This window comes from Uloborus diversus, chromosome 6 (assembly GCF_026930045.1).
Source record: "Uloborus diversus isolate 005 chromosome 6, Udiv.v.3.1, whole genome shotgun sequence".
In the NCBI taxonomy this organism is placed as follows: Eukaryota; Metazoa; Arthropoda; class Arachnida; order Araneae; family Uloboridae; genus Uloborus; species Uloborus diversus.
The window spans coordinates 45,911,276-45,972,223 of NC_072736.1; the positions used below are offsets into that span (position 1 = coordinate 45,911,276).

At 33.2% G+C, this 60,948-nt stretch overlaps 1 protein-coding gene across 2 annotated transcripts; it reads left to right on the forward strand.

Annotated features, from left to right (window-relative positions):
• The first annotated feature begins 9,212 nt into the window (after window positions 1–9,212).
• Window positions 9,213–59,500, forward strand: LOC129224043 (FGGY carbohydrate kinase domain-containing protein-like). 2 transcript variants are annotated; one of them, XM_054858442.1, is made up of 15 exons: window positions 9,213–9,345; window positions 9,885–10,077; window positions 11,167–11,278; window positions 15,176–15,327; window positions 18,175–18,260; window positions 23,663–23,790; window positions 24,513–24,641; window positions 28,017–28,108; window positions 28,204–28,311; window positions 28,816–28,892; window positions 29,979–30,129; window positions 35,258–35,332; window positions 41,335–41,455; window positions 48,777–48,942; window positions 59,315–59,500. In XM_054858442.1, the coding sequence occupies exons 2-15, from the start codon at window positions 9,889–9,891 to the stop codon at window positions 59,391–59,393; spliced, it is 1,665 nt and encodes a 554-aa protein (XP_054714417.1). In that variant the 5' UTR covers window positions 9,213–9,345; window positions 9,885–9,888; the 3' UTR covers window positions 59,394–59,500. The 2 variants fall into 2 exon arrangements, with proteins under 2 accessions (XP_054714417.1, XP_054714416.1); XM_054858441.1 differs by lacking the exons at window positions 9,213–9,345; window positions 9,885–10,077; window positions 11,167–11,278; ... (9 more) ...; window positions 41,335–41,455; window positions 48,777–48,942 and adding an exon at window positions 49,218–51,134 and having other exon boundaries at window positions 59,315–59,451.
• The last annotated feature ends 1,448 nt before the right edge of the window (window positions 59,501–60,948 follow it).

The following is a 60,948-nucleotide window of genomic DNA, read 5'->3' on the forward strand; positions in this document are numbered from 1 at the left end:
ATGAATTCAAAAACTATTTCTTTCAATTATATTCTGCCTTTAGTATTTGCGTGTCTGAAATTTAGCATTTGATTTTAAACACTTTCATAAGACAGTGACAACAGCATTGAAATTGACGAAAACAGAATTCAAAGTAACCGAACAAAATTATTTGAGCAATAAAAAACACCGTAATTTTAAAATCATTCAGTTTACTTATTTTTTTTTCAATAATCAAATACATGTATTAAAACTATCAAATTGTGGGGTTTTAAAGCGGCACCCTATAGTAAATAAACAATGCACATTAAAAATTTAAAAAATATTTTGATTCGTTCTACAAATAAATGGATAAAACAGTACATACACTGCTCGACATTGAAAATGCAACACCAAGAAGGAGTGTTCAGAAATTTATGCAAATTTGAGAGTAGACGTACATTACTGAGTTATGTAAATGATGTAAACTGCGCAACTCTCCGACGCACGCGAAGTAAGATATAAGGAAAGGAACTTGCGGAATGGGCAATACTCGTGCCGTTAGTTCTGACTGGAGAATTATAGAAGAAATTTTGTTTTTGTCTTGGAGGATACGTATAACACAAGAGAATTTCAGGCCGCCGTCAACGAAGGCTCTTCCAGCAGATAGACGATTTTACGAGGGGTATGGTGATCGGACTGAGAAGGGGAGGTTGGTCCGTACGTAAATCGCAGCTGATACCCACATGGATGCGAGCACGATGCATCGGCTGTGCCGAAGATGGTTGGAACAATGAAATGTGGCAAGATTGAGGGATGCAGGGGCAGCCAGAGTGACGTCAGAACGCGTGGATCGACGCATCCACCGACAAGCTGTAGCAGACGCACAAGTCACTTGTTCCTCGATTCTGCAGCAGGTGCAAGATACCTTGGATGTTCCCGTGTCAACCAGAACCTTTTCCCGTCGTTTGGTTGCACGTGGTCTGCAATCACGGCGTCCGCTAAGAAAACTGCCATTGACCCCACACCATAGACAGCAACGTTTAGTATGGTGCCGGACTAGAGTGACGTGGATGACAGAATGGCAAAATGTCATGTTCTCAGATGAACCCCGCTTCTGTTTATCCAGTGATAGTCGCCGCATACGTGTGTGGCGTCGACGTGGAGACAGATCTAATTTGGTAGTAACTCTGAATCGTCCCACCGCACGACAACGTGGCATAATGGTTTGGGGCGCAATTGCGTACAATTCCATATCACCTCTAGTTCGTATTCAGGGCACTATAACGACCCAACGATACTTGGATAATGTGCTGCGGCCGGTGGCAATCCCTTACTTTCAAGGGCTACCTAATGCAATTTTTCAGCAGGATAACGCCCAACCACAGTGCTCACATCTGCCAACATGGTCTCCAAGGCACACAGATACTTCCCTGGCCACTATACTCTCCTGACCTGTCACCAATCGAACATGTGTGGGATGAGATTGTACGCCGTTTGCAGACTCTGTCCCTGCCTCGTTCAGAAGACGTATTGTATCAAATGGTTGAAAGGGAATGAAGAGTCATCCCTCTGGACACCATCCGCACCCTTATTGACTATATGCCTAGACGTGTTTCTTCGTGTATCGCTGTCCGCGGTGGTCCTACATCCTACTGAGCCGACGCCGTTCTCGCTCTGTATTCTGCCTATCATTTTGAAATTAAGATCATTTATTAATCCTTGCTGTCTCTGTCTTTTTTCCAAATTTCATCACTTTCTGACCACTTCTTCTTGGTGTTGCATTTTCAGTGTCGAGCAGTGTATTTAAGCTTTTCCGAACGGAGTAAGTTTTAATTAACTTACTAAGCGGAATTAATAACAACGATAAATAATCCCAAATTACTTTCCAATGCTTTTAACATTCAAGTAATGATTTGTGATGAACACTCCTAAGGGTATAAGATGAATAAAATGCTCTTTTTAAACGCAGAAGGAGATAACGGTCACTCCCTTCCAGTGCTGTACATGCACATCATCCTTTTAAGAGGCTCTCTTCTTGATGCGCTCCTCCGAAAGGACTTTCTTTGGGTTTAGGGAAAGAAATTCTTGGAAGGTATAGATCAAAGAGTATGTTCTCTACAGGAGATGTACTCCGTCCCTGCCACAAGCTAAAATTAAACTGATTACCCATTGCCGGAAGTCTGTCACACCGCATTTTCTGTGGTTTCCACAATTACGGTAAACTCCGCTGTTAAGTTAGAATCAGCTATGTCGCTGTTTTTTTTGGGGGGGGGGGTGAATTAAAAAAGAGCTGATGTTTTATTTTCAAGAATAATAATTTAAAGAATAAGATTGAAGCAGAATTTGCAGCTCCTAAAAAAATTGCTGCTCTAGGCAGCTGCTACATTGCCTATTGGGAAATTGGGCCCTGGGTGGTGGGTAGTGGGACTAATCCCCATTTGGTCTAGTGAAACTAGACCAGATCCATGTGTCCAAAGATGTGCAAGAAATCCCAGAAAAGTAGTGGATTGATCCCAGCCTCTTCTCTGGAAAACTCAGGCATTTTGGAAGATGTGATGGGGCGAAAAAGGGAGCGTCGTTGCATTTGGGGCAAGTAGGGCAAATCTTTACGCCATTCTCAAAAACCAAACATTTAAGGTAGCACGTGGAAAATCTCGAGAAAGTCGTCTGATACGCTCTGGATCCCTTGAATGTTAATGTCTCTGTAAGTACCATGGGTGAGAAGGGAGGAAATCTCAGTTGAAGTAAATCGCGTTTGGTCTGCTGGGTCAACAGGAGCACAGGTGGCTGCCTTGGCAAGGTCGTCGGCTACTTCATTCGCGGGAAGACCAACATGCAAGGGGACCCACTGTAGGTGGATAAGGCACCGGACAGACAGAACTTACATCAGGTTGAGCACACTCCTGCTTGCGCTGTCGTCGATGGTCGACCAATTTGAAAGGTGCTAGATAGAGAAACGGCTGTCTGACAAAACCCAGATCTCCGAAAAAGCATTGTCTAGCATGTTATTAGCAACAAAGGAAACACCACTCAAGATGACGATAAGCTCTGTTCTGATGACTGCCGCGTGATCAACGTTTCTTTTCTGAATTTTGAAGGAGCGATTGCAGAGTTCAATTAGACCACCACTGCCGGTTGTTTTGTTTTCAAATTTACTGCCATCAGTGATCTGATGGCAGTAAATTTGACTGCCATCAGTAGATCTTGACTGCGTCGATAGGAATCCTGCCAATAACCTCCAATGCCAATTGTTTAAGCAATTCTGGGTGGTCTATCATTTTATTGACACTGAGCGCTAAATCAGGATGGAATGTGACCCTCTGGAATCCATTGACTGGGTTTATACAGGAAGTCAAGCAGTAAGGTTCTACATCTTGATTCAGTAGGTTTTGTAAAAGCACTTGGGAAAACGGACTATTACGTTTTAACCGTTCCGTTTAAATTTAGGTTTAAAGACGTCCATAGTTAATGACCGGTTATTCTGATTTCAGTTGCTTTACGGAACACTTTTGGTCAAATCGAGATTTGCTTGCAGGAATCCCCCAATGAGAGGTCACGGGAGGTCACTGTGACCTCTCAAAAATATCTTTATTCACAAATTTTGCTTACGATTAGGCATGTTTTTAGAAAACAATGCATTATTGAGATTTTTTTCTTTTTTTTTAATTTTTTTTCATTGATTTATAATGATCTTTCTCATTAAATGTTGTGTTAAGTATGACCACGGGGTATGTTGGACCGGTCCCAATTATTTTAATACTGTTAATATTTTTTATTTTATTTTATGACCAACAAATAGCACCTATGGTCCTACAAATCCTATAATGAAATCACATAGTGCAGTTAAATTGAACAAATTTTATTCCAGAAAGTGTTATTTCAGTAGTCCTGAGTAATTTTCATAATGAGTTTCATCAAGATTGCGGAAAAAAAAATAAACTTTGCATATGCTGCACATATATTTGCACGAACTACGCGCAAGAGTGACTAAAAAAGAATAAGAAAAAGAAGAAAAAAAAAACAGAAAATGAGGAATTTCGAGTTGTTTTGAATGTAACGTTTGGTTTTTCTTCTTTTCAAGGAAGGAATAAAATATGGGATATTCCTATTCCTATTTAGAGTCACAACTGACTACAACTGTATTTATGTCGAGGACTGCATACTAAGTGCCTTGCCTCCATTATTTTATATACCGATAGATGGCAGCACCATCACCGGATCGAACAGTTAATGAGAATTTAGAACTAGTCCAGGAACTAATAGCTACCTGGTGCTAGCACCCCCAGAGGTATCGTTTCACTTGGAGGACATTGAGACCACGAGCATATTTAACGTCGCCCAGTTCCCTTTAATGACGACGGTGGGTCTTCGACCATCGAGGTTCGAACTCAGGACCCTCCGGCCCCGAATCCGACACTCTACCGATCGGGCTACCACGGCCCAAAATATGGGATATGATAATGCTTTTGAGATTATCAAAAGTGGTGTAATATGATTTTATATTGACATTATTTTTTTAATTCGTTTTAGTTTGATATTACCTTTTGGGGTCTTTTTCTTCCTTTCTTTCTTTCTTTTTTTTTTTTTTTTTTCAGTTTGTGTGAAGAAATTCTTACCCAGAGTTGTCCTTATTAGGGACAAATGTTCCAGAAAAGCAAGATCATTTTCATTTGTTAAAACAGCTGGAAAAACATTTGAAACTTCAATTTTTACGTTATTTAATTATTGAGTCATCTGATGATTATGTAAAATTCTATCATAAATAAAGGAGGTACTGGCCTGTAGCCCTTGTGGCGACCTTATTTGGCGCACCTCATATAATAGAAATCTACTAGGGTACAGTGAGAAAATTCTAATTCTCCAAAGGGTTTCGCAAGGGGGAAAATTAGAGAATCTCGGTCTAGGGTATTCTTTGGCACGCCCAGTACGATCGGCTGTTTGAAATTTTCGATACTGTGAAGATGTTTGCACAGGCAGCCATTGTCTATTTAGTAGTTGGAATAATGTCACTGCATTTCAACGCGGACAATGGGCTTGTTTCCTTCAATCAAAAATAGTACTTTTTGTCACTGAAATTGATAGAATAAGCAAAAAAAAAAAAAAAAAAAAAAACATGAACACAGAAAATACTTTTATTTTCCCAACAGTTATTTTTTATTCAATTTTTTAATATATCCGATTTTTCAAACAAGGCGTGGTCTTGATGACGTCACAAATGATGCTCTTTGGCGCATCTTTCTACTGCGTTCCCACGTTATGATAATCAAGAAGCGAATTAAAATTGCGCTCTATGCTTGCTATCAACCATATCGTTGCCAATATACGTGAGCAAAGATGAGAATTAAATATTTTGCTCTGTGAATGGCAACACTTTATGGCAGCTGCGGGTTTTTTTTTTTTTTTTTTTTTTTTTTACGTACACTGTTTAGTTTTATGTGAAGTTTTATTGAGTGGCATGACAATCACATGTTTGCTGTTTGTAGCAATGTCGTTTCTTTTCGAGAGCGAAAATCTGCCTGCTCGTTTTCAGGAATGCCGCTGCATTCAGGGATCTACTGTAATCTAATGTCCTTATGTCCAGCATTAGAGGATTTCTATCGCTACAGGTACTGCAGGATATTCTATAGAGTGAATGGACTGAATTGCTGCTCTTGAATCGGATAGCAAGCTATCACTTTTGGTAATTTTGACTAAAAAGTTATACAAACTAATCTACTTATCTGCGGTGTTCCCTGGGCAACGTTTAAACGGCAAAATGGTCCATACTTTCGGTCACTGGTGGCTCGCACAAGGAGGCAAGAGAGCCAACTGCCAGCTCACTTTCAAAAGTAAAGGGGGCTTACCCCTCCTTTTTTCTTAGTTCAAAAAACAAACAGCTCGATTCACGTGCTAAAATAAAGAGGAATTGACTTAGCAATTGTGTGTTTTATATTTTCTCACGTAATTATTTCAGGAAAACTAAACTGGAGCTTTGAGTTGGAAGGAGGACGTTGCTGTGTTGCTATCTGTCCCGATTTTTGAAGCTGTGTTTCAAATGTTTTAGAGAAGTTCATTGAATCTAATGACATCAAAGTTCAGTTCTCCAATTTATTCCAAGCACCATTTGGTGCACCAGACGCCTATATGCTTTCGGTAAATGATCTAAGAAGGAAAAAGGAATTTTTGAAAGCAAAGCATGCCTAACACAAGAATAACAAATATGCAAACTTAACCACTCATAGTTCAGAAAAATTATAACTTGAGTCAAGGGATTGTCGATAAAAGGCTTAGCACTTTACATTAAGTAAAATCTTTTGTGTAAAATATTTTTCTTCTGTGGTAAAGCAATATCTTCATGCTTAAAGCTATATGTAGTTGCTTTTTTCCCCTTCAAAACCTCTAATTTTCCTAAAATTCTCGGATTTTTCTCCTTGCGTCAGTTTTTCTTCCTGGGTTTTTCGTAACCCTACCTTCTGAACAATTGAAGCTGAAGTTAGTTTCAAAATACTGAAAACAACTCTTAATATACAGCCAAAAATGTGAAAATCTACCTGTCTGTTGAGCTTCAAAATGAAATGACATCTGTCTCCAGCTCGGTTATTCACTAATCTAGACTGATGAGTTCTAACAAGAACGAAACTGCAGTCTCTAGATGTGGTAACCGGGTGTCTTTGCGTGTAAAAGTGATATGATTCATCTATCAAAAGTTTATACAAATTTTACACATCTTTTCATTCAAACTTGAGTCTCCATGACCCAAGTGATCACGATTTCTACCTGCGTCGCACAGTGGAGTATTTGACTGAAAATCCTGGCCAAAACTAGTTTGAAATTTTCACCCTTCTGAAGACGACATCCTTGTGTGCGTTTGTGCGCTGTATGGCGAAGCTATCCCACTTATAGACATGAAACTTGGTATACAAGTTATCTGAAATGTCTAATGTTACAATTTGAAACTCGATTTTTAAAATTTGAATTAGAAAATGAAATATTTAATATTTTATCCACGGTTTAGACTTTTGCATGTTTACGACCGTTAAAACGATCCTAGTAAACGTAGAAAAAAACCCAATGCATCACTAGATAGGAAAAATAATTTTCTTCAAGATTATGGTTTGTTTGAAGTTCTAACGTAATTAACCGAATTTCTAAGAATTTACAAAGGAAGGTCACTTTTTCGACTTTTTCCAATTATTCAATCCATGTAAACTAAAATTCTTGCATCCAATATTCTAATAATGTTATGGTTCTGAAACTTTTTAAGGAAATAATATAAACACCTTACCTTCATTTACAGCGAAAACGGTGAAGTTATGTTCTTTCACTGATTTATAATGAATTTTTTTTCAATGAGTTGAAACAAAAATTTTCAATAATTTTCACTCGATCCGAAATGAATGCCGCGGTTGGCTCTTTGCCAATAATGCTTAAACAAGTTGAAAGTAAACATGTTCGATGCGAATTGCTGTTTTCCTTTGAAGATATGTAATTAAGTGCACTGTTCGAGGGGGGAAAAGAGCAAAAAGCGGTTAAAAAATCCTAGTATTCTGTACAAAACACTAATTTGAAACCAAAAAAATAATCAATTTTATTCTTTTCGTTTGGTTTCAATTATTAAAACCCTGAGTTAATCATGCACAAAAAGAATTAAAGACAAGGGTTTCGGGGTTACAAAGAACCTTTTTTCTATTGAATAAATAAATAAATAAATAAATGAACTAGGATATTATAAATGTAAAAACACTCGAAAATGGATATTCAAAAGCTCTTTGTTTTTGAATTGTATATATTGTACTCGTACCTTGGGTCGATCCTTAGTTTTACATCGTGTGATGTGTCCCGCTAAAAATTGTACGAACAAATTTGGAACTAAAATTTTATGTAACTTTAATTTCACAATGAGTAGGTAAAATGTCTTAAATATGGATAGCTCGCTAGCGTAGGAACGTTAGGAGACAATTACAATTGTACCCTAACGCTAGCAAGTGTGTGTGTGGGGGGGGGGGTATTTCCCCCCTTTTGCTACGTATAAGGGGGAAAGACCCCCTCCCCCGGCACATTATTTGCAGCAATGATCTGAAAAAATATAAATATTTATTTATTTTATCTAAAATCTATCTCAATTTTAAGGAAGAGCAAATTTTTTTAGCGAGATCACAAAATAATTTAATTTATTAACTCATTAACGTACATGAGAAAATTAACATAACTGAACGCAAACACGTGTTTTAGGGGTGCAGTGAATCTCTTTAGCGATGCATAAAGGTAAGCGTTTTCGAAATTAATTGGATGATTCTCATTCCATAACTTACATCTTTACACATTGATGAAGCGGTTTCTCATAACCATGAAACTCGTGTCTGAAATTTTATTGTTGTTTGAGCGCTCAAATATGTCGATCTTTTCATTCAGTAGTACTTATGATAACTTTTTTGCAAATTTATTAAATCTTTGTAGGTAAATTCAGTTTAAAATCATGACTTGTCACAAAAAGATCGGATTATGCACTTTTTTTAAAAAAAATCATTAAAAAAAAGGGCAGTTGTAGGCGGAAGATTTTTTTGCTGAAATTAGCACTAGAGACTTTGCCAAATACGATGCAACTTTCAAAACAGCCCGACCGAGCCCGACACCCATTTAAAAAGCTTTCTCTAGTTATAAATTAAGGCGAAAAGCCTTTAAAAATCTCACGTACCAAGTTTTCTTTATTTTTTTCACTAAAAGAAAATAAAAATATTTACTTTGATTTATAATTAGCATTAAGCCCTGACATTTCTTTATACCGTAAAATTGGTTTGGTTCAATTCCATTCATTTAGAAAGCCACAAAAAAATCTACATTGAAACGTAATAATTAAGCTGAAACGTAACAAAAAAGCGAAAATTCTTATAGAAATCTCATCTTTCACAGAGACTATGAGCAATTGTATGTGACTCAAGTTTCCAAAACAGGTACCGTTCGATGCACCAGTTAGTCAACTATCATGGAATAAATTTTCATAAAAATCGGGTAAATTTTTAATTTTGGACTTTTGGCCAGGATTTTCAGTCAAATACTCCACTGTGCGTCGTCCGAGTCTCTCCAGGGATGTGAAATCCTCTTTAAGTTTGTGGGGAGACATGAAAAAATGATTTTATTTCCACTATTAAAATCCCTGTTTTCATGTAGGGACTCTAGTAAACGAGCAAGCCATAATGGAGTGAGAGAGCATTTAACAATTTTCTGATTTGGCAACAGGTGTCATCGCTTTAAACCAATGACAGAATTGTTTACTTGGGCCAAGGGGGCCAAGTTGTTGACCGAGCGCAATCTACATTTTTGATAACTTTTGATATAGAGGAATGGATCAAAGAAGAAACGCCGACGCTGAATATTGGACGTTACTTTTTCATAGTTTAAATCTTGGTAAAGATAATACTTGATTATCAGATTTTTTGTTCCTGTAAGTAATTAAATGATGCTCATATATGTCAGATGCAGTGGATAATTTTATTTTTTTTTATTATGAGCATTAAAATGCTGTGATTTTATTAGGCAAGCACTTAAAACAGGGTAGAAGATTTCAATAGCTGAAACTCTTGGAAGATTTTTCAACTGTTTAGAATAATTTAGACACCGTAAACTGGACACTGGCCAGTTTATGACTTTTCCGGTCATAATCACAAATAGATAAAATAATGCCCAAAATTTGACTACCGTGCTGAAATCTTAGGTATTGAAATATCCTCATTTTTAAGAACATTTTTTCATTTTAATTTCATGGTATTTTCGGAAAATCTGGAGTTTTTTTTCGTGACTGTTTTATTTCAAGGCTGGTTAAGCTCTTGGCGGCCCTAATCAGTGGCATTTTATTCAAAATCCAACCCCTCTCCTTTTTTTTCTAGTTATAGGTAATTCATATTTTTTTTCGGTTATTTTAATGTTCATGTTTTACATGTTCGCAGGAAAATGAAACCAAAAGATGGTTATTACATTGGAATAGATGTTGGCACTCAAAGTGTTAGAGGTGGCTTAGTCAGATGCAATGGTGTTGTAGAAAAAACAGCTTCATTATCTATTAAAACTTGGAATCCAACAAAAGATGTGTATGAACAGTCTTCAGATAATATATGGACCTTGTGTGTTGCTGTTGTCAAGGTATTCTTTTAAATACTATCTAAAACTTTTTAGTATATTATTTAATGTTTTTCAAGGAGGAAATAATTATGCTTTTGTATTTTTTTTTCTTAAATTGAATAATACCTAATGTATATCATTCAAAACTGTTTAAACGTTTTATTTTTGGTTTGGTCTTCCATACAACTTTATTTTTAATAGTTTCTTAATTGTACTCTTAATATGAAAACTATAAACTGAACATTTTTATATAGTCAGTTTCTTGTATTTATGTGGTGACCAGGTGATTTCAAGTGACCGTTTTCAAAATGTATTGAATGATGAGAAATACCATATCAGTGCAAAGGATAAAATATCGCAGTTCCAAATTGCTTACTTGGTCACATTCATTCCAAATTTTATTTTAATAGTGCTTAAGTGCAAATTGAAAAAATGATGGTTGAAATTTTTTCCAAAATTTGTTTTTTCTTATTTGGGACTATGTAATTGGCTAACATTTTGCCATTAGTGTTAGAAACAATGACGTCTGTACTCTCTAGATATAAAAATGGAAAATCCAAGTGTCATTTGCAACAAATCAAATACATTTCAAGAAAAGAAAAACCCATTAAATTCACAATACATCTGCAGGATAGTCCTAAAAATGTAGTGGTTAGAATGATAGTGACTGTGTAGAAACTTAGTTTTGAGTAATTGAAGAATTTGTAAAAACATAATCAAAAAAATCAAGTTTGCTTGGGTTTTGACTTTAAGAAAAGGATTTGTTTCTAAAGATATATGTATTTTTTTTTTTATTATTATGTATCAACTTTAGGCAAAAGTTTCTTGTATCTTTTTAAAAGATTGAATGATTTAAAAGATTGAATGACCATTATTTTTTTTATACATTTACAATGTGTTTATTGCAAGTCAAACACATGGGAGAAGAGTTAGATAGTTCAGGATTTTCCCCCTAATCCTGGCAGCTTAGTCCGGACCTGGAATCTGAACTTGACAGAATCAACCCAGAATCATTCTCCCCTCAGCAGATTTTGCGCTCTATTAGTAGCTAATAAAGGTGAGAAATTATTTTCAGACTAAGCCTCTATCTAAATGTTTTGTCTTTTTTAGGAAATCACAAAAAATTGCGATCCATCTATGATACATGGTATAGGTTTTGATGCAACATGCTCTCTTGTTGCAATTGATAAAGAATTGAAGCCTCTAAGTGTTAGTGAATCAGGTATTACAAAATTCTCTTTTTACTTTTATGGTCGCTTAAAGCACTGGTGCTAATTAGGTGAGTTTTGGGCAAGTGTGTACCCTAATTTTCAAAGATCAGTTTCTGAAGGATGGTGCTCTGTTTAAAAATCTTGTACATTTACCAAATTTTTAAGGTTCATTTTCAGGTTCTTTCTTAAGGTTTTCAAGCATATATTATGGCAATTACACCACAAGTAGAAGCATTTAAGTAAGATCTCTTTTGAGGCACTTCATCTAATTGTCGCACTTGCTCCACATGGCGGGATAAGTGCCACCCTTGGCCATTTTCATCACGCATTTACATTGAATTGAGCATGAATGTTGCACTGTATTAATGAATTGTAAAGTATATTTTTTGTTAGAAGCATATATGTATAATTTTTTATATAAATGTGATTTTTAGCTAATTTAAACGAGAAAAACAAATGAAATAAGGAACCAACCTGAAACAATTATGTAAGATGCAGACACTATATTTATTTTTTAAAAAAAGAAGTAGCTACATGAATGCTTTTAACTTTCTTAAGGTCACATCGGTATCGTAACTAGGGGTCTAGCGCGGAAGGCAAACTAAAGAAATTGGAAAGTGTGAAGTCATCGGAGGTCACTGTGACTTCTCCAGAAGAATTTTTTGGATCATTTTGATTAATTGATTCGACAAATAGGAGGCAGCATTGTAATTTTTTTTCTTATTTTCTCTTTTAGAATTGTTTTCAATGATGCCCAATGTTCCTTTTCAGTAGATTATGCATACCTGCTCTAGCTCTTTTTCTTGAGAGTTTTTTAAAAAAATTTTTCAAGCATTTTTTCAAATTCTATAATTAAAAAAAATTCTTAAAAAAAATTTTAATCAGTCAAAACTCTGCCCCCTCTGGCTGCTGTGTCCCTGGTGAGAGCCACACCTGCCAACCCCCAGTTTGTCTACTGAGCTACATGCTTTTAAACTTATTTATGTCATATAATCATTGCTTTCATCCAAACTTTGTGTTCATTCTACCAACTGAAGAATCACATTATCTTTACCAACGTCGCCTAATTTTTAAATGGTCTACGAAAGTTCATTTTGGAATGCCAAATTACCTAACTGCTGTGTTGAAACTATCTAAGTGACACCCCATTTTTCAGTTTTTACAAAGACTAAAGTTGCTTAGAGGTTATCTTTCAAATACAATTTCTCTTGATCCATTCCTTCGAGCATAGGTTCTCAGCATTTTTGAACTTGAATGCACAATTGGAATTTAGTAAAAGTTATTGAAAAAGCTAAATGAAGAGTGAACTGGAAATAGGAATTAAAAACGAACTACATGGATCGCACTTGCCCCACAATATGGAATGCACTTACCCCACAATATGGAATGCACTTACCCCGTCTTACTTTAAGGAAAGGGGAAGTGCGACCCCTCTTATAAACAAAGTCTGGTTACAGTAATTGATTAAAACACGCCATGTATGTTAGTAGTTACTTGTTCCTAAAAAATACAACTTACACTTGCTGACTTCAGTTGTTTGATATGACAGCAAAATACATGAAACTCTTTACCTTCTCAATCTTCACATTAGAGTTATGTGCAAGACATGTAAGTTATCACTCATTGCGGTTCATTGTGCAAGCCAGTGCCAATCTCTTCTTGTAGGAATTATCACTGGACATTCTCCTAACATATTCAATGTATGGCAGAAGTCTCTAGGTTAGCAATCCAAAATTCTCTGGGGGTGCACTTACCCGAACTCACCTTAATAAATAATTCTTGTCTAATGAATAACAGTCCAGTGTAGTGATGTAAAATACCCGGGTATTTATTTTTAGGGGTATTTACCCAGGTATTTATTTCAAAAATTTATATTTGACTAAAATACTTTTCTGTATGTATTCCACTATGTATATAAAAACCAACCATATACAAAACAATAAATTTTTCCCCAAAAATTATATTTTGATCACATATTTAAAGAATTATTGTGTGAAACAACTTAGCAAGTCTTTCAATAAAAAATGTTATAAACTGTGTAATACATATGTATGTATCAGTTTTACCAATTATTTCATATTTAGATATAAAAATTTTTTTTCCTTCCATTCACTTTTTGCTTTTTTTTGTAAAATACCCTGTTTTTGGGTATTTACCCAGGCCTTGGGTAAATACCCAAAAAATATTTACCTACCTCCTGGGTATTTACCCTCTATCCACATCACTAGTCCAGTGTAATAAGTTGTTGAGATGTTGCTTATAACAGGGAAAACGTCATAAAGGTCCCTATGGTTTGCAAAATGATTTACTAATGCTCTAAAACCGTACTTTTTCCTCGTTTCGCCCCATACTAAAAGGTTTATTTATTTATTTTTTGTCTCTATAAAATTTTATGCTTTTTGGTCTTGTCAGCTTTCTTGCATGTGAGGGATATTCTGATGATACTTTTTTCATTATTAATAAAAATTTGAAACATATTTGCAGTTTTAAAAAGTGGCTACTAACTTTAAAAAGTGGCCACTAATAAAACTGAGTCTGTCAGCCACTGGCTACTAACCAAATTTCCCAGTTTTCAGTGTTCTTTAATGTTAAAGTGCAGTGAACTTTTGGAAGCACATTTGGATTTCTTTATTCGGGTGGCATAAGAGTTGCAAGGTTTTTAAATAAAATTACAGGCTGGTAAACCAATGGCCCCTTTCCTGTGTAAAGAGATGTATTTGATGCTTAACAATTTAATGAAGCTATTTCTTAAAAGTTTTCAAAGTTTCCCAAAAAACAGAAACTTAAAATTTTCCCAAAAAAAAAAGCAAATTCTGTTTTAGGGATGGATGGATGTAATAGTTTGAAATTTACATTAAACAATGATATAAAGGTGACGTGTATAAAATGTCACATAAAACACAGCCAGCCGTTGAAAAATAGCAAAAGTAGCTAAATTAACTTTTAAAAAAGTACCTGGAAAAATTTTGTTTGGGGTATGGAAAACCTGGAAAAGTTAGGGAAGTTTTTTTTTGAGGAGACACCCTGTTTAAATCTTAGGCCAATTTTAAACTATTAGCCCAAAATTTTGTTATTCGAAACAACTTTGTTTTTATCACGATAACGATAAGAAGCCCATGGCTTTCAAAGTTTGTCTGGTGCCTGTAAAATTGTCCACAAGTTTTGAAAATATCTCCTCAAGAGCCAGAGTTAAACCCAAAAGAACATATTTGTAGAGAGCTGGAGGTTAGATTACGAAAATACGATATGGAAAGAAAAAGTTAACTTGAAACCAGTAATGCTCGTACTGTGATTGAAAACTCACTCAGAAATTGCAAAAAAAAAAAAAAAAAAAAAATAAAATCTATTTCCAGATATTTAAAAGCTGATGTGGATGTTGATGGATTTTCCATTAAATTTTAACTTATCAAAAAGTTAAAGATTATTTACAAATATGTAGTTTTTTTTTAAAGTGTACAAAGACCTTTGTGAGGCAAAAGTTTTGGTACTTTTTGATTATTGTTTCTTAAAAATCAAGTTTTATCACATTATTGACATTTTTCACGTAGTTTTGTTAAAAATAGATCATAGATCTAAAATTAAATTTACCTATTCTGTGCCCATATTAATTTTAATTAATGAATAAGAGTCTATTTCTTTGAAAATGATAGGGAACCACTGTTCTTTTTGTGAATAATACACAATCTAAACTATTCATGCATGTTTCAGTTTTTATTGTTTTATTTATTTATTTATTTTTTCAATCTTCAAATTTTAAGATACAGCTTACAGTTACTTTTTTGTTGCCTGAAATCAGCAAAATCCTATAATCCTCACAACTACTTCTCCCAAGTTCTGGATTTTTGACCCTCCACTGTATACATTTAACTAATGAAATTTTTCTTTATGCATGTTGAATTATTTTACAGGCAATCCTGAACAAAATATTGTATTATGGATGGATCATAGAGCTGTTGCAGAAGCCAATTTTATCAACAGTAAGCAGCATAAAGTGTTAAAGTATGTTGGTGGGATAATATCTCCAGAAATGCAGCCACCCAAGTTGTTATGGTTAAAAAAGGTTTGTGTTATAACCTTTGTCTTACTATAAAGATATAGCATATATTCATGGTCAGCATGTTTAACATTAAGTAGTTTAATATATTTTAGTTCTCTATGTATTGTTCTGGCTATAAGTCAGAAAGTAGCCTGAAACTTTGATAGCACTTTATTATTTTCATATCCTAAGGAAAACCTTATTTATATGTAATAAATTTAGTATTTACCCCAAAATGTTCTATAAATATTTGGATACCCTTGTACAGTTTGTAACAGTAGCAGTCCATTTACCACTCAACTGGAGATATTACCTGGATTTTTTTCAAGGCATAGAAAGACTCCTGACATTTTTTAAGGGATTAAAATTTATCTTAGAGGAGTGCAAATCCAAAAACAGATAAAGACCATACAGTGACCAATTTTATTTAAAAAAAAACTATTTCTCTATGGATGAACTTAAAGTTGGCAGCGAAAGAAGAGATTTTTTTTCTTTTATTTTAAACATTTTGAATATTTAACAGTTTTTTCTTTTTACAAAGATAACAAGACATTCAAATTTAACAAAATGCAAAGCATGAAATATGCTAGTAGATTTGTAAAAATGTCTCTGAATAGAACTATTGTGTTTCATTTCTTCTGTTCTTTTAATCCTCAGCTCTAGGCAACCTTGGGGAATTTTGTTGCTATTCAATCAGGTTTAGCTTTCTGCCGGCAGAAACTGGTTTCTGCCCTGCCGGTGGCAGAAACTGGTTATAACCCGTAAAAACTGGCAGAAACTGGCAAAAATTAAAAAGCTTCTTTATTAATTCAAGTAATTGCAAAATGATATTTGTTTAAATAAACTAAAAAATGTAATTCCATTTTATCATTGTAAAAAATAAAACTCATTGCCTTTGATTTAGTTTTGATCAGAAAAAGAACTGTTTAACTGTAGATGCTCGTAACATTTGGATTAATCTAAAGGACGATCATCCTAAGGGCACTTAAGAAAAAGAAGTGACAATACAGATTTAAACAGGCAGTTATTGGTAATCATTTGCTAGCTTATACATGTCATCTAAAATGCTTGGGATTAAAATTATGTGCTCAAAAAGAAAATGCCAGAATTTTAATTGCCGATAGTAACCTCGATTTTATATGTTATACCACAGCTTTACAAAGCAAATTGACCCTATTTCCCAAAACTTATTTTTCTAGTCCAGTGTTAAAACCACCAAAGTTACTACATAGTGAACCAGTTTAAAAAATATATACAATTGATGAACGTTTCATGAATCTTTGCTCGATCCTGGATGGCATTGCCATCTAATTCTTCTGTTGTGAGAGTATTTTGTTCATATTAAATTAAGAAATAATTTATATTTTTAATCCAACTTTTCTAAGAGACAGCTGCAGAGTGCAAAAAACATAATGTTTAATTTTTAATGATATTGTAATTAAATTGTGGTTTGACTAATATTTCATTATTTTACCATGCTAAATTTCTATTAAGTATCAAAGATTTCTTTTATGTCATTTTTTGAGTTTTTGCCAGTTTCTGCCACAAAGGTGGCAGAAAGGGGTTTTTGCCATGCCAGTTTTAACCGGTTTCTACCAGCGGTTTTAACCACCTCGGCAGAAACTTGCCAACCCTGTATTCAATTAAGTGTTGCAATGATCAAACATCAATATAGTGCTTTTTCACCAGAGAGATAGTGAGCACCACCAGGGTAGGTGGGGGTGGGGGCATTCGTGGCACAGGCTGCACAATTGAAACTTTTAATGGAGGGGGTATTTTTTTTATTTGTGGGGGTTTCTTTGAGGTATTTTGGGAGTGGAGTGCACCATTGCTCTGGGGGGGGGGGGGGGGCTCTGGTTATGATATAACAAACATTGTAGGCTCTGGGAGATAAAGGGCAACTATGGTTAGATAAAAAATGTAAGCTCTTCTTGATTCCATTCTAAGTAAAAAGAAATTAGACTGATATGACTAAACTTGGTAGGAAAAAAAAGCAAAACTCTGCACACCAACTCTGTTACTTATCTGTTGAAAATGCCACATGAACAAACCTGTCTGTAACACGGTTAGTACTGTACTCTTAAACTGTTTTCCTCCTCAGATTTGATTAAAACTAATTGAATATACTTTCACTGATTTGTTGAGTGAAGTAATTTTTTCTTAGATTAATTTGATTCTTATTGTTTTTTTTAAGTTTATTTTCTCTATTTTAATTATTTATGTTGCTCAGTTTAAAATCCTTTTTTAATTTTATTTCCAACTTCTGAATTATTCTTTTAATGACCTTTGGCTGTTTTCCCCTTAAAATGCTGGTTAATTTTAGCTTTTTTAAATTACTACAAGCATTTGAAGCAAAGTGGCAGAATTTTCCTTTTATACAAATAAAATACAATCACTTTTTAGACTGCTATGGGCAGGTAAACAACATTATCTTCAGAAATGAATTTTCAAGATAGTTGAAGAAATGCATTTTGGATTCAATCCTAGCTGTACGAATGTTGGAATTAGGTTTTTTCATTCTTCTTTTTCTGCGGGAACCAAAGAAGTAAGCTTGTACATTGAAGATCACGTGCAATTGATAACAAAAATGCAAAAAAGAAAGAAAAATGTTCAGTTACTGCCCTTTACATGCTCAGGGAAGTAGAGTTAACTTTTTTTGTTGAAAATGTTTAGTGTGTAATGATTGTTATGCAAATAAACAAATTAGATAATTTAAATTTGTAATTAAAATGACATAACACATTGATATGTTTTTAGATATTATAATTGTTGCCATTTTAAAATGGAAAATATTGAGATAGTATTGCATAAATATAACATTGCATAAATAAATATTGAAATTCAGCTTTAACTCATTGAATTACTTTTTAGCATTTGGAAGATCAATGGGCAAAATCGGGATATTTTTTTGACCTTCCCGATTTTCTTACTTGGAAATCAACTGGCAGCTGTCAGAGGTTAGTTATTGTAATTTTATTACTTGTTGTTTAATTTTTTTTTTTTGTAATCATATATCTATGTCATTGGCAGCAGCTTGCAGCCATTTTCAGCAAACACTACGATAACAGGGAATGAAGCCTTTTCATTCCTGTAGTAAGGATAGAAAGTGCATTCTTTGTTACACTATCGATGGCTCGGAGCGGGAAGCAATCAACACAGAATGGCACTTCTTCCATATTGTTAATATCACCATCAGCAAAATTATTCTCCCAGATCGACTTCTTAGAAAACTTCTCAAGACTTTCCAACTTATCTTTCAAATAATCGGGTAGCTTTTGCCAGACTGTGGTGTGATTTCTGAGTGACCAACTTTTCTTTCATAAATCAGTAGCTTGACTGCCTTGAAAGTTTTCAATATTCATCTCCTGTTCCATGACTTTTGCTCTAATACAAATTCTGACCATCTATCATTCTTTTAAAATGCACATAAACAATGCATCTAGTTCTGGCTTTAACTCTTTTCCATGACGGAAAGACCTCTTTTCTCTTTTGCTGCTGGAAAGCTTCTTTTCCTTCTTTTGCCGTAGGCAAACGTTGGATTTATCCATGCCAAATAACTATGCAGCTTCTCTATTACCGACTTCTTCAGCTTTCTTTGTAGCTTTGAATTTAAATTCAGCAATGTGGCTGACTCTTTAGACATTTTTCAACTAAGAATGAATCAACTTTGCTAAACTACGAACCGCAATAATGATAAGATCACATGGAAAATGAAAGATAGCAAAGACAATGAAATGAATCCATTACTGTTGCCAGATCTAAACAATAAAAAGTTGCTATGCTGAAACATGAATTATGAATAGTACTATAACAAACAAATAATTGTCCTTAAGAATATCTACTGTTGTCGATTTTTGAAGATATATGGAACACAGAAAGGATAATGTTTTTCAAAGCTTAAAATTTTTGTGCAGGTAAAAACTATTCATTTTGACAGCCTGGGATCAGACAAGTGAGAGAAAATATTCATCATATTTGTTGTTGACTGCAGATGTGCAACCGCTAAGGGGCCATCATTAATTATGTAAGGATGATTTTGCCAAATTTTGACCGCCCCCCCTCCCATTCTTATGTAAGACTCCATTTCGTTTTTCAAAATAATAAAATAACAAATCTAACATTACTGGAATCAAAATTAAATTCACTATTTTTAAATTAAACCTTTTTGTTTGAAGAAATATTTACTAAAAAGTTGGAATCTAGACTGAATGTTTTTCACATTTTTTTGTATATCATGCAATACTAATTAAAAATAAAACATGCCATACATAGTGTGACTCTTTTATTATATCCAGACGCAAATGAAATATAATCCCTGTCTAACCACTCAACCGCGCGATTTCAAATGTAAAATATTGACCTGGAAAATATTTCCTAAGAATGGGTTTGAACCCTCCCTCCCCCAAAGTAAGGGTATGTAGAGATTTTTCCAACCCCCCTTCCCTTCGGGACCCTTACATAATTAATGAATGGCCCCTAATCTCTACGGGTTTATGCAATTGCTTTTTCTTCCTATACTGGGGTTATTTTGCCGACATAGGGCAGTTTGAAGCTTGATTTTTGATAAACTTAATTAGAAAAAAGTTATTTAATGTTTTATGTGGATTTTAGTACTTTCTACCCACAGAACATAACCAATCGTGCCTGAAAAATATCTTTTGACTCAAGTGTAGGAAATTTAATTTTAAATGTGATGAGAAAAAATCGAAGAGGAGGCAATTTTTGTATTTTTTACGATTGTTTGACATTTTTATGATTTTTGTTTTTGTTAGGGAATAAAATTAAGGGTTGGGCAGGGAAGGGTATAAGTAAAAATAGGGGGTAGGTATAAGTAAAAATAGATAAGTAAATATGTCTAGATATAATAATTTAGAGATCAAGTTCTGTATAGATCGTAAATTTTGATGCAATATACATAGTCAGATAGTAAGAGATGTTTTATCAAATTTATATTGATACAACCTGCAAATTTTAGCTGCCGCCTAAGACTGCAAACTTGGAACTTTGCATCTAGTCGCTTGCAGCTAGTTATTTAATAGAAGGTAGTGTGCGATTACATCAGATTTTTTTTTTTTTAAAGTTATAGTCATTCAATATATTATTCTAATATAATCAGCAGAAAGCATAATTTTTAGTGTCGCTTGCTGAACTTTTATCACTGGTTTTTCCCATAAAGGGCTGCTTTTAGTTCAAATGTATATGAGATACATATATATATATATATATATATATATATATATGTATATATGTATATGAGATACATATATACATATATATATATATATATATATATATATATATATATATACAGGGTTGCCACGCACCGGGAAAACCTGGAATTGTCAGGGAAAATGAAAATGGCCGAAAATCAGGGAAATGTCAGGGAAAATGAAAAATTGCATATTTCCGATCGTTTTTAGCGCTGCCCGCGGTCTATGACGTCAAAAAAAAAAAAAACTTTCAGCCTTGTTTTTTTCGCCGCCATTCCCTTCCGCCATTCCCTTCCCAGCCATTCCCTTCCCATTTCTCGTTTTGTCATTCCCCTCTTTCTTCTTCCCCCTGCAGTTCTTTTTATCAACTCTCTGCCATTGGTGCGTGCGCCATAGCAGTCTGCGGTGGACATGCGCAGAAGGTACTTTTCTTCCTCGTTTGAGCAGGCTCTGTTTAAACGCTGCTTGTTTACGTCAGCAGTTCTGAAGTTGTTATGATGCACAGCACATTGTTTTGTCTGCGAGTGGACTGAAGTTTTTAATGAGCTGCTATAATCTTTTCATATTTTATATTATTTCTTTAAATTAATTAATGAAATCGTATTATTCTAAACAATTTTGTTTTGTAAATTTAGTTCATTGGAAAATTTTAAACTTAGAAAGTTTCTTTTTTACAGAAGTATCGCTAATCTTTTAGTATTTTGGTAGTGATCTTTAAAGACTTCCAATGCGCTTCTTTCTTTCAAAATAAAAGTAATCCGATTAAAAAAAAAAAAAAAAAAACCTGCGCATCAGAAAAGTTTCTGATCAATGCTCAAAATTTAACTTTATGACAGGGTGCCCACAGGAGTGATTATGGCGCAAGTTGCGCCATCAAAATTTTTGGGGGGGATTTTTTAATTACTTATTTTACTTTATTTTTATTCTAATTATTTACTCATATTCTTTTACTTTATTATTTTCATCTCTGTGTGTATTTTATTGGGGAGCGAACACACTTTTCTTTCAAAACAATAATAATTAAAAATAAATAAATAGGTAAACAAATAAAAAAGAGGGTTAAAAATAAAACCGCTAAGGCGTTCAGAAATATTGGGGGGGGGGGGGGGGGGGTTGTGCCATTGAACTTGGGGGGGAGCATCCCTGTTTTATGAGCAACAAACAGGGGAAATATGTGAAGCTAAAAGATGCATGATTTTTTTACAGGCCAAAGTCTAAAAGCGCTTTGAGTTCAATGGATTGGAGGGGTAGAAGGCAATAATTGAAAAAGTTTAGGTTTCATAAGTTTTTAGTTCAGATTATTTTAGCAATTAACTTTATTTTTGTGATAAAGATGTCACAATTGTTAATTTTGCAGTTCTTTCACTTGATGTAAGGCAGTGGCTCCTCGCTATTGAAAATAAGATATGCTACATTTACATTAATTGTTTATTACAGTGATTTGCTTCACTTGTGTCAGTACATTAGGGTAGTTCAAAAATACACTTTAAAAAAGAGGTTTCTCCTAGAAAACAGGACACCACTCAATGTTTTTAGACTTGTGGATAGTAAAATACTGGAAGAATTTTAACTTCCTGTTCCAACTGAAAGAGGGTGCTCGTCCCCCTCCCTCAAAACTTCATAAGTATGAGGAAGGGGTTAAAAAAATACATTGAACTGAAAAAACAATGTTACATACTATAATCTACACGAGTTGTATGCATATTCATTGCAATAAAATAATTACTTACATAAAAAAAACAGCTGGGGAAATTAAATGTTTCTAAATTTGTGACTTTTTCTATGCTAGAGCTAATGTTAAATCAAGGGGTCATTGAGCACCCTCTTAAAATTTGAGTAAGAAGCTAAAACTTTTACAGCATAATACTATTAGTAAGTCTAAAAAAAATAAGGGGTGACTTGGACTCGAGCTGAGAGAAAGAAAAAAAAAAATTGAACCACCCTTAGCAGTGGCGTAGCTAGACCCGACTTTCGGGGGGGGGGGGGTTACTTCTTTTATATATATATATATATATATATATATATATATATAAATATATATATATATATATGTATGTATAATCGCTTGGAATTTTTTCCTTTTCTTCCTTTTCTTTTCTTTCTCTTCTCTCTTGTTTTTCTCTTCTTTTTTTTTTGAGACTAACTTTTCGGGGGGGGGTTGTCCCCAAACCCCCCCCCCCCCCTTAGCTACGCCCCTGACCCTTAGTACATATTTTTGATTATTTCAGCTTGAGTAAATTAAATTTGGTAACTATTGTTTGTAAAGTTTGAAAATGAGGTAAGTTTTATCAAAATTTGAGATGTATATATTAATGTTGCAAAATGAAGGTGGAGATCGATAACCTGGAATTTTTCTCAAAACCACCTGGAAAACCTGGAAATGTCAGGGAATTTCATTCTTGGACTTCCGTGGCAACCCTGTATATATATATATATATATATATATATATATATATATATATATATTTATTTATTTATTTATTTATTTATTTATTTATATCTATATATCTATATCTATATATATTTATATATATATTTATATATATATTTATATATATATTTATATATATATTTATATATATATATTTATATATATATTTATATATATATATATTTATATTTATATATATATATATATATTTATATTTATATATATATTTATATATATATTTATATTTATATTTATATATATAATTTATATATATAATTTATATATATATATTGAGAGTGTTTTTGATTTTTCTTCACAAGATTGTTGCTGGTAAATCACTAACTACCCAAACAGAATTCCATCCCAGTTTGTTCGTAAACAAATGTAATCACATGTGACATGTTTTATTGTAAGAAGTTAATATTGCTCACATGTGGTACTTTGCAAGCAAGGGAATTGGCAAGAAAAATGGGTTTGGGGTGCTCTTTTTTTCTGTTTTATTTTCTTTTTTAATTATTGTTATGAGTTGAAAAACTACATCTACCTTTTTTAAACTGTGAAAGATTTAGTTGCATTTATTTTGATTAATTAAAAGATGGTGTTTATTATATTACTCTTGTAACTTAATAAATAGCTTTCCACCATAATTTGAATCATAGTACAATTTAATTTGACGCTTTTTTTTTCTTGATTTTAATATTACTTTTATTTCACTTAGATCGTTATGCTCTTTGGTTTGTAAATGGACCTACCAAGCAGGCCAAGGCTCCAATAATGGCTGGCAAGATGACTTCTGGAATGAGATTGGGCTTAGTGATTTGGTAGAGGAAAACTATAAAAAAATTGGTAATTAAATTTTTTTTAAACTTTTATTTTTTGTTAAGGTCGTTAAAATTAAAAAAATCCTTTCCTTTCTTCGTTTGTAAGAACTGAGATGATGCAGGAAAGAATAAACTGTCCTAAAAAGAGTTTTACTTTTTTTTGTAAGGAAATTTTTCTAAAATCATAGTTTTCTTCACTTTTAAATATTCCTTCACAATATCAGTGATCACATCAGCAGTTCCCAAAGCTACATTTTATTTCTATTTATCTTTTAGGCACATGGACGGCAATTTTTAAATGATAAAATGTATATGCAGGGTGTCCGCGCATATGGAAGGTCAGGAAAAGTCATGATTTTCAGCAGAAGATGATATTGTCAAGAAAAGTCTTGATTTTCATTAAACAATGCCCAAAAGTCATGGAAACTGACTTCTAATCATGGATTTTGTGTTCAATAATATGCATACTTATCAAATTCTACAAATTAGGTGCAAAATTGATGCATCTTAGTCAATAATGAAGAAATCAGCTTTAATTTTAAAGAGGTATGTTGGACTAGTTTGCAGCTTTAGCTGATTAATAGAATATCGGTCAAACACTGGAAAGTCAATATTGGTAAAATAAGAAAAAACAACGTCAAATTGCACAAATTGCAAATCTTGGTATGCATAAGTTCCAAGCACTTGGTTTAGTTCTGGATGGAGCTTCTTGTTTTTATATGCATAATAATTCTTCCATGTTAATAGGTTCTGATGTACTTATTCCTGGAGAACCTTGTGGAAATGGGCTGAGTGTTGAAGCTGCCAAAGAAATGAAACTATTGCCAGGAATTCCAGTTTCAGCCTCTATTATTGATGCTCATGCTGGTGGATTAGGTAGTTTTTGATCTTTTTTCCTTGTGTTATTTTTTTTCCTTTTCTTTTCGACACAATAAACAACAAAAAAAAAAATGCTTTGTCTTTTGTTGCATGTTGTGTGCACAAGCAGTTTTGTTAGAATGAAATACTTCACGTAACTTTGTCTGTAAACCCCTAAAAGTTTCAAAAGGTAACTAGAAATTAACCAGATACAGTAGGCGTCACTTAATGTGATCAGTTTGGGACAAACAGTTTGATAATAATAACTGAATTTTCTTACAACTGCAAATTATAATTACAGTAACTCAACTAAATGCAGTTTTAAGCAGAATGGAATAGCTCTTTTTTCCCATCAATTTAACCATCCGTTTGATGCTACAAGTCTTTTTTGCCTTTTTAATGCCAAGATCTGCTTTTTGCTGCTTTAACAAACCCTTTACTCGCCCATTCTTTTCCCTGACATTCGTAAACCACAATTCAGGGATGAGATTTTTCCGGCTTTTGCCAGAATTCCAACTTTTTCTGCTGGCTTTTAAAACCTGTCTTCCTTTTCCTCTTTTTTTTGCCTCTTTCAGGCCTTATTTTTTCTCAAAAATCGGAAAAAAATACGATTTTTTAAATTTTTCGGCCCTTGATTTCTTATTCTTTCCATTTTCCGCCTCGAATCTTCATCCTCCGCGATATCTACCAAATACGTATGTTTTGGAATCATGCCAACGACGTCAAACACGTGCTGCGCCGAAAGTTGCATGCCTCGTTTGAGATTTCAATCTTTTTGCATCCTGCAAGTATTTCAATTATTTTTAATGTTGGTTGGTTTTTTACTATATACTACCTTATAGCTGCTTATTTTATTCATTATTTCAATAATATTTTTGTTTCTTTAATTTATTTTAGAAAAAATGCAAAAGTCAATCAAAAAATGTGGTTTAGCACCCACAATATCGAATTTATTGAAACTTGGCATGGTTACTTTTTTTTTGTGTATTTATGAAAGTGTAAAAAATATTTATGGTGAATCTCAAATGATTTAGGCTTTACAGCCTATTAAAAGTTTTGAGATTTCATGACTAATTGAGGCAGCTGCAAGTTGTTCTTTAGATTCCGAAATCATATTAGGAAGTTTTTAAAAACAAATTTTGGGTTCCAGTGCAAGGAAAAAGATAACTAATCATTTATATACAAATATATTTATTTATTTTCAATTCTTACTATGAAAAGTATGTAATACCACATAAAGAAATTTAAAATTTTTCTCTGTTGTAAATTTTTACTTTACAAACAGACCTATAATTTTAAAATTTATGTTCTCACTCGTTTAACACTATGAACTCAAGTGTTTTTAATGGAAAAAATGTATTTTTCTCTAAAAAATATGAAATGTTGACACTATTTTGTGATGCAGCCGAGATTGACCTCTGGCTCCCCCAGCCCTTTGTTCAAGGACTTGGGGGTAGAAATTGTTGCCTTTGTTTTAAAATGTAGATTTATTTAGGAATAAATACTCTTAGAAGAAAAGATACAATGCAGTAAATTGCACAAAATTATTACTAATACTTAATTAATTACGTATTACCTTTAAAACTGGTAAATTAGCCATTTTTTGTTGAATTTTTGAATATCATGGCCTCCAGGTTCTATTTTGATGCGGTTTTGGATATCATCCCTTTTCCGAATTTTTTTTGGATTTCCTCCTTTTTGCTCTCTGATCACTCTCATCCCTGATAATTTCAAAGCAGATTCAACTGGAAAATCTTCTCCAGCACGGTTTTGGTTGTTGTTTAAATTTTTCATTTAACTTCATTTTGTTTTCAATCTCGTCACGATTTTTTAGTAACTTACAAAGTAATGACTGAGAAAAGATTAACTTGTTCTACAGCTTTTCTTTGGCTCATCACGGTTAAAATTTCAAAGCGTTTTAAAATGTCAATTTTTTTCTCGACAGTTAAATTTTTGCACTTTTTTTACATGGCTAAAATGTTTGACCGTTTAGAGTGAAGTTTTTAGTGTACCTGAGCAGGGAGAAAATTCTGCATTACTGATAAAAATGGAAGCATTACTGATATTTCTGGAAGCTGGCCGGGTTGGCCTTTGTCTTTCTTTTCATTGAGAAACAAAAAAGGGGGAAAATATGAAAGTTTATAAAAAAAAGTGATAACAATAAACGAAGACACTGATTACTATATCCAACTTTTTTAACACACTTTAAAAAACGAATGTTCTGGGACTTCGTGATTCTGATAACAATAAGTGAATGATAACATTAACCGTGATCATATTAAGCGGCCCCTAATGTACCATATATTACCAAAAAAAAAAATGTTTTGGTAATTCGTTTTTACTAAAATAGACAATGAATGTGTTTTCAGAAGCAGGGAATGAACCAAGATGTAATAGGCTAGCACCTAAGAATGCAAAACTCCTAAGGTTCCTACCTCAAAGTTTACCATTATTAAACCTTAACTATGGTGATACATTTAATTTGGTTCGTTTTTAACTGTGTTTAATATTTCATATATTGGAAAAGGTCAGCAACTAAAATACTGCAAAATTTAGGGTATCCAAGCATTTTTTTTATATATTATTCATCACCTTTCTAAGTATTTAAAATATTTTTTTAGCTGCATATTTTCTAAAATAATTTAGCAGTTGACTTTACACATTTATGATTTTTTTAAATACTTTGAGGGTATTTTTTTCCTTGTTTCTGTTTGCTATTTAAATCCTACTGAAGAAAAATTCCTTTCAGCAAAATTTTAAATCTTAGTGTTTTCTCTCACATTAAAATTATTTGAATATGGATATTTTAGTAATTGAATTAGTTTTGATTAATTTGAATTAATTTTTTACTGTAGTGTTATACTATAACTTTCATTCACTACATTTCGTTGTACTGTGCCAAACTCTGGGTTTTATTTTATTAGGGATGTTTCGAATGTCTGGCAAGCTGAATGTCTTTCGCCAGTGCAGAAGTTTTTCTTGAATACTATAGGAAACACAGATACAACATATTTTGTGCTCTTTTCTTTTGAAAAAAATGCAGTATTTTTGTGTGTTTTTTTAAAAAAATGTATTTTTTATTTTAGAGAATAGGATTGGCGGATAGATTAAGATAAATAGAGAAAGATGGATAAAGGGTATAGATGTGTCAATATAGAAATAGTTATGCATGAATCAATAAGTATACCTAGACGAATAGTAAGACATAAAGGAAAATGTTGTATTCAATTGAATATTTATATAAAGGATATTGATTGATAAATATCGCCGCTAAAATTATTTAAACAGCTGCCGGAAGTGAATTTAGAAATGTTTATTTATCAAATTTTATTTTATAATGTGTCACAATGTAAGTATTGAAAATTTTTTGTGAGTTACTTATTTATATTGTAGGTGTTCTTTCTTGTAGCAGGCCTGATGGTATTGTTGATAATATTGAAGACAGAATGGCTGTCATTTGTGGAACTTCAACATGTCATATGAAAGTATATAACATTTCTGTCTGTATTATTGGTTTTTAATTTAAAGGAAATAAGATTTTTTGTCGTATTCCATCTCATGTTTTGTGTCTATTATTTAGGTTTGTAAAAATCCAATTTTTACTTCTGGTGTTTGGGGTCCTTATTTCTCGGCAATGGTTCCTGGATTTTGGTGCAGTGAAGCAGGGCAAAGTGCTGCTGGTTCTTTGGTAAAAATATAACTTTTTGAGTTTAAAAGTCATTTGTTTGATTAATTGATAATCATTTGTTTGTTTGATAAATAATGTTGTCCTTTGTAAGAAAAAGCTAGTTATTAGATCATGATTTTATTTGTTTTCAATTTAATTAAATTACTATAATGTTATACTTTGAATAGAAATAAAGTGCTCACTATTTTAATTCCCTTTATAAGTTCTGTTTTTATTTTTTAATTTCAATTTAATTTTAAATTCTTTAACCAATTTCTTTATTTCTTTATTTTATTTATTTATTTATTTATTTATTTATTTATTTATTTATTTTTTTTTGAGAATGTTAGATCAACATTTTCATCGAGTGCACTATTTTTTAATACAATTTTTAAAAGAATAAATTATATTTAAACTAAATACAGCCCTCTGTTTCTGTTCCTATTTATTATCAGCAAATGTTTTTGCCTTTACTGACCATGAATAAGATTTCTCTATTAAATGTGTTAAATTAATGTTCTATAGCTGGATCACATTGTCAGCTCACATCCAGCTTCTACACATCTTCTGACACATGATATTGTGCATTCTGAAACTACCAGGTAATGGAAAGATTTCTGCTTGGTTTAAAATAATTCATTCTTGTTGGATTTTTTCTCTCTCTTTTTAATATTTTGCTTAATTTAAATAAGCTAAAATAATACCTGAAACTTGAATTGTGTGAAAATTATCGAATTCTGTGAAATTAAACTGTATAATCAATGCATGTAAATAAAGCCCAAATTGTCATAGATTTGCAGCAAAAAGCTGTTTTAAAATTTTGATGAAACTCCTTCTCTGTGGCGTCAAAGCATCCAATGGACATGCTTACAACAAAAGAATGTATTATTTATATAAATTAGTTCTGATGTCAAAATTATGAAATTCATTTGCATATTTTTCATTCATTATTTTATCTATTTATTTATTTATTTATTTATTTATTTATTTTTGTTTATTTATTTTTCTTTTTAGCAGTCATGATTGCTCATTTACATTTGACCATAGTTGATATAACTTTGATTTTGTTTTTTCTGTGCTTATAATGCAAACTCTTCTGGTCCACCAGCCTCCGTGAGCATGTCCCTCCTTTCGAGGTGATGGTGTCCATGTCCCCCAAAATTGACTTTATTTATGCCTGACACTGTCCACTTCACACAACGCTCTTTAAACAAACACAGCATACAGCTCTCATTTGAATTTTGACGCATTGAACTTGAGTTATGATTTTTGCAATTATTATTGCCATTTGTGGAAGAAAGAAACCCAACAAGTAGGGTCTTATCGCAATTAGTGATTGCAAAAACATTCAATTCAAGACGTCAGAATTCAAATCAATGCCAAGGGTGGATGCAGGATGTTGATAACTTAGTTATTTTCTCCTGTTCTTTAAATTCTTGTTTTGCTGTGTTTGTTTCTTCTTCCGTGCTCTTATTGAGTGACACTAATTCAAAGCTTATGTAAAAAGTATTTCATTGAAAAAAAAAAAGACATTGCATTCCATCATAGTTTTGCAACATTACTGTTGTGCATTAAGTATTTTTGCACAGGAAAAAAAATTGTGAGAAAAAGAGCAGGGACCTCAAAGAGCTCTCTTCTAAAAGAAAACTGAAAATGTAGGTTGATTACACTTTATTTTTATGTTTTAGGCATGTTAGTGAAGTTATGGCTGAGCAAGCTGCCTCTTTATGCTCAAAATATGGTTGGAAAACTGAATCAGTACTAGCTACAGATTATCACGTATATCCTGACTATCATGGCAATAGATCTCCTTTGGCCAATCCTGATTTAAAAGGAATGGTAAGGTTCTTTGTTGAAGAGTCTCAGCTTGGTTGAACACAGTCAATTCATGAACAATGAGCAGTCCCCAAAGCAGAATACTACTAAATTTGTGACATACGTCGCAGAACAGATGCCTGAGGTGTAGAACAATTCTGTTAAAATGTGAGAGGAAAACTCAGACAAATTTCCTGCAGAAATTCTACTGATTTCTGTGATATTTCTGCAGAAACTGCAGATTTTCTGCTAATATCTTCCAACTCAAGACAGGATTTTTCCCAAATCCAACAGGTTTCTTAAAATTAGAAGAAAATTTAATATTCTCGGAAATTACGGTAATTTGGCGGAAAGCTAACAAAAAATGTTGAATTCAATAAGTCATCTGCAGTAACTTTAGATTTACACTGAACTTAAAGGAATCAGCAGAATTTGTGCAAAATTCTTTCTTGAGTTGGAAGATATTTGTAGAAAATTGGCAGTTTTTGCAGAAATTTCATATTTTAAATCTGAAAAGATTCTAATTTTTCCAGCATTTTTGATTCCCCTTTTCCTTATTTTTCCCTATCGATCTTCATCCACTGCAATTTTCTTCATAAAAGTATGTTTTGCCAACATTGAAACACGTTAACTTATTTATTAACATTTTTGTTGCTGCTTCATGCCATGTAAAATTAATGTGGTTTGACTCTTAGGTTTGGATTTTTATTAAATTTTGTAGTTTTGCTCTTTCTATGCATTTTAGAAAGCATGTAAAATATTTTTGGAGAATCTCAAGTGGTTTAGGTTCTACAGAAATTCATAGCAACAGTGAAGTTTTTAAGACTGAAAAAAAAACCTCCTTAATGAATGAAATGATTTTGGTTTAGGGCTCCCAATTAGTGGAAAAGGTGGATCAGTCATTAATGTTATTTATTAAACTAGTGTTTTTAAGCAATCAGTCAAACGCTTATCTAAACTTGCAGAAAGTGAAAGAACTCACCTTTGTTCTTTTCCGCAAGTATTTCTTTACTTAGTCTTTCATTTCATTGTGTTGTTCATTGAATTATTTTATTTTTATTTATTTATTTATTTATTTATTTTTATTTATTTTTTTTTTTTTTTTTTGCATTGGGTTAATTATTGCCTCTTGTAATACAATTGGTTATCTGTTTAATAACACTGTATTTAACGATTTTATCTATTTAAAGACAACTCTTAGCGGTCCCGGATGCTCCACTGTAGTTTTTCAGAAGCTTCTATTTAAGGATGCATTCTACTTAAGGACTTTTTTGCGTAGTCCCTTGTGCGTCGTTACACAAAGAGTCCACTGTATCATCATTTTGAATAATATTCAGACCTCTTAATAATATTAACTAATACTACTAAAACTTGAATAGTACACAATCTTTTCTCTATTTTTATTTTATTGTTATAACTAGACGCCTGCGGCGACCAGCCGGTCCGCTTTGTTACGCCATTCGCCTTTCTATGCAAGCAGCCACCTACGGCGGCTGTTTGGCTAACTTGTCATTTAAATTTTTACTTCAAGTTTGCCGCCTTCGGCGACTGTTTAAATAAATTTGGCAGCAGTATCAATCAATATATCTCTATCTTTTGTTGTGCCATTCACATTTTTATGCCAAGATTGCCGCCTTCGGCGGCTATCTACCTTTACGATTGTTTGCGATTAAGATTCCATCGTAAATACCGAATCGAAATCCAAATAGTGACGTCAGACACATAAAAGATTGAAGAACGCTTTTTTCGACCGATGCGTGGAAAGACATAATGTGTTCAGCATTAAAAAATTGTTTTAAAAAAAACTATTGCGTATTTTTAAGAATTTTTTTCTTCTGAAGAGGGCGAAATGGTTTTACTATTACCAACTTAAATTTTAGAAATGGGGCTTTGATACTTCTTGCAGGATGATATTAAAAAAAAAAAAAAAAAAAAACAGGAAAAATGCAAATTAAAGGTTTTTTGGACAATTTAGCGACGGTATTAATCAATGTTTTTCTCTATATATCAATATTATCATCTGCCTTTTTACGCCATTGTTGCCGCCTTTGGCGGCTGCTTAAATAAGTTTCGTGGTGGTATCAATCGATCTATATCATTATTAATTTAAATAAAATATTTTCTAGATCTATCTCCAGTTCCGTCGTTTGGAATATTTTTAAAGGAGGGGGAGGGGAGACACAAACTGCTTGCACTTCATGCAAATTTTGTCGAAAAATAACAAAAAACACTTCCACTTTTATGTGAAACCGTTGTCTTTTCAAAGTCATGGTGTATATGGTGGAGGGAGGGGGGCATTGACATCCAATGTGCAAGCAGCCACCTATGGCGGCTGTTTGGCTAACTTGTCATTTACCTTTTTACTTCAAGTTTGCCGCCTTCAGCGGTGGTTTAAATAAATTTGGCAGCAGTATTAATCAATCCATCTCTATCTTTTTTTTTTGTGCCATTCACATTTTTACGCCAAGATTGCCGCCTTCGGCAGCTATCTACCTTTACAATCTATCTCTACATTTTCTTATCCATCTCTATTTATTTTGACCTCCTCACCCATTTCCTAATAAAAACAAAGAACACTCAAAAAACCGCTTTTTTTTTATTTAAGTAGAGAAAAAAAAAAAAAAGCTCAAATTCCCCGTAGTGTGCAAAAAGTAGTGTTTGACAAAGATAAAAAAAATCTCGCTGTTTTTATTGAATTAATGCGCACAACTATGAAATGTAACGTAATATAGATACAGTGAAAGGTCCAGCTTTGGGGGGGGGGATGGAAAAAGAAATAAATGCAATCCCTAAATAAAACCAAAAAAAAGGAAAGAAAAAAAGCAAGCGCTGCCGAAAAAACAAGTGGTCATTACGTCAGAAAATGTAGAAGTAAGCTATATAGTAAAAAAAAAGATTAACATTGCTTGCGATTAAGATTCCATCGTAAATATCGAATCAAAACCCAAGTAGTGACGTCACAGGCATAAACGATAGAAGAATGCTTTTTCGACTGATGCGTGAAAGGACATGATGTGTTCAGCATTAAAAAAATTGTAAAAAAAAAACTATTGCGTATTTTTAAGAACTTTTTTCTTCTGAAGAGGGCAAAATGTTTTTAGTATTACCAACTTAAATTTCAGAAATAAGGCTTTGATACTTCTCGCAGGATGACATTAGAAAATAATAAAACCCAGAAAAACATGCAATTTAAAGGTTTTTTTCAAAAATTCATAAAAAATACAAAAATTGCTCTATCTTCAAAATTTTTTTATTCATCATATTTAAAATTAAATTTCCGGCACTATAGTACCAAAAATATTTGTCTGGCGCGATTGGTTCGGAGTCTGTGAGGTTAAAAGACTAAAAAGTGCTAAAAATCACATAAAACATTAAATAACTTTTTTTCTAATTAAAATATCAAAAATCGAAGCCCGAGGTGCACAACTTCAGCAAAAACTACACCTGTATACCAAATTTCATCTTTCTAGGCCTTACCGTTTTCCCGGGATGCGCGCCACACACACACAAACATCTTATTTTATTATAAGTATAGATATGTATAGATGACCGACATGTTGAGTAAATTATTTTTACTCGAAGTATGACTGTTTTTTTTTAAAAATGTTCTATTAATTACAAATTATTTTTATGCTATTGTTTTACATTATTATCAGAATTCAAACACAGACTTAAATAAGTGTTTTTAGCTTTTTTAAAAATAATTTTTTAATACTTTAATCAAGTTTTCTACGAAATATCAAAATAGTCCTTAAAATTCCCATTAATGCTCTTCGAATGGTTTTATAGAAGGTTGGCGACCCGCTGAGCCCAATAACATGCTAATAAATGACAACTGACTTCCAAAATGATATTTTCTATAGATAATATCTATACAAAAATATCTATTGAAAAATTATTTACCTAATATTACATTTCACTTTAAATGCTGTTTTAAGTTAGATTTTGTTTTCCTTTTTTGAGGAAAGAACTTGGCTTGCTTCCTTTTTCCTTTCATTGTCTATTTTAAAGGGGGAAAATGTAAGACTTTCTTTATAGTTTTAAGATACATGATTTTTTTATGTACTGCTGTAGTGTTCATGAAATTAAGAAAGAATTGATTTTAGTAATTTCTTTTATTTCCTTTTGATGAAGGAGGGGGTATAAAAAACAGTAATTTGTTTAAAGCAGAGTGATGAAACAAAGTGTAGTGTATTAAGCAGATGCTGTTTATTAAAAATCTTCAGATTTTCATAACAATAAATGTTTTTCTAATGCTGATTTAAATGACTCTTCCCTCCTGTGACTTAATCCTGTATGAAGAAATACTATAATTGAAAATAGTAAGGACGTATAAAACATGACTCATCCACATTTTTATTGCCTTATATTTATTTCATTTAGGTAATTATGCTTTTTAAAGATATAGTAAAATGCTGTAGCTGACTTTACAGTAAACTCCCAATTATCCGTGGAATAGGGTGGCACAGTAACCGCTGATAAGTAAATTCGCTGATAATCCAAAAACTAAGTAAAAACGATACTATTGTTTGCAATAGCTTAAAAATATCAATAACACTTGCATGCATTTAAACTACAGCTAAAACAATAACTGTGTAAAAGCTAGAAAAAAGAATCATTCATTACTGCACACAAATTACACCCATACACAAGCAAATTGTGCAAGTTGATCAATTGCTATGGATCTGGCTTGGTTACACCAAAAAACTCAAAAGGGTGAGTAATGTTTATCTAAAAATCAGGGTTCATCTAGTCAGGTTTTGGTGACATTGAAAGTTTTATGTAATTAGAAGAGAGGGAGAAAAAAGCAGTAGGAGTATCTAAAAATAAATTTTACACTTGTCATAAAATGTGCATTTATCTACATTCAGTTAATCATTGCCGATTTATTTATTTACTTTTTTCAAAGTGTGAAAAGCCTCTGATAATCGGGAGATAACTGTACATAAATAAATTTGAAAAAATATTTTCTCAGGTAGCACAATCAATGTTATAAAAAATATTATAAAAGTAAATGTCGAAGCTTTTTTTTCCCTACAGAACTTTTTTGGAGCTGAGAAATCTTCGCTAAGTATTACACATTAAAACTGGTTTTTTCTTTAATGTAAAAATTACATAGTTAATGTTTTTATTTTGAAATTCAATATTTCAGATTTGTGGATTGACATTATCGCAGGATGAAGAGGACTTGATAAAGCAGTACTTGGCTACAATCCAGGGTTTAGCTGTTTGTATACATTTACATATTCTTTGCAAGTAGCTTTAAATGTTCTGTAAAATACTGTCTTCTGTGGCTATTTCCAATTTTAGCAGTTTGGCAAAAAATAAAGAAAATATGGAAATTGGGGTATCTGCCAAACTACTCAAAAATACAAACTGAAATCTTAAACACTATTTTATGAATATGAAACTATTAGACTTAATGGCACATAATTGACATTTGGCCCTGTGTGCATAGTGCATTAGTGTTTCAACTAATGCAGAACCAATTATAATGCAATCAAACTTTTATTAACTAACAGTCCAAACTAGTTCGATTGGCTTACCTGGAAACTGGTACAGTTGAAAGTTTTTCTAACTGGAAAATGTCAAGGGACAGTTTAAAATTTTCATCTTAGCATTGAACTACAATATCAGTATTGAATAAAGTTAAGATTTTTTTTTCAACTTGTTATTTTGTTTTGGAGGTGTTCTTTTGCAGATGAAGAGGACAGTTAGAAAATTGTGGTTGTGTGCCCTCTCCTGCTTCTTGTTCGTAAAACTACATAGAGGACTCTAAAATTAACTCACATTTCTGTCAAATATCATGTCTTGCTGATGTGCGATGGTGTTATTAATTTCCAATTCCAAAATCAGAAGTAGCTACAAACATTTGCATATTTTGAAATTTATTCTCTTGACATAAGGGTCAGTAAGAATTAGGAACATATCATTCTTGTAGCCAAAGTAACAGTTTAATTTTAGCGTTCAAATTATGTTCCTCAGTGTAGCCTAATTATTTTTTACTTAAAGGCCGTGTCTCATATTAAAATGTATCTTGTTGGTCAGAACACATATAATTTTAATATCCTTAAACTTTCCTAGATGCCACGAAAAAACATGGAAAAGGCAAGATTTTTTTGAAAAAATTTAACCATACTTAACACCCTTCCAAAAAACCATTGCCAAAGGTATTGCACCCTTTCCAAAATTTATGATTTTAAAAACATAAGATTTAACAAAAGTCAGAATTCTAAAAACAGCTGCATCTTCAATATTCTTGCATTTATTCATCTACATTAAAGTAGTTTAAATCCCCTTAAAATGGTCTTAAGAACAAATCTGTAACAATGATTTTTTTTATAATTTCATTGTAAGAAACAGCAAGTTTCTATGTTACACAAATTTCATTTTTAGGAAAAAATTTAATTTTTAACCTTTTTGGGACAGCATGTAGCAAAGAATTCAGTGCATTCTGATCTGGATTAGGCACATCCTGACTAAGAATTTTTTTCTTCCATTCCGGACGGCTTTTCAAAAATTTTAAATATTCTTATGATATTGTGAGAGAAAAAATCGGATACCTGGAATTCAACTGCTTTTTGAAAATAGTAAAAGAACAGATATCAAAATTATAAATATGATCATTGTTCACTTGACATAGGCTTTTAATAAAGCTTTCATCTGACACATACGTTAGTTTAAAGATTTGTTGCCTTGTATGTTTGTTGTAGTATGAGGGTGCATAGCTGCCAAGTGCTCCGTTTTTCCCCGGAGTTTCTCCGATTTTTATTGCGTACTCCAAAAATCCGATTTATTCCAAAAAACTCCGTTTTTTGACTTTGCTTGTACACTTTTCGATTTCTGAGGAAAAAGAAGAAATTTCTCTATCCTGGAAGGTAGGAATTGTGCACAAACTCAACAAAAGAGGAGGCAATTTAATGCCCTGGAAGCATTAGTGTCAAGATAAACACTGAGTGGGAGCGCTAATCGATCGGAGAACATCGTTTTTTCATTGAGCATTTCAGCTACGTGCAAAACGTAGCCGCCATGTTTGGTCATTCAGAAGATGGAAGTAGACGATGCTTAAGTGCTTTCGTTTTCAAAGACGAAGCAGAATTGGGGGTTTCTTTTAACTGCAAACTAATGAAAATCAGCAAAATGTGCTGCAAAATGTTTTTTTTTTTTTTTTTGGTTATTTTACGTAATTTTATTGAGAAATGAAAACAAGTATACTATTTAAAATTTCATCTTATCCCTATTGCTTTGGACACGAATGTGCTAAAGATTCTCAATTAAATTGTAGTTTCATAGGGATTTTTTATTTTCAAATTATTTTCATGCAACAAATTCTAAATTTTATATCTGAATTTTTGACTTAGTCGCCATATTTGGTCATTTGCGAGATTTAAGTACACAAAACTCTTAAAGTGGCCAAGTTTTCAAAATCGGAATTAGATGTTTATTGCGATGCAAACTATTGAAAATAATGCAAAATGGGCTTTTTTTTTTCGGAAAATTCTTAATTTTTTTCTTGAAAAATGAAAAAAAAATTTCTTCAGAATATTATGTTATCCTGATTGGTGTGGATGCTAATGTGCTAAAAACTGTCTATTTCATCTGAATTTTAGTTTTTTAAGGATTATTAATTATTTATAATTACTTTTAATGCAACAAATTCAAAAATCTATCATCTTAAATTTTTTGCATTGTTGCCATGTTTGGTCATTTGCAACATGGAAGTAGACAAGACTATTAATAGCCTAAGTTGAACAGAATTGGTTGTTTGTCTCAATGCAAACTATTAAAAATAACAAATGGCAAAAAGTTATGGTTTTTTTTTAAATTATTTTTTTGAAGGAGAAATTTTATCTGTATTTGATCCTTATTGCCTCGGAGGCTTTGTTATAAGCTGAAACCATTTCATCTAAAATGAAGGTTCCTGCTGACTTCTCATTTATTTATTTATTTTTTTAAATGAAGCAGAAATCTATTTTAACTTGAATTTTCCATGTGCAAAAAAAGTATTGAATGACTCTATTTTAAAATGTGTGAAGTCCTATTCATCTATTTTTTTCATGAAAGTTGTAAAAACTGCCCCATCTCCCCTCCAGTTTGTGTTTCAAAACTTGGTGACAGTTGTGGCCACTAAGTTTTTAGAGTCTAGTGGCCACTGGCCACTTAGAAGATTTCCAAGTCTTGACCTTTACTATGAAGTTGCTTTACTTCCAAGTATAAGAAGTAATCGTGTTTTTTTTCTTTTTTAATCTTCAATATGTTCTTATGCAATGCATTTTCAATACATGTAGGATATGTATAAAGGAATATTTTTAAAAAGGGTTGCAGTTTTATTAAATCAAACAGTAATCATGTTTTTTTTTTTTTTGATTTTCAATATGTAACTACGTAATGATGCTTTTTTAACGTAAAATATGTTTATCTTATACTTGGTTGTAGTTTTGTTGAAAATCTAACATGAAAATTCAGAAATGCATTGTAAGGGTGCTTAGAACTTATAGAAGCTTACGGTACAGAAGGAAGGTTTAGCACAGGCCACGATTTGGTGCTCCTATTTTAACCCTCATTGCTCCTATTTTTTCCCTTAAGTGCTCCTATTTTTTTTATCTTGAGGTTGGCAGCTATGAGGGTGGTTTGATAAGACTGACTTTTAAATGAAAAAATCAAAATACCAAAATGCAGGTTATTTTTCAACGTAATCTGCTTTTATAGCTATACATTTTTTCCAATGATGTTCATACTTTTCTAACCCTTCCAAAAAATAAGATGTCTGAAGGTCATCAAAATACTCATTTGTGGCATTAATGATCTCATCACTTGAATAAAATCTCCTTCCACTAAGCCATTTTTTTTTAAATTTGGAAGCAGAAAAAAGTCACTGAGGGCCAAGTTAGGGGAGTATAGTGGATGAGGAACCTATCCATAGCGTAATTCAAGCAATTTCGTGGTTGCAAATGCAGATGTGCGAGTTAGAGTGTTATTGGGATGGAACAGAACTTTTTTCTGTGACAAGTGGGGTTGTTTTTCTCTTAATTTTGCACTAAAACTGTCTAATAAATTAGCATAATACTGTTCCGTGATTGTCTTTCTTTTTCCTAGATTGTCCATGCGAATTATGAACTTTGAATCCCAAAAAACTGAGGCCATAATCTTTCCGGCCGATGGAACTGTTTTTGCCTTTTTCGGAGCAGTTTCTGTAGAAGTCCACTATGCTGACCGTTCTTTCGTTTATGGTGTAGTAATGTATCCAAGTTTCATCCATTGTCACTTAATATCGCAATAATTCACTTGGATTACGCTGAAATTTGTCTAAACACTGTTTTGACATTGTTACACGATTCCGTTTTTGATCAACTGTCAACAAACGCGGCACCCATCTTGCTGATAACTTTTTCATACACAAATGTTCATGCAAAATGTTGCATACTGGTCATTCTTCAAAAAGTGTAACTTCTCTGTCACACGTCTTTTACAGAAAAAACGTTAAGGAAAAATTCATTTAACAATGATTTTTAATTTCATCAAAAATATATCTATTTAAACCTACCAACAATTTTTTAATCATACCTTGTGTGACTGTTTATGTTGCTTAATAACTTGTTTAATTAGAAGTATATACTTATTTATTATTCCTTTTACAAGTGTCTCAAATATTAATTGTTTAAATATATTTAATTTTTTAATATTGTGTTTTAGTTCGTTTTAGTAGGACAAGAAGTCATGTCACACAAAAAATTCTCACCTCTGTTACCTAAACTCAAAATGCCATTCCTCATTAACAAGTGGCAGTAATGACATCAAATTTTATTTTCCATGATACAAAGGAGCCCCCCTCGTTTATTTTCAGCCGTAGTTGAATTTGTGTGATTTTTGTCGAAAAAGAAGATTGATTTTGCTTGAAAAATTTAGTGTGGTTATTCTGACTTCTCACCTCCGTGAACTTGAATTTCAGGGATGTAAATAAATGTAAAAAAAAAGTGAACATGTTTTTATATGCTTAACATATGCAGACTGTAGCAACGCAAAAAACCATTATCCCCCCCCCCTTTGTATTATGCCTATATATAAATTCCTCACTTCCGTGAATCTTACCTCCGTGACAAACCTTACCAATGTTGTTATTTCTGAGGTGAAAATAAATGGTGGAGAGGAAATACATCAATAATGGAATTCCAACAAAATTACAAATTACCACTATATCCTATAAATACTATTTTTTAACCTACATTTAAAACTACTAATTAAGCTGTACTTTAATTAAGAGAGCTTAATATTATGTTCCCACTAATCATTAAAATAGCTGATTGTTTGCCCAATTAACAAAATTACTACTTCGATTTTAAATTGGCCTTTATTGTTAAATATTAAAAGTTTTTCTTTTTTTTTTATTTCCGTGAAAGACATTTTTTAATTTTCTTTTTTTTATTTATGAGTAAAATAATTGGAACTTAGCTGGGCTATTGTGTATGGTTACTTCTAGTAGGTAACACTTTCATGTAAGAATGAAAAATATTTGCGTTCAAAAGTAACGTTTTCTGGAGAAATACCCATACACGTTCAGATGATCTGTTTACCATATCAACTATCTCATGCACTTTCACACAGCGGTCTTCTAGCACGATATCATGGATTTTGTTGATCATTTCTTTGTTCATGACTTCAATCGGACGTCCAGAACGTTCTGCGTCTGTTGTGCTCATACTGCCACAACCAAATTCCGTAAACCACTTGTGAATTATACGATATGATGGAGCAGACTCCCAATATTTTTTCAACTTTTCTTCCGTTTTGGAAATTGCTTTTCCGCTCAAAAAGTAATGCTTTATCAACACACGAAATTCTTTCTTCTCCAGAACAAAAACAAAATTGTCTGCCGTTTTCTTCCGATGACAATAAAACTCAACATAATTTAAATATTGTTTTCAAATTTCACGGGTATTGCCAAATTTTACCATAAAATATAATTAAACTGCATTTTGGTATTTATTTTGATTTTTTTCATTTAAAATTCATGGACTTATCAAACCGCCCTCATATGAGTGTTGCCTGCAAATTGTGATATGAAACACTGATTTAATGATTATTAATTCAATTTATAGAATGCTAGTTGTTGAATTGTGCCAAAATTATCATTTATTTTGTCTTATTTCAGATCTTTTCAAACTTATGTCTTGTTTGTAATTTTTAAATTGCTTTTTATAATCTCAAACTTATTTGCTTATTTCTTTTCAGTACAGCACTAGGCATATCATAAGTGCTCTGGAAAGCAATGGACATACTGTCAAATGTTTATTACTTTGTGGCGGACTAGCAAAAAATAAATTGTATGTGCAGCAGCATGCTGATGCTACTGGTATGACAATGTTTTTATATAAAAGTACAGTATAAGCTTGATTTAACAATTGTTAAGGTACTGGAATTAGTAAACGAAATTAACTATTTCACTTTGCCCCGCCTGCACTTGACTAATTGTGAAAAATAATAAAAATACCAATAAGTTAAATATTAACTAAATAAATACTGCACCAAATATTAGAAGGTCCTAATCAATATTTAAAATGTTAACATCAAGAACTTTATCATTTGATAATATCAAAATAATTTTTGACTTTCAACAAAATATTACAATTTGAGTATCAATTTTTGAAAATTGCTTGTGTTATCAGTATATCCCATTTAACGATTGTCAAGGGACTGGAAAAAGTTATTGTTAAATCAAGGATATCGTTAAATCAAGGAGCATAGACATTCAATGCAGCCAAATGTGAACCAGTGAAATGTATCATTAAATTGAGGAAATCGTTAAATCTGGTATCTTTAAATTGAAGTTATACTGTACATTCATCATTGTTCCCCATGATCAAAGAAATGTAATTTGACAGACAATGTTGCTTTGCTGAATTAATTCATGTATAAATGCTAGGGTTATAAGCCAGGGACCGTGTTAGGCATTCACCAATGCACCAAATGCAATAAAATCATAAATTCGGCAAAACAAATTCTAATTTGGCGCATTTATTGGCAAACAGAAAATTCTCCGTTTCCTTTGAAAAAAAATCCTTTCAGATGCCAATCTAGATAAAAATTAGGTCCTTTTACGAATTTCGGACCTGAAAAAAACGGATCTTTCACATAACTCCCAGACTAGCAGTCACTGAAAGTTGTTTTATCCTCCGACCATCCAGTCACTCCAAGCAGAATGAGGTGCCCAATAGCATCGGAGCTATTGGAGGAAGGATGAGGTTTGCCTCTCGCCTCTCGCTGATTAGAGAGATATCGAGTGCACAGCGTGGCTACCGAGTAGAAATTTTTGGCGTATGCCTTGTTTGCGTGGCGCTTTTATTTCATTGTGTTTGATGTCTTACTTGATGTTTGAACTTAGGTAGGAATGCAGTCTTTACTTAAGCTTTTATTTCTACTCTCAAATTTGTAAAAGAATGATAAATATCACTAAGTTGTTTTTAGCCATTTTTTCCTTTTTATCGTACTTAGGGATGCAATACCGGTATAGCAAATACTAGTATTTTGAGCAATTTTGTAATACCGGTATTTGCTGAGGAAAATACCGGTATTTTCGGTATTAGCTGAAAATAATAAATAGTTTTAATTCAAGACTTTTCAATTTAACTTATTAAATATCACTTATATTTCAAATGTACATTTATTTTCACATGATGCAGAACCGAAATCAATCTATTGATGTAAAAATTTAGCTTCAAAAGCATGAACTAATAGAATACCTGTATCATTAAACAAAAGTATTTTGTGCGCCATGTATTTATTTTTCCCATTTCCCTGATCACTCTTTTTCCCTTTTGGGAAAGTTAATTTCGAGTGTAATTTGAATGCCCCCCCCCCCCCCTTGTCTGACGAACAATTTATTCAAACCATCAGTTGCAGGAAATCTTTATGGGGTTTTTTTATTAAATATTTGTCTCAGCTGAACTAAATTTTGACAAAAACTGTTTCTTGTTAGCATTACATAGTGTTCCCGCTAAGCCGTTTTTAAAGGGCACAGTGCCCTGCCCTTTTCCACATCAGCAGAATGCGCCCTGCCCTTTTTTTAGATCGCAAAATGCGCCCCTTTAAGAAAAAAGGAAATTGCTCCCTGTGATTTAAAAAAAAATGTCTCAAGCATCGTTTGTACTCACAAGATATCAGGGCAATTGTACTTGTCCAGCGATTGTCCGCAAAAACGCCCATTTCTCATCATTATTCTCAAAATTTCACCCTGAAAAGGGCCACATAAATAAAAGGCTGCAAGCACCAAGGCAAAGAGGGGAAGGGGATGAGATTCTAGGAATTCTAACAGGCTTATCATTAGGAAACAAAGGCATGTTCTTCTGTCTACTAAAGCTGGGTTTTTGACAGGGTGTGGGAAGGGGTATGGTTCTCTGGGAAGGAAGAGATCATTGTTTCATTCATCCCCATTCTTGATCTTCTGAGAATCAACAATGAGAGAGGAAATAGGACGTTTTCGGAGCAATTTCAGCTCGGAAGCTTCTTTTTTCTTTTGCACGTGGAAATTAGGCTTAGCAATTTTAGTGCATTGCTAGTGATTGTGTAGCAATCTTTTCACATCTGTTTCTGGAAAGTTAACTTTCTGATTGTTTTCTTAGTAGAAAATAGTACAAAGCTTACAGAGCTAAAATACAAGGGTATTTTTTTGCCCCTTAAATTTTTAACCCCCTTCCCCAGTTCAAAAAAAAAAGCGTTTTAAATGGAAACATATCGCTTTTCCAAGGAAATTTTCTGCTGCAAAATAATCGTTTTTTTCGTTCTTTTGTGCTAAGTATTTTAATTATCTTTGAATATGATTCATTTTAACAGATTATTTTAAAAACTTATTGACATTAATTTTCACAAATATTGTCTGAGATAAAAGTTTTGGATTGGCCCGAGCAGCTTATTTTTGTTTTGCACCTAGCTACGACTTCATTTTTGAAGCACTACACACAGTATTTTAATTTAATTATTCTGTTTGAAGTGTAGTATATTTAAAAAGGAGAATTAATATTCATCATGATTTTGATGTCTACTAAAATACGTAATGGCACAATGCACATTACTAGGCAGTTTTTTTTAGGTTGGAAGGGAAGATCAGTAATTAAATACTGTTCTAAATTATTAGGGTTTTGAAATACCTAGAAACTATAGGATAGGTAGTCAAAATTAAGACTTGAAAAGTGTTGAAAAACACACAAAGCCAAGTTTCAGCATTATCTAAGTGTTCCTATGGAGGGTGGAAAGCATGTTTGGGAGGGGGGGGGGGCTTATCCTTTTCTAAAGAGAAATACATTTTCTGTATGAAATAATGATATTTAATGCTGAAGTCAGTGTAGTCATATTGCAGACTACACTGTTTGAATTTTTGCAATGTGTTTCAAGATGTTATTTCTCCTCTTTATTTTTTGGAGAAGGGGGGACTCAGTACTTTTTGAGAAGTGCATCATTGGTCTTGGCTGGGGGGGGGACACCGCGCTGAAAAAGTGCCCTTTTTATAACAAATAGTGCCCCTTTCAAAGACCAGCACCCTGCCCTTTTTTTCCTAGAGTGAACACTTACATTACAAATGGCAATTTGTTGGCACCAGTATTGGTTTTTTGTGCCGTCTCGCTATTTGTCTTCATACTTGGCAGGATAATATTTAAAAATTATATATTGCCTTGAAAATTTGCAAAGAGGAAAAGCATAAATATGTTCCACGAATTCAAAGATATTTTCAGATATTAAAATAATTATAATTAGAAAGAATTTTGAAAAGAAAGCTAAAACAAATAAGAAAAACCAACAAGATCAAATTTTGTCAAGTTTATTGTAAATTTCAAACCAAAGGACTAATAAAAAGCAAACAAAACCCCTACTGTTCAAGAGAAAATGATGTTAATATTGGAATTGTATCATCTCTCAGGAAAGAAATTTCAAGTAGCTTTAAATTAAAAAAATAATAGAAATACCTACAATATGAAAGAATCACACACACAAAAGGGTTTATCCAAAAATGATATGCAACAGATCGAATGTTTTTGAAGATAAAATACTTTTATGCAATTAAATTCTAGGAGGTGTATCACGCATTGTTAACAGTACCACCAACCTGAGTGAATTCAGAAAAAGTAGTTTCAATTTTAGATCATTGAGTCTCACTGAGATCGCTCGGTGGTCTAAGGTTTTGACTTGTAGGAAAGTTGAGCACTAAAATGAGTTCCAGGCTTAGAGACAGTTCAATAGGTTCATTATATTCAATAAGTTACACCCTATAGCCAGGGCTAAGGCAGAAATACACCGCCAGCTCAGTCAATTCCAGCCGAGGACTGCAGTTTTGTGCTTTTTAGCACTCAGTCTGAATATATACCCTGCATTCAATATTTGAGTTGAACAGGGTTCGTACGGGTTATGGAAATCCTGGAAAGTCATGGAAAAAAAAAACAAAATTTCAGACCTGGAAAAGTTATGGAGAATTGAAATTTTCATTGAAAGTCATGGAAATTTATTTCAAGTCATGGAAAAATGTCCTGGACAAAGAGAAAGGAACAGTAGCTAAAGGAGCATTAGAAATCTTGAGTGATTTAACAGTATAGCACATAAACGCTATTAAAAGTGGAAAATAGAACGATTTAAAAATCAAATCTGAATTTTGAAATCTCATTGCATCCACTTCTGTCGCAGCAGCTTGCCATTTTTAGCGATGTGAGTTTATTGCTTGGACATCACTTATTTTGAATTTTCTGTTATTTTCAACACTTCTTATGTTTCATATTCTATAGTAGCAAAATTTCACATTCTTAGATTTGTCACACCCACTCAAAAAAAAAAAGCAATTCAATTGCATGCGAGTTCGATTCCATCACTCGTAAGGATTTCGTTGAATTTATCAGAGGTTTAATTTGTTGAATATTTTAGAAAATAAAGATCTTAAGTCAGGCAATAGACTACAGAAAAAGAGGAATTCTAACGCTCTAAAACAGTAGTGCCCAACATACGGCACTAATCCATGCGACCCACTGCTAGGTTCAATGTCTCGAATTAAATGTGTTTTGGAATTTCTGAACCTATTAATTTATATGCATTTGAAAATATGCAAATTTGTAAACAAAACAAATATACTTTTGAATCAGAAGATTGATTCATTACTGAATGGTTTTTTCAAAAAAGATCTGGTTCAGAAACATGAAAAACTAAGCTATGTGGCTAATTTTTTTAAAACCAAAATGCTGTCAAGTTATGTGGATGATTAAAAGGCACTGTTGACACTAAAAGGTAACTTTTGAAGCAAATTTATTGAAACTTAGTGATGACTCATTCAACCTTTGTCCCATTCAATATCATTCTGCCTGTTTATAAAAAAGAAATGTTAGACATTTAAGCATTATCATATTATTCACTTCACTGCATTTTTATTTTACTTAAATTTATATGATGAAGACAAATAAGAATAGTTTAGTTTTTTAAGTGTGCACTTATTTTTTTTTTCCATTACGAGTAAGTGCTTCAATAAGGTTGTGGCATTCATTTAGACGTTTTGCTAATGCTCATTTCCAAATATTACCAAGTCTGAGATTAAATAGTGCTATTTTCTTCGTGTAACGAGGTCATGAAAATTTTCATTGAAGTTATGAAAAGGTCTTGGAAAAGTCATGGAATTTTTTCATCCAAATAGAGTATGAACCCTGGTTGAACCAACCATTGTTTCGGTCACTCGTCTGGTCATTGCTAATTCTGTATTAGCTACCGGTTTGTTTGGCACTCTAGGTTTCCTTAAGGGTTTTCCACCTCCAGCTCAGTCACTCCTATGCCGGGCTGATGAGTGCTAATAAACACGGAACTGCAGTCCTCGGCTGGAATTTACTGAGCTGGTGGTGTATTTCACGTAAATGCAAATATGCCAAAAAATTGCAAATGTGCATTAAAACGTTAGTTGATTCATTTAATATTAAAGCACAAAGGTATTTATTCGTTATTTGTTGCACTGAATAGGTTTAGCTTTACGCTAAATGGGGAATAATAATAACGATGTCCCTTGGCATCCTGTTCTTCATGTTAAATGAATACAACATCATATTTACAGAAAATACGGAATGTTGTTTAGTGTCATCTATGTCAGAATTTTTATGGCAATTCTCGGACCGATTTAACTTCCAAACTGCAGTCCTCGGCTGGAATTGACTGAGCTGGCGGTGTATTTCATGTAGATGCGTTATGTTTTTTACTAGTATTGATTTTGTATTATGACATTTGTTCCTTCATTTTATGTTTGTTCTTGGTACCTTTTCATAATAATACAATTTTTGTACAAAATTATGAAATGTGGCAACGAAACAATGCTTTCTTTCAAGCATTTTTTGAGAAATTTCAAATATCGGTATTCCCCTATCATGTTTTAAAAGTACCGAATACCAGTATTGAATTTTTGTTCCGGTATTGCAATCCCTAACTGTACTAGTATGAATAATCATGTTTCTTGACTATTTTATAAATTGCATGTGGAGCGAGTGAAATCAAATACTGTTGCTGGATTTCATCCTTTCTTCTTTCGTAACAAGCTTAAAGTATAATTTCTTATTGTTTTTCTTAAAGGAAAAGAATTTAGTTTTTTTGAAAAATTACATATGATTTTCGAAAAAACTACTTAATTTGCATTTTTTTCTCACAAAATTCCTAAAAATAGACAAATTCCAGGATTGACCCCTGGCCTTATTCTCAAAAAATTGTCAAAAAATAAGTTATAAGTAAATGTTTCTGCAGACAAAATACATTAAAAAGTTAGTTTTTGACTGAGACTTTTGAAATTTCGCTAACACTTTAAAAATTTGGCTAATTTACAGGCTAACAATTAGAAATCCTTAACACGGTCCCTGTAAGCGAAAGGTTTCATACTCAAGAAGCAATTCATTAGACATTTTTTTCCCCAAGAAGTGGTTTTCAACATTCTAGTGTTCTCTGTCTGTATTTGAGGTTTATCAAATTGAAAGTCCTTGAATTTCATTTTACCAAGAAGGGGTTCCGTAAAAGCACTTGATTTTCCAATCTGTCATTGAAAAATCTTATAAGTACTTGATTTTTCTGATGGATCCTTGAAAAGTCTTTGAAAATGAATGCTAAACCCTTTTTATGTTTTCCAATCTTTGTGTGATATCTGTAAAATTTACGCAATTCACCTATTTTTTGGGCTGCAGTCCTGCTTTTTTTTTTTTTTTTTTTTTTTGCATTTCTAAGTCTGAATATGTTGACTTCTGCAAAAATCGCTTGATTCTACTCTTTGGACAACATTGATTTTTTGTTTATCATTATTTAGATATTTTTTAGTGTTTTATATTCTGTAATAAAGGACTTACATACTCGTCATTTTGTCATGTTCACTCAAAAATTTACATCGAGTGTTTCTCTTATGTTTGTAATGTTTTAGAAACTAAAATTGTTATGAAAGATGAAGATGCTTAGGATGGGGATGTAATTTTGGTTGAATGAAATTCTCACAAATCATTTTATTTTTTATTTCAATTAAGCAATTTCTTGTTTTGTAACTTTTGGCTGCAGTTGAACACTCATGAATAAGATAAATAAATACCTTTGTGCTGAACAGTAAAGTAAGAAAAAGCAATGTTAAAAAAAGCACAAGTTTTTTTGGTGAAAAAATTATTATTATTATTATTATTTTTGTTTTATTTTAATAGGATTGCCTGTAATCATTCCAAACACTCCAGAACCTGTTTTGTTGGGATCTGCAATTCTTGGAGCCACTGCCGCAAAGCATTATGATTCAGTCTTAGCTGCCATGTCTGCTATAAGTCAACAAGCATTCTCTACAAGCATAGTTACTCCAAGAACAGAAGATAAAGAGTAATTAATTAACTAGTTGAAACAAATGCTGTTAACATAGAGCTAAATCTAGCTCTTTCATTTAAAAATAGTGAAAACAATTTTTTTTTTTTTTTTACCCTGCCTTTCTTGATTTTAGGTTGTTGAGGTTTGAAAAAAAAAAAAAAAACTCCAATATGGTTAGGTTTTGTAAAAAAATGGTTTTTAACAATTTTGATTGAAAACTTTAAGAAGAAAATAGTGTTCACATTGTATTTTAAAACAACTCTTCCTTCTCCCCCCTTAAATCCTGCAGATTGCCTCATCGTGGCAAGGGGGTGTAACTGGGCAGAATGGGCAAAGAACCTCTGGAGTCTTTACTCCTGGCAGGGTCACCCAAGATGTGAAGGCCATTCTATTATGCTCAGCTAAGATCTGTAGGTGAACCCAATCCAAAGTGTGAGGTACCGTGCTGATGGATGAATGGCATCTGGGTTGTATGATGTCATAAACGGTCCTCTCGAGGAACCAGGCGAAACCTCGTTATAAGTAGCCTTGTGCCCACACAGGGAGGCTATGTGGGTGTTGACCTTTTGCTTCCTCCCAGTTCCCTGGTTCTTTTATGGAAATTTATAATCTCTCTACAAATAAAGTAAATAAAAATATAAAAAATGAAGGGTTGGGTTTTTCTGTTGAAAGTACCCAACTAGCCAGTGAAACAATTCCAATGGAGCTGTATCCTGCCCCAGAGGAGGAAACCACCAACCTTGTTACTGGAAGAGGTAACTGTGCAAGCCTGCAACTCACAGACTCTGTAGTAGGGGAGCAGGGAGTACTCACAAAAACACAATTCACAAAGAAAAAATCCAACAACCTTGCTGTTGGAAGAGGTTCAAGTGCAAGCCCCCAACCCACCAACTCAGCAGTAGGGGGACAGGAAGTGCTTGCAAAACCACAAAGCACAAAGGAGACCAGCAACCTTACTGTTGGAAGAGGTGTAGGTGCAAGCCCACAACCCACCCCAGTAAGAAGGCTGACAGTACTTACAAAATCACAAAAGAGAAACAAACGTAGGCAAAATAAGAGGAGGCTAGTAAGAGCAGCAGAGGCTACCAGGGGAACTAATTCTGCTCTGGTACGTCGGGCCAAACAACTTCGGTTAGGGATTCGATTTTCTTCCCCTGCACTGACTACAGTGCCTAACAGAGTTCGAACTCCTTTCCCAGCACCAGCTTCGGTACGTAATAGAGTTCCATCTCCTTACCCTGTACTGGCTGCAGTATCTAATAGAGCTCGAACACCTGTGCCGACTGCAGTACCTAGTAGAGTTCCAACTCCTTTCCCTGTATCAGCTGCAGTACCTAATAGAGTTCCAATTTCTTACCCTGTACTGACTGCAGTACCTAATAGAGTTCCAACTCCTTTCCCTGTATCAGCTGCAGTATCTAATAGAGTTCCAATTTGTTACCCTGTACCGACTGCAGTACCTAATAGAGCTCCAATTCCTTACCCTGTACCAGCTGTAGCACCTAGTAGAGTTCCAATTCCTTCCCCTACACAGGTTGCAGTATCTAATAGAGCGTGGACAGTCCAACCACAGTCCTGTGCCCAAGCAATGAATATGTTAAAGATGTCCATTGTGAGAGATGGCTTTCCATTGGAGAAGTTATCTCAGGATGACATCAAACATATTCAGATGGAAATTTTACGTAGAACTGACATGATTCCCTCATGGGAATTTATGCCAAAAATCCAAAGGTCTGTTCCACATGCAGGTACGCTTCTCGTCCATTGTGACGATGCAGAAACCGCTGACTGGTTAAAAGCAACATTTCATGGCAATGATGAGGTTATTGGTGGCACTGTACTCAAAATCTTGAATGGTAATGAATTACCTAAACCCATCAAGATAGCGTTCAAGACGAAGGATGTCTATACAAAAAATGCAGGGCTGCTGCTGAGGCGTCTGAACCGGCTAAACCCGGAGTTGAAATCCGAAGAGTGGCGGTTCATCCACAAAGTGGAAGAACCATACACTATAAGATGGATCTTCGAGGTTAACTGGGAGGCTGCCGAGGCAATCAAGAGAGCAGACTATGGAGCCTTTACTGGTCTGGATCGGGGAACGTTCAAAATCTTGAATGACCCCAACATCAAGACCAAGGAAGCCCAAGTGGAGCCTTCTACTTCTTCACAGGAGCAGTTTGTAAGCAGAGGACCTCTCCTCCCCCCAGGTAGGTGACTCTAATCAAGACATTGATTTATTGTTACTTGTCAAGCCAGATATTGGTTCGAGTGCTGATGAAATTCTACGGATTGCTTCACCTCTGTTGGAAGAGATGAAGTATGGTCTATCAGAGTATTAGGGAGTAGCATTTGTATCCTTAATCTGGCATTGATAAGCAGAGATTTGTCTGGAGTCAGGCACCAATATAGAAATTTCGGGCCCCCTCCCCCTGCAGAAAATCAGCAGGGCCCCTAACTGCCCACTGGATTGCTCTATTTTCTCCCCCTCCCCTCCCTCAGGATTATTTGGTTTTAACCATGTTGGTTTAATCCAAGTGTTGATTTTTTTAAACCTTGTAGTTTCTTTCAAAAATGTTTTTTTGAAAAATTTTGTTGTTTTCCCCCAAATGTTTTCATAAATTTTACATATTATTGCAAAGAGTAAAATCTCATTAATTCAAAGTAACTGGCAAAGCTTTATATATATACTAGCAAAAATACCCGGCGTTGCCTGGGTCAGTAATAATTGAAAGAAACAATCGCTACTTTCTTTCGTTTTCTGTTTTAACTGAAAGAACTCAAAACACACCGCTTTGATGGGATGTGGAAATTACATGACATTGACTGTTTTCCATCACGACGTTCTTAAACTAAGTTTTTTAGCAATAAATTATAGCCTAAGTTGTTCCCCGATTATGTAGCTATCTATGGTGAAAAAATGGTTAAAATCCCTCCAGTAGTTTTGAGGTTAACCCCGGACATCCGAACAGAGATTATCCCTTTATGTATAAAGATAACAGGGTTGCCACGCACCGGGAAAACCGGGAAAACCTGGAATTGTCAGGGAAAATGAAAATGGCCGAAAATCAGGGAAATGTCAGGGAAAATGAAAAATTGCATATTTCCGATCGTTCTTAGCGCGGCCTGCGGTCTATGACGTCAGAAAAAAAAACTTTCTGCCTTGTCTTTTTCGCCGCCATTCCCTTCCCGCCATTCCCTTCCCATTCGTCGTCGTTTTGTCATTCCCCTCTTTCTTCTTCCCCCTGCAGCTCTTTTTATCAACAACTCTGCCATTGGCACGTGCGCCATAGCAGTCGGCGTGCACCATAGCAATCAGCGGCGGACATGCGCAGAAGGTTTTCTTTTCTTCCTCGTTTGAGCGGGCTCTGTTTAAGCGCTGCTTGTTTACGTCAGCAGTTCTGAAGTTGTTATGATGCACAGCACGTTGTTTTGTCTGGGAGTGCCGACTGAAGTTTTTAATGAGCTGCAATAATCTTTTCATATTTTATATTATTTCTTTAAATTAATTAATGAAATCGTATTGTTCTAAACAATTTTGTTCTGTAAATTTAGTTCATTAGACAATTTTAAACTTAGCAAGTTTCTTTTTTACAGAAGTATCGCTAATCTTTTAGTATTTTGGTAGTGATCTTTTAAGACTTCCAATGCGCTTCTTTCTTTCAAAATAAAAGTAATCCGATTAAAAAAAAAATCTGTACATCAGAGAAGTTTCTGATCAATGCTCAAACTTGAACTTTATGACAGGGTGCCCACAGGAGTGATTATGGCGCAAGTTGCGCCATCAAATTTTTTTTTCGGGGGGGGGGGGATTTTTTAATTATTTATTTTACTTTATTTTTATTCAAATTATTTGCTCATATTATTTTACTTTATTATTTTCATCTGCGCGTGTGTATTTTATTGGGGAGCGAGCACACTTTTTTTTCAAAACAATAATAATTAAAAATAAATAAATAGGTTTAAAAAAATATAAAAAAGAGGGTTAAAAATAAAAAGAGCTCTAAGGCGTTCAGAAATATTGGGGGGGGGGGAGCACCCCTGTTTTATGAGCAACAAACAGGGGAAATATGTGAAGCTAAAAGGTGCATGATTTTTTTACAGGCCAAAGTCTAAAAGCGCTTTGAGTTCAATGGATTGGAGGGGTAGAAAGCAATAATTGAAAAAGTTTAGGTTTCATAAGTTTTTAGTTCAGATTATTTTGGCAATTAACTTTATTTTTGTGATACAGATGTCACAATTGCTAATTCTGCAGTTCTTTCACTTGATGTAAGGCAGTGACTCCTCGCTATTGAAAATTAGATATGCTACATTTACATTAATTGTTTATTACAGTGATTTGCTTCACTTGTGTTAGTACATTAGGGTAGTTCAAAAACACACTTTAAAAAAAAAAGGTTTCTCCTAGAAAACAGGACACCACTCAATGTTTTTAGACTTGTGGATAGTAAAATACTGGAGGAATTTTAACTTCCTATTCCAACTGAAAGAGGGTGCTCGACCCCCTCCCTCAAACTTCATAAGTATGAGGAGGGGGTTAAAAAAATTCATTGAACTGAAAAAACAATGTTACATACTATAATCTACACGAGTTATATGCATATTCATTGCAATAAAATAATTACTTACCCCCCAAAAAAAAGCTGGGGAAATTAAATGTTTCTAAATTTGACTTTTTCTATGCTAGAGCTAATGTTAAATGGAGGGGTCCCTCTTAAAATTTGAGCAAGAAGCTAAAACTTTTACAGCACGATACTATTAGTAAGTCTAAAAAAAATAAGGGGTGTCTTGGACTCGAGCCCAGAGAGAAAAAAAATTGAACCACCCTTAGTACATATTTTTGATTATTTCAGCTTGAGTAAATTAAATTTGGTAGCCATTGTTTGTAAAGTTGGAAAATGAGGTAAGTTTTATCAAAATTTGAGATGTATATATTAATGTTGCAAAATGAAGGTGGAGATTGATAACCTGGAATTTTTCTCAAAACCACCTGGAAAACCTGGAAATGTCAGGGAATTTCATTCTTGAACTTCCGTGGCAACCCTGATAGATATATATATTTTTTAAATCCAGGGCTGTCCAACTGGCGGCCCGCCAGCGCATATTGTGTGGTTCGCCAACTTCTTATTCAACATTTTTTTTTTTCGACATTTATTGGCATGAAGAAGCATCCAATACTACCCTTCTTGGTCAAGCCGGGGTCCCCGAAATTTCCTCATGATCGCCCTTTTATACTTTTTTTTTGTTTTGAGAGAAAAAGGCAGAGGTCAAGCAGTCCTACCCTGCACTCTGGTGCGCAAACGAATTCCTAGAAATAGTATCCTCGCTTTGGCGGAGGGAGACAGGGAGGGAAGAGAGAAACATTTCAGATAAGCAAAACCTGCCTGCAATTGGTTAAAAAAAAGACCCCCCTCAGATTCTACGGCCTTTGTTGATTTTGAAAAAGAAATTGAAAATTTGCTCTCATCGCTTCCATGTTTGGGAGCATATATTTATGCGAAAGTGCTTCTTTGACAATGAACTTTACCAAGAATCGTCACGGGAGCTCTCTGTTCGACAGTTCATTGATAGACCTTCTTCTGCTGGCAATGAAAAACATTGAGGTTGGCATTCCTCCCCTTGTAAAGAAGGCGGATCTGTCTCAATTTTCCCATTAAAATTTAAGCAAATTGTTTTATAATCCTCCTGTTTCATTTTTTTACAATCAATTACCTCTTATACATTAAGTATTATTATTAATTGTTATTGTATAAGCGGTAAGAACTTATTGTTCAAATTTTTCAAACTGCCTGGTGATCAGTGACCGAAATTCTGGCCCGTGTGCTCTTTGCAGTTGGACAGCCCTGTTTTAATCTATGCAGCTTTCCTACTAGGTACATAAATATGCAAGGCAGACCAAATGGAAAAAAAACTCCAAGTAGCTCTTTAATAATTTTTTATTATTATTTTTCAGTCCTTTGTATTTTAAAATAATCCAAAAAGCATATTTCAACCAAAACTTCATATACTACCTAATTTGCTTGATTACTTATGATTTAATGAGATAGATTATGTACCACTGAAGCGATGCATAGTGTATTATTATTATAATTTTTTTTTTGGTTTATTTGGCCATGGGCTCCTGAGAGGCCTCATACGCCTCTCAGGAGCTCCCCCCCCCCGGTCATGGTCTGTGGTTATGTAGATCCGGGCCTGCCTAGAGTTACCATACCATACAGCCACATTTTTACACAGGAAGAGATTCATTCAATTTTCGAACCTCACAATGTCTTGACGCGACTGCCATTCTCCTACTAACTCATGTAGCGACTAGATGTGTCTGATGACTGCTCCACCATGAGCAATTCTAAGTTACATTCCCAACGCAATTCTTCGCCTTGTGCCATTTTTTAACCTGAGAATGGGGTCAATAAGCCGTATAAAAGGAACAAAATGAAAACGGATGACTTATTAAATTCACAACACTCAATGGGTAATATCAATAATTCTCGAATTTCCCACGAGTCCCTACACAAACTGTCGACTCAGAGACATCTGATCCCAGAAATGATACTAAGCTGTCCTTCTGTTGCTCTCAGGCGACAAAATGCACAAACCCCTTTGCCCACCAACCTTTCCGATTCTGCTCGCCATCCCAAGCCGCCAGGACTGAGAGCAAGGTGAGTGCTAGCTCTTCTTTTGAATCTAGTCTCATTTGGAATTATGTTGATAAAATTAATACTCTTGAAACTAAATTAACTAATGACCCAAATTTGATTAAATTTGATGAATTATTTAAGTTTTTAAATAAAGTTCTTTTTGAATATAAATGCAACTTATCAACACTAACTACTGGTGATCTATCAATACTGGTGATCTATTTGATTTAAAATAATTCACTTCACAGGGTTTGTACTGGTCCTGGAAATCCTGGAAAAAAATTAACAAATTTCATACCTGGGAAAGTGATGGAAAATTAATATTTTCATTAAAAGTCATGGAAATTTATTTTAAGTCATGGAAAAATGTCTTGGCAAGTAAGAAAGTAACAATAGCTAAAAGAGCGCTTGAAATGTTGAGTGATTTAGTAATCTTGCATATAAATTGAACGATCCAAAAAACAAATCCGAGTTTGGAATCCAATTTTATCCGCTCTCCTTTTTTTGCAATGTGACGTTTCTACTGGGGCATCACTAATTTTAATTCACCATTATTTTCAGCACTTCTTATATTTCGTATTCTGTAGTAGTTAGTGAACTTGCACGTTCTTGATTTTGCCACGTCTCCTCAATTCAATTGAACCCGAGTTCGTTTCAACTACTTGTAAAAAATTCATAATGAAATTTATCAGTTCATTTTAATATGTTGAAGGCTTTGGAAAATAAATTTTTGTTAGGCAATAGAACATAGAAATAAGGAATTCTAATAAGTGGTGCCCAACATAGAGCTCGCAAAACTGATCCTTGTGACCAGCTGAAATATTTACTGTCAAGTTACATGGATGATTAGATGCTCTATTGATACCAAAGGGCAATGTTTTTATAAAGTCAATTTATTATTAGAAACTTAGTAATGACTCATTCAATTTGTCCCATTCATTACTATTCTGCCCTATTTATTAAACATTTAGACATCAGTCGCTATATTTTTACAGCAGATAGTGAAACAGCATTCACTATATTTTTACTTTACTTGAATTTATATGAGAAAGACAAATAATAATTTATCAGTTTCTGCGGTGCATGCACTGATATTTTTTCAGTCACAAGTAACTGCTCCAATGAGGTAATCGCACTCTTGTAACAGATTTTCTAATGCTCATTTCCAAAAAATGGTAAGTTTGACATTAAATAGTACTATTCTCTTTAAGTAACAAGGTCGCGAAAAATTTTATGAGGTCATGAAAATTTTTTATCCAAATTGAGCATGAACCCTGACTTCAGCTGAAGCATTCCATTAATTTATGCATACAAAACAATGATCTTGTACTTGTTCAATCTAAATTAGATGAGCATAACTCAAAATTTTCAAACATTTTTGAATTGATTGTTAAAACTAAACTCTTCAACCAACTTGAATTCAGTATAATTGAGAAACCTGTTTTTGTGGAAAATGAAACTATTACTGAGTTGTATGATGTTAATTACAACATTTAGTATTTGTAAAAATGAAGTTAAAATTGAGTTGGATAACAATTTAACTGTAATTAATAAAATTGAAACTAAAATCTCATTGGCCAATGAGAAACAAGCAAAATAGAGCAGAAAGAGAAGAAAAAAAAATCTAATGTTAATAGAATCTTATAAAAATCTAATATGCAGAGAGTTTTTGTTAATGAAGACACTAAGACATGAAAATCCTTGTTTTGAGCAAGAACCTGTTAGTGCTCCAGCTGTCTCGAGGGACCCTTATCTGGTTAGTCATTGCAATGATAGGAACAAGGGGCCCTCGGGGGTGATGTTAGTACTCCAGTTGACTTGGATATCTAGGTTGAGACTGACAGTGGAAAGCAGGAAATTCCCCCAATTTAGGTGGACGGTATAAAGGACTTCAACAGTCATTTAAAACTTTATTCTGTTGTTGCTGGTGTAATTGTAACCTGGAAAAATTAAATATGACAAAATTATGTGCACTTTATCCAGTTTTGAAGCACATAAATTGAAAACCTGGCTCGACGAAAACTTCATTGGAAACCATACACTTTGGTTCCACATGAAAAACAAATCTAAGTTGCAATTAGACGTTTACCAGCCAGCACTAATCTTGACTGGTTAAATGATTCTCTCAGAGCTAATGAGTTTTTCCCACAGCATTCTGACTCAACTTCATAAAATTGGTTCCTGTTTATCTCAATGACAATGAAACAAATTCTAAAATTTGGACTCTTGAAAGAAAAGGAAATTTCAAAATTTCTTTTAGAACCTCTCAGGAAAAAAGACTTGATATGAATTTTCACACTATCTTCAGAAAATTTTACTTAAATCCACTTGATTAATATGTGTGTGTTAACTGTCCAAATGTGTAAGACTAAATAGTCTTCCAAAATTGAGGTATATTGGCTCTCCTGAATCGAATAAACTTGTGTTTAAAAACCTTTAACCCACTGTCTCCATAACCGCAACCTGTGAGTTATGCAAAGAATAGATTTTAATTAGTTAAAACTTTTTTTTCTTCCTGATTTTCTGTGGAACATAGTTTTAATTCAGGAGTACCCTCCCCTGACAGCAAGGGTGACCCCCCCCCCTAAATATGAAGACCCTCCAAAAGCAAGAGCCTCTAAAAATGAGAAAAATACCCCTCAAAATGCCCCCTCCCCAAAAAATTGCAATGGTGCAGGCTATGCCATGACCCCTCTAGATGGGCTGTGCACACCTGTTTAATTCATAACCAAGGTGTACTTGGAGCTACCATGTTAAGTAAAGAAAAATTATTGTGTTTACTGAAAAATCTTAATAGGAAGTTAAATTCAGATCAAGTAAAACTTATAAAATCTGCTCCTTTGTCAATACTATGTATTATTTTACTATGTGGTTTATTTTGTATTGCAATCCCTTACCCCTTAACTGGGGAGGTGGGGTCTCACAGACCGCTCAAAAGTTCATCCTATCACCCCTATTTTATTTTCAGTCCGATTGAATGGTTTTTCCCCAATAGCTTTCTATTTTGTGACCTTGAACACCTCCCTTGCTTATCAGGGTGTTTTGGTGAGTACATCTGGTTTAAATTTCATTGTATTCTTTAGAAGCGGTCTGTGATACCGCTCCTCCCCTTCAGTGTTACAATTTTCGGCAGTTGTAGACATTAGAATCGCGTAAATAGGTTCATTTATCTTATACCCGTTATGCGGAAGAAATGCAAAATATTCTAGATGAGGTTGAGAATTGTTTGAAATGTTTGCAAAAGTTATGCAATTATGTTCAAAGGACAATAAAGGCTGAATTATTCATGGAAATAAGACATGAAATACTAGTAGTTAAAGGGCTGTCATAATTTTCTCATAATGTGATAATCAATTTTTTGGTATTAAAATGTCCTGTATATATTAAACAAATAAAATATCATTAATTGATTAGATTTATTTTTATTACGAATAATTAATTATTTATTGCAGCATATGATTTCTCTCAATCTTTAGGCATTTGTTAAATATCCTTCTGAAAAGGTATATTTCAGTTCAAAATTCAAAAATATTTTTTCCCCATGCTAACAAAAGTGCAAAGAATATTTAAGGGAATTTACAGAAATGTATCTTAAATACATCATTTTTAAAAAAAATTGAAAGTAGAGCGATCTCTGAGACCTCACGTCCCCTGTTACGTCTTACTTTTTCACCTCCCCTGTTATGTGTTAAGCAGAAGAAAGAATTTGTTGCATCAACTTCTAATAAGCATATATATATTTTAAATTTTAGATTTCATGATAAAAAATATGGAGCATTTTTGAAGCTGCTAAAATGTCAAATGGAATTGAAGCAAATTATGAAAACATAAGTCTTATTTTATCCATCTTACAAAAACTGTTCATAAAAATGTACAAGGATTGCAATTCAAGGAGCTGTAAAACTTTTCAGAATTAATGTGTATTTTAAATAAATGTAAAATGCACACAAAATTGTGTTTACTTGTTTTATTTGTTCAAGTTGTATTTCAATACATATGGTTAAATCTGTCTGCAATGATACTTTGGGACCTAAAAAAATAGAGAGTTTGATTATTATGCTGACATTTTGCTGGGACCAAAGAATATATATATATAGTTATAACAGGTTTATTGTTATAGACAGTGTTGTTATACACAGGTTTCACTGTAGTTTGTTGAAGCAAAATTTTCATTTATTTACCCATTATTTAATTTTATATCACTTGATGGTTTTATGTCATGCTCTGTAGACTATTTAACAATAATTATCAAAAAGGTTTGCTACTTATACACCATATGTTGCCATTTTTTCAAAATACCCAATTTAGTCTTAATAATGCTCTCGTACTATATTAAATTGAATTAAGCTCTTATCATTGCCAGTAACCAATAAGATACTGTAAAGATGCTATTAAGTATTTAATAATTTTATTTTTTAAAATGAAATTGAAATAAAAATAAATAAAACAGTAAGGTGCCATTCATTAATTACATAAGGATAATTTTGCCAATTGTTTCAGCTAGACTCGTGTGAACTGGAGGTTTGCCAATTTCATATCATTCATAGGCATATGCACATTTTTACATAACCAGGGGTCAGAGTGGTGATTTCAAAAATTTTAGGGCACAATTTTAATAAAATTTTAAAACATTTTTAGGACAACAAATATCAAGTTTTGGTCACCTAAATGTAATTTAAAAGCTTGATTTTGGTAGTGGATAATCAAAAGTTTCAAATTCAATCCTGAAAACTATAATGAAATGTATTCAATCTTTTATTCTTTAACACAGTGACATATTATGAAGTAGAAATATTTTATCTTGAGATTTGAATCTGGATTAATTTAAACAGGCAATTTAAAGGGAAAACCTCTAATGAATTTGACTATATAATAAGTACACAAACATTTTATTACAGAAAAAAACTTTTTTGTCTCCCATTGCTTAAGATTTAATGGATTTTAAAAATATACTCCTAATAAGTTCGTTCAATTTAAGAATGAAAAAAGGGGGGACTTTCTGTAGAAGTAGTACCTACATATTTTTTGAACAGATCAGACAGAAATGAGATAAAATGAAAGTGTAAATGGATCTTTCAATGAACTTGCAATTCTATTACATCTATCTAAATTGCCAACTTCAGATTGAACAGATATAGATTTTAAGAAATAATGTTCAATATTTGAATACTACTCAATCAGTCTATCACATACAGGCCCAAGAGTTAAACCTTCTTTCAACATGTCATTAAAAGACATAATCAGCCAAAACTTCATCACGCAATTCAAATTGCAAGGAATGAAAATCTTCCCTGGTGGCTGGTGGTTACTTAAACCATTGATGGATGTTTAAGGCAAATTTATCTATGTCAAGAAAAAGTTTTTAACTTCCTTGCACATAGCATTA

Excerpts from the sequence above, each read along its gene's own strand:
- LOC129224043 (XM_054858442.1), top strand. The coding sequence starts at position 9,889 with ATGAAACCAAAAGATGGTTATTACATTGGAATAGATGTTGGCACTCAA. Across the intron at positions 28,109-28,203 it reads CTTCAACATGTCATATGAAA|GTTTGTAAAAATCCAATTTT; the intron begins GTATATAACATT and ends TCTATTATTTAG. Across the intron at positions 30,130-35,257 it reads ATCCTGATTTAAAAGGAATG|ATTTGTGGATTGACATTATC; the intron begins GTAAGGTTCTTT and ends TCAATATTTCAG.